Source organism: Dermacentor silvarum, chromosome 6, assembly GCF_013339745.2.
Source record: "Dermacentor silvarum isolate Dsil-2018 chromosome 6, BIME_Dsil_1.4, whole genome shotgun sequence".
NCBI lineage: Eukaryota > Metazoa > Arthropoda > Arachnida > Ixodida > Ixodidae > Dermacentor > Dermacentor silvarum.
Window position 1 is genome coordinate 100,229,476 of NC_051159.1, and position 71,300 is coordinate 100,300,775.

Here is a 71,300-nt window from a genome sequence, read left to right on the forward strand (position 1 = left end):
GGGTGTGCGGCTCTCATCCCGAGACGCTGCCACACGTCCTGTGTCACTGCATGACTCACAGTCAAGCATACACAAGCCGCCACAACCAGATCGTTAACCGAGTGAAAGCCGCAGCCTCCACCAGGTTCACTGTCACCCACGAGAACCGGCCAGTGGGCACGACTAACCTTCGTCCCGATCTTGTTCTTTGCAGAGGCGAGGAGGCGATCATCGTGGACGTGACCTGCCCCTTTGACAACCGGCCTGCAGCCCTGATCGAGGCCCGCCAGAAAAAGGAGGAAAAGTACAAGCCAGTCCGGGAGTACCTGCAGCGGAAGTACCAGAAGGTGTCCGTGGAGGCGATCGTCGTCGGAGCCCTCGGATCCTGGGATCCCCGGAACGACCGCGTCATGCGGCGCCTTTGCAGCAAGAAGTACCTGCGGCTGTTCAAGAAGTTGGCTGTCAGCGAGACCATCGCAGCATCCCGCAACGTCTACGCTGACCACATCGCCGCCAAGTGAATTAAAACCTCACTGGGTAGACACACACTAAACTAACACACACCTTCATGCCAGCTCGAAAACTTCCAACCAATATTTAACACACGCTAAACAAACACTCACCTCCATGCCTGCTCAAAAACAAACACCAAACTCAAGTGCCATTTTCGTGTCTTTTTTACAGCCCTTTTTTGGAAAAAATGTAACAAACATTTTTCTAAAAAAAAATACCTGTTCTTATCAGCTTAATATCTGGTATGGCCCTATGATGGGTCTTTGATATTAACTTTATTTTTGGAAAGCGGCGCCGTGTACGGGGCTTGCCCTCACGGCGCCACGGGTCGTTCCGGCGTTGCACTACAGCCGGGCACGGCCCACTGTCGAGAAAAAAAAATCAGAATTGTGTTCTGCGTATTGCAAGGGCGAGCGAGTAATTTTAACAGCTGTTCCAACAATCAAGTCACTGCAGTCGAACTTAATGTAACCGAAACAACGATCGAGACACCGCGACGTTGTGTGCCCATGTCGGGGGCCCCAAAGGAGCTGACTCGACGCATGGTTAGTGCCGGCGTGTAGTTGGTTTTCGCTTTCAAACGTAAACACAACAAGCTGTAGATGGTGTAATATAAACGTTAAGATGCGTGCACATTCATCGAACACACAGCAACTTCTTCGCTCGTTTATTTCGACCAATAATTCGTACTTTGTGTTTCTCGTGTCGCTATTCACCGGCTCCATGTTGGAGATCAGTCAAGAGGCGGTCAGGTCGACGAACGTCTGTGGCTATCGCTTCTCGGCCTTTTGGCTAAGATCAAATGTAGTACCTGTTCTTATCAGCTTAATATCTGGTATGGCCCTATGATGGGTCTTTGATATTAACTTTATTTTTGGAAAGCGGCGCCGTGTACGGGGCTTGCCCTCACGGCGCCACGGGTCGTTCCGGCGTTGCACTACAGCCGGGCACGGCCCACTGTCGAGAAAAAAAAATCAGAATTGTGTTCTGCGTATTGCAAGGGCGAGCGAGTAATTTTAACAGCTGTTCCAACAATCAAGTCACTGCAGTCGAACTTAATGTAACCGAAACAACGATCGAGACACCGCGACGTTGTGTGCCCATGTCGGGGGCCCCAAAGGAGCTGACTCGACGCATGGTTAGTGCCGGCGTGTAGTTGGTTTTCGCTTTCAAACGTAAACACAACAAGCTGTAGATGGTGTAATATAAACGTTAAGATGCGTGCACATTCATCGAACACACAGCAACTTCTTCGCTCGTTTATTTCGACCAATAATTCGTACTTTGTGTTTCTCGTGTCGCTATTCACCGGCTCCATGTTGGAGATCAGTCAAGAGGCGGTCAGGTCGACGAACGTCTGTGGCTATCGCTTCTCGGCCTTTTGGCTAAGATCACTGCCCCCGGGCCGAGAAGAGTTTTCCGACGAGTCATCTGCGTGTGCCTGGGGTCTCGCCCTCAAGACGAGGACCCCCAGGGGACCCTCAAGATCATCCCAGACCAGCTGTGCACACTCCTGGCGCCCTCTAGCTGAGCCTTGGGAACCATCGGATCTTGGACGACCGGCGACAGGCGGGTTATCTCGTTCCCCTTCCAAGCGCCCCGGTCAGCACCATCTGCCGGGCCCCAGAGCAACCAGTCAGTGAAGAGCGTCAGTGCCATTGGCCGAGCCTGGATGGGTCCAGCAAGCCGAGGCAGCTAGCAAGAACCACATCCAAGTAAGCACGAGATTATCAGTTTGACAAGATTAGAAGGCCGTGTGGTACGCCCACTCTGCTTTTCCTTTTCAAGAAAATGGCTTCACGCCAAGTTCCGCCCCCTCCCAAGGAACATTGTTTCTTGTTCACGGTACCAGATTCTACCACATCTGTGGATGAAATTATCGACAGCGTAGAAGAAGTTACAGGCGCCAATGGTGTACTGTTCTTGCAACATCTTGGAGGGTTCAAGTTCCTCGTGTGTGTCAAGACACCTGAACAGGCAACACAGCTACTCGTTCAGGGAAGCTTTAAGATAGCTGAAAACGTAATTCAAGTCGAAGCTGTTGGTACACCATGTGTCCCAGTCAACATTTTCCGACTACCTCCGTACATCTCGCATGAAACAGTCGCCGCAGCCCTACAACCTTTCGGTAAAGTCCGAGACATGTATTTCGCAACCATGCACTCAAGGCAAGAAGTTTTCAGCGGTACACGTGTAGCCAAGCTAGAGATGACCAAGCCGGCCCCGAATTTCCTCACAATTCAAGGCTACCGAGCCATGCTTGAATACAGAGGCATGCGCCGAGTGTGTGGCAAATGCAATGAAGAAGGGCACGTAGCCGCCAATTGCCCGACGCCTCACTGCGACCGCTGCAAAAGCTACGGCCACAACAGTGGGGAATGTAATGGCAAATGTCGCAAATGTGGCAGAGAACATTCGACTAAAGACTGTTTCCTACCTCGCTCCTACGCGGCTGCAACAAGACAAACCGACAAACCAAGCTCAGAACCCGTAGCCTCAACTTCACAAGCACCTTCCCCAGCTAGGACAATGACAGTCTTAACTAAGACTCCACCAACACGCAGTGCAAGCCTAAAAGCAACGCTTATAAGCGATATGAAAGCAATAGCAGCATCGTCAACCCAGACGAGCGCCAACGCAAGCCAAACCTCGGCCGAATCCGGACACGCAAGCACTGGAAGTTACAATGCTCTAAACGAAGAATCGGACAACAGTTTACAAACCTCATCGGACGAAACAAACAAGTATGCAGAATCACAAGGGAAAACTTCGAAAGAATCTGCAGGTGAAGAAACCCCCGACACAGGAAACGCCAACAGCCCACAAGAGGAAAAGCAAGACAAGACTGAAGGCAAAGAAAGCCAGAAATCTAGCACAATGCCTTCACCAACAAATCTTGACGAACGCCCACTGCGACCTATGCTGACCACCATGAATACATCATCTAAAGGCAACGCCAACCCAAAGGCCAACAAAGGAACTACCATTACAAGACCCCAAAAAACCAACGAGGGAGGCAAAACATCGAAGGCGCAACCCAACTCACATCAAAGCCGAAGATCAACAGGCTACCACTCAAGTGACAGTACCGACAAACTACAAGACCCCTGGCTTCCAGAAGCTGCAACTACACAGCTACCGGATCTTCGACGCGACCGATCAAGGTCACAACGGAGACCCAAACCCGAAACGACAAGCAGCGGAGGCGACACGAACAGCGGCAAAGCGTCACAGACCAAAAAAGCACGCGTCGACTCTCCGGCCAACTCGCAACACTCTTCAACTGAAGATGTAAGTGACAAAGATATGTTCTAATACTCTGTACTATAGCTTTCCCAACACCCAATATGTAGTGACTGTTGTACGCTACTTTCCTTTTTTTTTCTTCTCGATTGTAACATTGTTGCACATACAATATGATGCCCCCCCCCCCCCCCAAAAAAAAAAAAAAAAAAAAAAAATCGGCAGAGCAGTGCATCCACAATGAGCACCGAACAAACAGGCCTCTCTCCGAGACGCTCCTTCCCATCTTTTAACAATGACGTCCTTTTTACGTCATAAATTTGAAACGACCACGAAAGGGTGTGCCGTCAATCGAAACACCCTCTCCAGGTCAACCCCTCCGATAACTACCATCAGGAAAGAGAGCTTGCGCGCATGCACTGCTTGGCCGATTAACTTGCCCCCGCTCCTTATCGTTGCTTTCATATGTTATATGTCAAACGGCCCGAGTTGCACCCACACTTGCATCAGTGAACAACTATCCTTTTCTTGGGCGAGCCGGAATAGCCCCACTATGAAGTTAACCGTCGAGACGTCATTCGATAAACATTATACTAAGGTTCAAAGATGAAAGAAAGACTAAACCGCAAGCATCCCACAACTCTTCTTATCGCTTTGCCGCGCCGCAAAGAAACGACAAGTAACCATGCACAAAGAGCGTTCGTTAAGTAGAAGGCGACCCACGCTTTTATTCCACATCCTTTTTTCCTGCTTTGTTCTATCAATCATTTGCGTAAACATGCCCCAACTTAACGTAATGTCATTTAACGTCCGAGGTTTCAGAGACCCAGACAAACAACGCGAAATAATCCATCTAGCCAGACAAAAACACATCGACATTCTATGCATCCAGGAAACAAATTTCAGAACATCAAGAGATGTGTTAGAATTCCGGCACAGATTCGGCATGGATGCCTTCTTCTCCTTGACGGACGCTCATTGCCGCGGCACAGGAATAATTTTCATATCCAATAGATTTAGAGAAAGCGCGCACTTCACGAGCGACACGGAAGGGAGAGTCACAGCGGTAGACATTTTTGTCGACGGGAAAAGAACACGCATAATAAATGTATACGCACCGGTAACACGAAGCCTTACGAATAATTTCTTCAAAAATTTACAAACATATATGTTAGAGCCGAGGCAGTACATCATCCTAGGGGATTTCAATTGCGTATTGGATACAATGCGCGACATACGAGGCCCAGGACAGGGCGCGTCCAACTATCACGCAAAGGAACTAAGAAACTTACTCACACAAAACCAAATGTCAGACACATGGATCTTAAAACACGCGGATAGTTTCGAACCTACACGAACTTCCAGACATACAGCCAGCAGACTTGATAGGATTTACATAACGCAAGCCTTAATACAACAGCTAGAAAATTGTCAAGTGGTAACTCTATCACCAGAACTCTCCCACATCAGCGACCACAAACCCGTATCAGTCACAATCAAAGGCAATCCAGGCAGAGTAAGCAATGAAAACACATGGAAAATGAATGCCGCTCTCCTACACGATATTCAAAGCCAAGAAGAGATTAAAATAGAAATACAGCGCACTATACAAGCACATAACACACAACGCGATAAGACATGGGATGAACTGAAAGATGAATGGAGAGAAATTCTGAAATCCGCTGGGAGAAATAGATGCATGAGGATAACGAAAACACTTAATGAAATTCTGAGAAGAATTAGAATCATAGAGAGAGGAGGTGAACTAACGTTCACCACACAAGAGTACATTGACATGATGAAGACAAAATACGACGAAACCATACGAGAATCCTCCAAAGCAAGTCAAACTGCGGCTCAGCTTAAACTTTCCGAAGATGAGTGCACGGACGCATTATATGCTCACAACACTACATCAAGGGGGTCAAAACAAACCAGAATAGCGGAGATTAGAACAAGAGATGGAGAGATTACGTCAGACCCACAAAAAATCAAAGAAGCTATAGAAGAGCATTTTACAAGTATCTTTCACAGGGAAAACATTAATAAATCAGACAACTATAGAGAAATAACAAACACTTTTTGCAACGCACTAGATAAAAGCAACATAGAGAATGATGCCCTTTGTGCACCAGTCACAAAACAAGAACTGAAAACAATCATTAAATCAATGAAGCATACAACAGCACCGGGTCCCGATGGATTGATGACAGGGTTCTATCACACCTTCTTCGAAGAAATAGCAGATGAGTTGCTTGGAATGCTAAACAACTTCATCATAAACAAACAGAAACCAGAATCGTTTAACACAGGTCATGTTACACTCATACTGAAAGAAGGAGGGGATCCCACAGACGCCGGCGCATGGAGACCCATCACACTGTTAAATACAGATTATAAGATACTCACAACGCTACTTTCCAAACGACTCTCGAGCCTTCTCCCCAACTTAATATCCCCCTATCAAGCGTCCTCCGTACCTGGCAGGTCAATTTTTGCCACCTTGACATTAACAAGAGACGTGTTTACATACATGCAGCAAAAAGGAACTCAGGGCTTCTACATATCAATCGACCAATCCAAAGCCTTCGACAGAGTGGAACACGATTACCTGATCAATATTTTAGAAGCATTTGGACTGCCAAAAAATTTCGTAGACTATATAAAGTGCCTCTACACTGGCATACAGAGCAAAATATTAATAAACGGCGACATCACACCAGCCATCACGATAACTAGAGGAGTTAGACAAGGCTGTGCCCTATCAGCACCACTTTTTGTATTATCCCTCGATCCACTCTTAAGACAAGTAGCCGCATCCGAAAAAATCAGAGGCTTCCCGATGACAGGACAAGAGACTGTCAAAATTGCCGCCTACGCAGATGACATCGCCTTATTCGTTAGAGATGCCAGTAGTTTATGTACATTCCAACAGATTTTTCACCAATTCTCACAAATATCAGGTGCCAAACTAAACCCAAACAAAAGCAAAGCCTTAGTATTCGGATCCCCCACAGAAAAATTGCCCGAAAACATACAGCTACTAGACACAATAAAAGTACTAGGTATAACCTTCAACACCAACGGAGTATCAGCAAGGACCTGGACAGAAGCGATAAACAAATCCGAAAAAGTCCTTACAGAGGCAGCGAAATATAACCTCTCCCTTAAAGCACGAATAGAAATAATAAAAACCAAAGCTTGTGCATATGCATTTTATGCAGCAAAAATTTGCCTAATGCCACGACAAACAGCAGTCAAATTAACTAGCATGACTTCTAGCTTTTTATGGAACCAGAAGCCACCACCAATCCAGAAACACATCCTCCACTTACCAGAAGACAGAGGAGGACTAAGTTTACCCAACATACCTCTAATCGCACGGATAATAAGTACAAAGACAACACAGACACTGGCAGATAACACCACGTACCCCGGCAGAAGCTTAATGGCATATTGGTTAAGCACTTTAAAGAAAACCTTTATCACAGAAACACATGAAGGACCCACAGCCGAAATTCCACTCCCCTTTTACAGAGCAGTGACCGGAACCAAAAAGACGATATCTCAAGAAACACCGGCGCTAGATCTGAAGAAAACCTCTATTAAAACTTTCAGCGAAGAATTTGCCACACTGAACCTATCAAACGAAGAACTGGAAAAGTGCGAAAAAAGTAAATGGGCTTATTTAACCAAACTGAAAATGCCAGATGAAGTGAGAGAATTTGAATGGCGCAGACAATGGAAAGTTCTACCAACAAAAGAAAGACTGGCCGCCTGGGGAATTGTCCCAAATGAACGATGCATAAATTGTAACGAAACAGAAACAGTAGACCATGCCATCTTCAAATGTCACGCAGCACAAGCCACTTGGAAACTTGCAAAAAAGATCCTCCACATAGACACACCGAAACAATCAAGACCTGGAACACGAATACACGACCTACTACGAATAACCCTAATGATGTTTATATGGAATCGAAGAAACCTTGCCGAAGCAACACGAAGACCAAAGCGAGCCACATTTCCACCTATAAGAAAAACAAGACTTTTAGTGTACAAGTTTATGAACGCCCGAACACAACTGAACAAACAAGACAACTTTCTGAGAAAATGGCACACACGTTTTATCCAAGAAAGAAACGGTAAACTCGAGTTGAGTATTGCTCCCTTCTAAAAAAAAAAAAAAAAACTGTGAGACAACCCCCAATGTGAGCTCCCATAGTGAACAAAAATGTTTTACTACTGAACAACAACGTGTAAAAAAAAATTCTTTTGTTTGTATAATTTCTTGTGTCTTAGTGTACAAATTTTGTGTATACCGCACCGAGTTGTGCAAATGTTACCCATGTGAAATGTACTAATTGTTTTGGCGATAATAAACTTCCCCTTGTGTAGTACCTGTTCTTATCAGCTTAATATCTGGTATGGCCCTATGATGGGTCTTTGATATTAACTTTATTTTTGGAAAGCGGCGCCGTGTACGGGGCTTGCCCTCACGGCGCCACGGGTCGTTCCGGCGTTGCACTACAGCCGGGCACGGCCCACTGTCGAGAAAAAAAAATCAGAATTGTGTTCTGCGTATTGCAAGGGCGAGCGAGTAATTTTAACAGCTGTTCCAACAATCAAGTCACTGCAGTCGAACTTAATGTAACCGAAACAACGATCGAGACACCGCGACGTTGTGTGCCCATGTCGGGGGCCCCAAAGGAGCTGACTCGACGCATGGTTAGTGCCGGCGTGTAGTTGGTTTTCGCTTTCAAACGTAAACACAACAAGCTGTAGATGGTGTAATATAAACGTTAAGATGCGTGCACATTCATCGAACACACAGCAACTTCTTCGCTCGTTTATTTCGACCAATAATTCGTACTTTGTGTTTCTCGTGTCGCTATTCACCGGCTCCATGTTGGAGATCAGTCAAGAGGCGGTCAGGTCGACGAACGTCTGTGGCTATCGCTTCTCGGCCTTTTGGCTAAGATCACTGCCCCCGGGCCGAGAAGAGTTTTCCGACGAGTCATCTGCGTGTGCCTGGGGTCTCGCCCTCAAGACGAGGACCCCCAGGGGACCCTCAAGATCATCCCAGACCAGCTGTGCACACTCCTGGCGCCCTCTAGCTGAGCCTTGGGAACCATCGGATCTTGGACGACCGGCGACAGGCGGGTTATCTCGTTCCCCTTCCAAGCGCCCCGGTCAGCACCATCTGCCGGGCCCCAGAGCAACCAGTCAGTGAAGAGCGTCAGTGCCATTGGCCGAGCCTGGATGGGTCCAGCAAGCCGAGGCAGCTAGCAAGAACCACATCCAAGTAAGCACGAGATTATCAGTTTGACAAGATTAGAAGGCCGTGTGGTACGCCCACTCTGCTTTTCCTTTTCAAGAAAATGGCTTCACGCCAAGTTCCGCCCCCTCCCAAGGAACATTGTTTCTTGTTCACGGTACCAGATTCTACCACATCTGTGGATGAAATTATCGACAGCGTAGAAGAAGTTACAGGCGCCAATGGTGTACTGTTCTTGCAACATCTTGGAGGGTTCAAGTTCCTCGTGTGTGTCAAGACACCTGAACAGGCAACACAGCTACTCGTTCAGGGAAGCTTTAAGATAGCTGAAAACGTAATTCAAGTCGAAGCTGTTGGTACACCATGTGTCCCAGTCAACATTTTCCGACTACCTCCGTACATCTCGCATGAAACAGTCGCCGCAGCCCTACAACCTTTCGGTAAAGTCCGAGACATGTATTTCGCAACCATGCACTCAAGGCAAGAAGTTTTCAGCGGTACACGTGTAGCCAAGCTAGAGATGACCAAGCCGGCCCCGAATTTCCTCACAATTCAAGGCTACCGAGCCATGCTTGAATACAGAGGCATGCGCCGAGTGTGTGGCAAATGCAATGAAGAAGGGCACGTAGCCGCCAATTGCCCGACGCCTCACTGCGACCGCTGCAAAAGCTACGGCCACAACAGTGGGGAATGTAATGGCAAATGTCGCAAATGTGGCAGAGAACATTCGACTAAAGACTGTTTCCTACCTCGCTCCTACGCGGCTGCAACAAGACAAACCGACAAACCAAGCTCAGAACCCGTAGCCTCAACTTCACAAGCACCTTCCCCAGCTAGGACAATGACAGTCTTAACTAAGACTCCACCAACACGCAGTGCAAGCCTAAAAGCAACGCTTATAAGCGATATGAAAGCAATAGCAGCATCGTCAACCCAGACGAGCGCCAACGCAAGCCAAACCTCGGCCGAATCCGGACACGCAAGCACTGGAAGTTACAATGCTCTAAACGAAGAATCGGACAACAGTTTACAAACCTCATCGGACGAAACAAACAAGTATGCAGAATCACAAGGGAAAACTTCGAAAGAATCTGCAGGTGAAGAAACCCCCGACACAGGAAACGCCAACAGCCCACAAGAGGAAAAGCAAGACAAGACTGAAGGCAAAGAAAGCCAGAAATCTAGCACAATGCCTTCACCAACAAATCTTGACGAACGCCCACTGCGACCTATGCTGACCACCATGAATACATCATCTAAAGGCAACGCCAACCCAAAGGCCAACAAAGGAACTACCATTACAAGACCCCAAAAAACCAACGAGGGAGGCAAAACATCGAAGGCGCAACCCAACTCACATCAAAGCCGAAGATCAACAGGCTACCACTCAAGTGACAGTACCGACAAACTACAAGACCCCTGGCTTCCAGAAGCTGCAACTACACAGCTACCGGATCTTCGACGCGACCGATCAAGGTCACAACGGAGACCCAAACCCGAAACGACAAGCAGCGGAGGCGACACGAACAGCGGCAAAGCGTCACAGACCAAAAAAGCACGCGTCGACTCTCCGGCCAACTCGCAACACTCTTCAACTGAAGATGTAAGTGACAAAGATATGTTCTAATACTCTGTACTATAGCTTTCCCAACACCCAATATGTAGTGACTGTTGTACGCTACTTTCCTTTTTTTTTCTTCTCGATTGTAACATTGTTGCACGTACAATATGATGCCCCCCCCCCCCCCAAAAAAAAAAAAAAAAAAAAAAAAATCGGCAGAGCAGTGCATCCACAATGAGCACCGAACAAACAGGCCTCTCTCCGAGACGCTCCTTCCCATCTTTTAACAATGACGTCCTTTTTACGTCATAAATTTGAAACGACCACGAAAGGGTGTGCCGTCAATCGAAACACCCTCTCCAGGTCAACCCCTCCGATAACTACCATCAGGAAAGAGAGCTTGCGCGCATGCACTGCTTGGCCGATTAACTTGCCCCCGCTCCTTATCGTTGCTTTCATATGTTATATGTCAAACGGCCCGAGTTGCACCCACACTTGCATCAGTGAACAACTATCCTTTTCTTGGGCGAGCCGGAATAGCCCCACTATGAAGTTAACCGTCGAGACGTCATTCGATAAACATTATACTAAGGTTCAAAGATGAAAGAAAGACTAAACCGCAAGCATCCCACAACTCTTCTTATCGCTTTGCCGCGCCGCAAAGAAACGACAAGTAACCATGCACAAAGAGCGTTCGTTAAGTAGAAGGCGACCCACGCTTTTATTCCACATCCTTTTTTCCTGCTTTGTTCTATCAATCATTTGCGTAAACATGCCCCAACTTAACGTAATGTCATTTAACGTCCGAGGTTTCAGAGACCCAGACAAACAACGCGAAATAATCCATCTAGCCAGACAAAAACACATCGACATTCTATGCATCCAGGAAACAAATTTCAGAACATCAAGAGATGTGTTAGAATTCCGGCACAGATTCGGCATGGATGCCTTCTTCTCCTTGACGGACGCTCATTGCCGCGGCACAGGAATAATTTTCATATCCAATAGATTTAGAGAAAGCGCGCACTTCACGAGCGACACGGAAGGGAGAGTCACAGCGGTAGACATTTTTGTCGACGGGAAAAGAACACGCATAATAAATGTATACGCACCGGTAACACGAAGCCTTACGAATAATTTCTTCAAAAATTTACAAACATATATGTTAGAGCCGAGGCAGTACATCATCCTAGGGGATTTCAATTGCGTATTGGATACAATGCGCGACATACGAGGCCCAGGACAGGGCGCGTCCAACTATCACGCAAAGGAACTAAGAAACTTACTCACACAAAACCAAATGTCAGACACATGGATCTTAAAACACGCGGATAGTTTCGAACCTACACGAACTTCCAGACATACAGCCAGCAGACTTGATAGGATTTACATAACGCAAGCCTTAATACAACAGCTAGAAAATTGTCAAGTGGTAACTCTATCACCAGAACTCTCCCACATCAGCGACCACAAACCCGTATCAGTCACAATCAAAGGCAATCCAGGCAGAGTAAGCAATGAAAACACATGGAAAATGAATGCCGCTCTCCTACACGATATTCAAAGCCAAGAAGAGATTAAAATAGAAATACAGCGCACTATACAAGCACATAACACACAACGCGATAAGACATGGGATGAACTGAAAGATGAATGGAGAGAAATCCTGAAATCCGCTGGGAGAAATAGATGCATGAGGATAACGAAAACACTTAATGAAATTCTGAGAAGAATTAGAATCATAGAGAGAGGAGGTGAACTAACGTTCACCACACAAGAGTACATTGACATGATGAAGACAAAATACGACGAAACCATACGAGAATCCTCCAAAGCAAGTCAAACTGCGGCTCAGCTTAAACTTTCCGAAGATGAGTGCACGGACGCATTATATGCTCACAACACTACATCAAGGGGGTCAAAACAAACCAGAATAGCGGAGATTAGAACAAGAGATGGAGAGATTACGTCAGACCCACAAAAAATCAAAGAAGCTATAGAAGAGCATTTTACAAGTATCTTTCACAGGGAAAACATTAATAAATCAGACAACTATAGAGAAATAACAAACACTTTTTGCAACGCACTAGATAAAAGCAACATAGAGAATGATGCCCTTTGTGCACCAGTCACAAAACAAGAACTGAAAACAATCATTAAATCAATGAAGCATACAACAGCACCGGGTCCCGATGGATTGATGACAGGGTTCTATCACACCTTCTTCGAAGAAATAGCAGATGAGTTGCTTGGAATGCTAAACAACTTCATCATAAACAAACAGAAACCAGAATCGTTTAACACAGGTCATGTTACACTCATACTGAAAGAAGGAGGGGATCCCACAGACGCCGGCGCATGGAGACCCATCACACTGTTAAATACAGATTATAAGATACTCACAACGCTACTTTCCAAACGACTCTCGAGCCTTCTCCCCAACTTAATATCCCCCTATCAAGCGTCCTCCGTACCTGGCAGGTCAATTTTTGCCACCTTGACATTAACAAGAGACGTGTTTACATACATGCAGCAAAAAGGAACTCAGGGCTTCTACATATCAATCGACCAATCCAAAGCCTTCGACAGAGTGGAACACGATTACCTGATCAATATTTTAGAAGCATTTGGACTGCCAAAAAATTTCGTAGACTATATAAAGTGCCTCTACACTGGCATACAGAGCAAAATATTAATAAACGGCGACATCACACCAGCCATCACGATAACTAGAGGAGTTAGACAAGGCTGTGCCCTATCAGCACCACTTTTTGTATTATCCCTCGATCCACTCTTAAGACAAGTAGCCGCATCCGAAAAAATCAGAGGCTTCCCGATGACAGGACAAGAGACTGTCAAAATTGCCGCCTACGCAGATGACATCGCCTTATTCGTTAGAGATGCCAGTAGTTTATGTACATTCCAACAGATTTTTCACCAATTCTCACAAATATCAGGTGCCAAACTAAACCCAAACAAAAGCAAAGCCTTAGTATTCGGATCCCCCACAGAAAAATTGCCCGAAAACATACAGCTACTAGACACAATAAAAGTACTAGGTATAACCTTCAACACCAACGGAGTATCAGCAAGGACCTGGACAGAAGCGATAAACAAATCCGAAAAAGTCCTTACAGAGGCAGCGAAATATAACCTCTCCCTTAAAGCACGAATAGAAATAATAAAAACCAAAGCTTGTGCATATGCATTTTATGCAGCAAAAATTTGCCTAATGCCACGACAAACAGCAGTCAAATTAACTAGCATGACTTCTAGCTTTTTATGGAACCAGAAGCCACCACCAATCCAGAAACACATCCTCCACTTACCAGAAGACAGAGGAGGACTAAGTTTACCCAACATACCTCTAATCGCACGGATAATAAGTACAAAGACAACACAGACACTGGCAGATAACACCACGTACCCCGGCAGAAGCTTAATGGCATATTGGTTAAGCACTTTAAAGAAAACCTTTATCACAGAAACACATGAAGGACCCACAGCCGAAATTCCACTCCCCTTTTACAGAGCAGTGACCGGAACCAAAAAGACGATATCTCAAGAAACACCGGCGCTAGATCTGAAGAAAACCTCTATTAAAACTTTCAGCGAAGAATTTGCCACACTGAACCTATCAAACGAAGAACTGGAAAAGTGCGAAAAAAGTAAATGGGCTTATTTAACCAAACTGAAAATGCCAGATGAAGTGAGAGAATTTGAATGGCGCAGACAATGGAAAGTTCTACCAACAAAAGAAAGACTGGCCGCCTGGGGAATTGTCCCAAATGAACGATGCATAAATTGTAACGAAACAGAAACAGTAGACCATGCCATCTTCAAATGTCACGCAGCACAAGCCACTTGGAAACTTGCAAAAAAGATCCTCCACATAGACACACCGAAACAATCAAGACCTGGAACACGAATACACGACCTACTACGAATAACCCTAATGATGTTTATATGGAATCGAAGAAACCTTGCCGAAGCAACACGAAGACCAAAGCGAGCCACATTTCCACCTATAAGAAAAACAAGACTTTTAGTGTACAAGTTTATGAACGCCCGAACACAACTGAACAAACAAGACAACTTTCTGAGAAAATGGCACACACGTTTTATCCAAGAAAGAAACGGTAAACTCGAGTTGAGTATTGCTCCCTTCTAAAAAAAAAAAAAAAAATCCCCAATGTGAGCTCCCATAGTGAACAAAAATGTTTTACTACTGAACAACAACGTGTAAAAAAAATTCTTTTGTTTGTATAATTTCTTGTGTCTTAGTGTACAAATTTTGTGTATACCGCACCGAGTTGTGCAAATGTTACCCATGTGAAATGTACTAATTGTTTTGGCGATAATAAACTTCCCCTTGTGTAGTACCTGTTCTTATCAGCTTAATATCTGGTATGGCCCTATGATGGGTCTTTGATATTAACTTTATTTTTGGAAAGCGGCGCCGTGTACGGGGCTTGCCCTCACGGCGCCACGGGTCGTTCCGGCGTTGCACTACAGCCGGGCACGGCCCACTGTCGAGAAAAAAAAATCAGAATTGTGTTCTGCGTATTGCAAGGGCGAGCGAGTAATTTTAACAGCTGTTCCAACAATCAAGTCACTGCAGTCGAACTTAATGTAACCGAAACAACGATCGAGACACCGCGACGTTGTGTGCCCATGTCGGGGGCCCCAAAGGAGCTGACTCGACGCATGGTTAGTGCCGGCGTGTAGTTGGTTTTCGCTTTCAAACGTAAACACAACAAGCTGTAGATGGTGTAATATAAACGTTAAGATGCGTGCACATTCATCGAACACACAGCAACTTCTTCGCTCGTTTATTTCGACCAATAATTCGTACTTTGTGTTTCTCGTGTCGCTATTCACCGGCTCCATGTTGGAGATCAGTCAAGAGGCGGTCAGGTCGACGAACGTCTGTGGCTATCGCTTCTCGGCCTTTTGGCTAAGATCAAATGTAGTACCTGTTCTTATCAGCTTAATATCTGGTATGGCCCTATGATGGGTCTTTGATATTAACTTTATTTTTGGAAAGCGGCGCCGTGTACGGGGCTTGCCCTCACGGCGCCACGGGTCGTTCCGGCGTTGCACTACAGCCGGGCACGGCCCACTGTCGAGAAAAAAAAATCAGAATTGTGTTCTGCGTATTGCAAGGGCGAGCGAGTAATTTTAACAGCTGTTCCAACAATCAAGTCACTGCAGTCGAACTTAATGTAACCGAAACAACGATCGAGACACCGCGACGTTGTGTGCCCATGTCGGGGGCCCCAAAGGAGCTGACTCGACGCATGGTTAGTGCCGGCGTGTAGTTGGTTTTCGCTTTCAAACGTAAACACAACAAGCTGTAGATGGTGTAATATAAACGTTAAGATGCGTGCACATTCATCGAACACACAGCAACTTCTTCGCTCGTTTATTTCGACCAATAATTCGTACTTTGTGTTTCTCGTGTCGCTATTCACCGGCTCCATGTTGGAGATCAGTCAAGAGGCGGTCAGGTCGACGAACGTCTGTGGCTATCGCTTCTCGGCCTTTTGGCTAAGATCAAGTGTTAAACCGACGTTCAGCCGACAAGAACAACGCCCCGGCGCCGCGCGTTCCGTCGTGGTAGCCAGGGCTACATCTAGCCATCCAGCTCCTCCAGGATGGCGTTCCGAGAACCCCCGCCCAAGGCGCACTGCTTCACCTTCAACGCGCCAACGGGCAGCAGCGCCGATGAAATCATCGACGCCATCGAAGAAACCGTAGGGCCGGGAGGCCTTGAGACCCTCCAACACCAGGGAGGAGTAAAGTTCATCGCAGCTGTCGCGTCCGCAGCAGCCGCCGTAAAACTATCGTCCCGGGGCTCCTTCGTTCTGAACGGCGCCTCGGTCCCAGTCGCTCAAGTCGGACCACGAGTCCTCTACATTTCCGCCTTCCGAGTTCCCCCGTACGTGGGAGACGCCACACTCGCAGCCGCCCTGTCTACGTATGGAAAAGTTCTCGCAATACAAGAATCGCAGTTCAAAGGAAGACCGACAGTCGGTACCGGCGTAAGGGTCATTCGAATGGAAATGGCGAAGCCCGTACCAAACTTCCTGTCCGTTCAAGGCCACCGCATCATGTTTGACTACCGAGGAATTCGCAAGGTGTGCTCAAGGTGTGGAGCAGAGGGCCACCTTGGGAAGACATGTGAAACGCCACGTTGCGAACGCTGCGAAGTCTACGGTCACGAGACTGCCAAGTGCACGTCCCCGTGTCGCCGCTGTTCCGGGAACCACGTCACAGCGGATTGTTTCCTGCCCAGGTCCTACGCTGCTGCAGCCGCAAGCGCCAACATCCCCGCCAGTATCGAAGACAACGACGGCCAGCCAGATCAAGACGAAGTACAAACGCCGCTAGAAGGGCCACGCCACAGTGAACTCTCCGAAACCGCGTCTCGCTCTGAATCTTCAGACAGCTCGGAAGACGAAGATTTCCCACCGCTACCCTCTACTGAAAGGAGCACCACCGAAGTCAGCGCATCAGAGACAGACTCCAGCAAGACGACCTCTCCTTCGGAGCACGAAACAGACGCAGCAGATTCCGCAACGCGCGAAAGCGTTGCCGTCAACGAGCCCACCGACGAGCCGCGTCCTTCGGTTGACCGAAGACTCCACCCCCAGCCCGAACAGACGCCGTCACCTGGCACCGGACGTGAAACCGGACTCGCTCAAGCCAGGGGATACCAAGTGCCTCGAACAACGGACGCATCGTTGATGAACCCAGTAAGTCAAGTAACCGACCTGCTTCTTAAGACAGAAGCAATGGACACTGATAAACCAGATATAAAGCGAACACGCGAAGCAGAAACGGACTCGAGCGGTTCGCAGAAAAATGGTAGATCTAAGATTCCAAAAAAGCTGCGCGCATCGGGTTCCGCCGTGGGCGGAACCCTTTAACTAGGCCTGTAACATGGCGACGTTTTTCGCCTGCATCATGGCGGCGGTGCATTTCCTCTCTCTGAATGTTCAAGGGTTTCGGTCCGTCGACAAACAGAGAGAGGTGTTGCACTTCGCCCGAGCGCGGGGCGTCGACGTGCTTTTCTTGCAAGAATGTAATTTCCGGACACGCCTCGACGTGTCAAACTTTACTGCCCGGTTTTCTGTTGATGCTTTCTTTTCTCTAACAAATGCTGTTTCTTGTGGTGTAGGAGTGGTGTTCTTAAATCCCCATTTTAGAAAGGGAGCCCATTGCACGTACGGTATCGACGGTCGCACGTTAGCAGTTGACTTTTGGCTGTACACGAGACGCGTTAGAGCACTGGCGATATATGCACCCGCACGCCGATCCAATTCCTCAGAATTTTTCGATTCATTAGACACGTTCATGTTCGAGCCTTACCCGACGTTTATCGTCGGTGATTTCAATTGTTGCTTAAATGAGGACCGCGACACTCGCGGACCCGGGCGGTCCCGTCACTATCGCGGAACGCGTGCGTTGCGTCGGCTTGCTCAGCAATTTCGTCTTTCCGATGCGTGGGTGCAGTTGCATGACGACGTATTCGGGCCAACTTGGGAAAGAGGCAGGTCAGCAAGCAGGCTAGACAAATTCCTTTTTCCGCCTGAATTAAGCTGCTACCTAGACAATTGTGAAGTTTTAGCCTTTCCAGCGGGAACACCCCGCATCTCAGATCATTATCCATTGTCGGTACATCTGGATCTCGGTGAGACCATGCCGAAAAGTGATTTATGGCGACTAGACGCCAGCCTGCTCACAGATCCCGAGAGCATCGCATCGATAGGCGCTTCATTAGCAGACCTGGTCGAGCGTAGCGCAGAGCACCGCACTTGGGACGATTTCAAGACCGCGTGGCGTCCGATACTCACCCGAGCAGGACGTGACCGAAAAATTCGGATCACCCACGAACTAAATGAAATTCTTAGACGTATGCGAATTGTCCGCAATGCAGACAGCCTGACGTTTGCGATGCAAGACTACCTTGACTTGTTGAAGGCTAGGTACGAAACCTTGCTCCGTCAGTCGTCCAGAGCTGCCAGTATTGCTACCACCCAGGGTAAACCTTTATCGGATCCAGCCGTGCTCCGGTACATACGGGCAGGATCGGCGGAGGACAAAGGGCCTACTAGAATTCCATATGTCACGCTCCCAGATGGTGCTCTTAGCGACCGTTCGTCCGACATATGTACTGTCTTTACCAAGCACGTAGCCGAGGTGCTCACAGCCAAAGAAGGCAGCTGGGACAGGGATGATTACAGCGATAGACTTAGGGAATTCTGTCGCGACCTGCCCCAGGTATCAGAGGACATCTTACAGCGTTTATGCGAGCCAGCGACACCTGAAGAGCTACGTGCAGTGGTAAAAGATATGAATGCTTCTTCTGCGCCCGGTCCAGATGGCATTCCAATCCAGTTTTACGTGCGATTTTTCGACACCGTGAAAGAATCGCTTTTGTCAATGGTCAACACCTTCATAGTAGATGGCATTCGGCCCGACTCTTTCCGGGACAGCCAGATAGTCCTCCTGCCCAAGCCAGGCGGCCAGGCCTCAGACCCACGCTCATGGCGGCCGATTACGTTACTAAATGCAGATTACAAGATTGTCTCGTCAATGCTTGCGAAAAGAATGAGCAGCGTTCTTTCCGACATTATCAGCCAGACGCAGATGTGTAGCGTTCCAGGTCGATCAATCTTTTCGTCTTTAGCATTGACGAGGGACCTTTTTACGTTCGCTTCTAGGACACACATCCCAGGCTATTTTGTATCGCTTGACCAAGCGAAAGCTTTCGATCGCGTCGAATACCGATACTTGCTTGGTGTACTAGAAGCTTTCGGCTTTCCCGTCGAATTCGTAGATAAGATCAGCCTCCTGTATTCGGGTTTATCTGCGAAACTGCTCGTAAACGGCCGTCTAAGCAATGCTTTCCCCGTGACACGAGGCCTTAGGCAAGGGTGTTCAATGAGCCCTCACCTCTTTGTTCTTTGTCTCGATCCTTTGCTGCGCCGCATATCACTCTGTCCGTCCATACGCGGCTTTCCACTGCCAGGCCAAGGAGAAGTAAAGGTGTCCGCATATGCAGACGACGTGTCACTCTACTTGAGAAACGAAGAGAGCTACTACGCCTTCTTACGTTTATTCCAAGAATACGCTGAATTATCCGGAGCCCTTTTGAACAAAGACAAAAGCAAGGCGATGGCCTTCGGGAACTTTGCATCCGCCCTCGACGGAGAAGTCGAGTGGGTAGCTGGCGTCAAAGTCCTGGGAGTGGTGTTCCACACGTCCGGGGAAGTAGCGCAGGAGACGTGGACAGACCTGCGTAAGAAAGCAGAAGTGAAGGTGTCAGTGGCATCAAAGTTTTCGCTGACGTTAGCCGAGCGCAGCTACATAGTGAAATCTAGTGTTTGCGCGGCTTTTTACTACGTAGCACGCATAGCGCGTCCGCCACGCAGGGCATCGCAGAGGCTAGCCACACTCTGTGGTTCTTTCTTGTGGGACAACAAGACTGAACTAGTGGCACGTCAGCTCCTTCGGCTTCCAACGGAACTAGGAGGTTTAGTCTCCCTTGTATCAGAACAATGAGTTCTGTCCTCGCATTGCGAGGTTTCTACGACCTCGTAAACGACCCGGAATACCCAGGCAGGAAACTGGTTGAGTACTTTCTAGGTACCTCCAGAAAACTTTTCTTACCCGGAAAAAGGACAGGTCCTACGGCGGAACAGCCACCGCCATTCTATAAATATGTATGTAGTACCCTTCAGTCTCTTCGAACAGCCTTACCTGATGTCGACCTAGTTAGCACCCCGGCAACGGAGGTTTGCGAATGGTTAGCGGTTAAGCACTTGTCGCAGGAAGAACTGCAGAGGTGCAGGAGCGTCCGCTGGCGCAGCCTGACTTCGTCGGCCGTACCCGCCGAGGTTCGCGACTTCGGATGGAGACGAGGTTGGCGCGTCTTGCCAACGCGGAACCGCACGGCAGCGTGGGGAATAAGTCGCACTGACCGCTGCCCTCAGTGCAGACAAGAAGAAACGTTGCAGCATGCCTTATTCGAGTGTACAGTATCAAAAACATTTTGGTTCCTACTGTGGCGGATGTTCCATGTACGAATACAGGCAAGAAAGCAACCGCGAACACCATTCCATGTTGTTTTGTGGTGTATAGGAGCATTTGTTTTGTGGCGCCAACGAGGATCAGCGGCAATGCAGGGGCGGCCAAACAGAGCAATGTATCCGCTACTACGCCGTTTGCGTAAGCTCATGTACGAACAAGCGTGCGCAGACTGGATCACTCTGAACGAAGACCAGTTTCTGCGCAAATGGTCGACAAGATTCATAAAGTCCCGTAATGGGCACATCACAGCGCAGTTGTTACCATACTAGCCCATTAATGACTGGCAGGTCAGTACACCTGCCAGATTCATATGCCACCTTAGTGTGTTCTTTTATTTTCATAATGTGCCATTTTGATTGTATGTGCCAGTGCCGCTAGTGTTTGTTTTCCTGTACATGAATCCAAACTAGTGCACATGTATTTCATGAATGTCTGTTTGAAATAAACTTCTCTTTACCTGTTCTTATCAGCTTAATATCTGGTATGGCCCTATGATGGGTCTTTGATATTAACTTTATTTTTGGAAAGCGGCGCCGTGTACGGGGCTTGCCCTCACGGCGCCACGGGTCGTTCCGGCGTTGCACTACAGCCGGGCACGGCCCACTGTCGAGAAAAAAAAAATCAGAATTGTGTTCTGCGTATTGCAAGGGCGAGCGAGTAATTTTAACAGCTGTTCCAACAATCAAGTCACTGCAGTCGAACTTAATGTAACCGAAACAACGATCGAGACACCGCGACGTTGTGTGCCCATGTCGGGGGCCCCAAAGGAGCTGACTCGACGCATGGTTAGTGCCGGCGTGTAGTTGGTTTTCGCTTTCAAACGTAAACACAACAAGCTGTAGATGGTGTAATATAAACGTTAAGATGCGTGCACATTCATCGAACACACAGCAACTTCTTCGCTCGTTTATTTCGACCAATAATTCGTACTTTGTGTTTCTCGTGTCGCTATTCACCGGCTCCATGTTGGAGATCAGTCAAGAGGCGGTCAGGTCGACGAACGTCTGTGGCTATCGCTTCTCGGCCTTTTGGCTAAGATCAAGAGTAGCTCATCCAGCGTCAGCCTACATCTCGGCCACCGCTTGCTGGTGGCCGGGGACATCTCTACGCAGTGTCGGCGTGTTGTGGTTGGAAGACGTCGGCAAGATGAGCAGCCAACCGACCCAGAAGGCCTACGCCTTCGATGTCGTCGTCCCTGAGGGGGCAGGTCCCGAAGACGTCGTTGACGCGACGGCTTCAATAGTAACCTTGGAAGAGGTATACTGCGTCCAGCACTTTGGAGGGCGCAACTACCAAGTAACCGTAAAAAGCGAAGCCGCCATGGCTAAACTCGTCGACGCCGACAGCCTCGTCATCGGGGAGGAACGCGTCTCCATCGTACCCCTGAGCCCGCAGGTCACTCAGGTGACCGTCATGTTTCTCCCGTGCCGCGTATCCAGCGAGACCCTCGCTCAAGCGCTGGCCCCATACGGCAAGGTGATTAGCATCAGTCGAGGCCTGATGGGCACACGTCCCACCGTCACCACCGGAACGCGCTACGTGCGCATCGAAATGAAGCCTGGCTCTCCCGTGCCTAACTACCTCAGGGTGGCGGGCCACCGGGTGACCTGCGACTACAGGGGTATGCAGCGGGTCTGCCGGCGGTGTGGGTCATCGGGCCACTTCAGAATGCAGTGTACGGCTCCGTTCTGCACAAGGTGCGGCATCTACGGCCACGACGGTAAGGGCTGCGTTCTGCCGTGCCGCCGCTGTGGAGACCCGCATGCGACCGTGGCTTGCTCGCTGCGGCGTACCTACTCGGAGGCGGCGTCCAAGAACTTTCCACCGCTTCAGTCTAGTACGCATGACAGGCCTAGCATTTCGTCGGCCTCGTTAGCGTCCACTCAAGAAGATGCTGTACAAGTGCCAGCAGCGGAAACGCCGGCAACGTCTCCTGCGAGCCCGGATCCCGAGAACCACGAAAATGTACTGCTGGATGAAACGCCGCGTCCCGTGGACATACCTGCTGAACGCTGCGTCGCCCCCCCTGCGTCGCGAGAGCCCGCGGAACGCCACGTTTCAGAGGCTGAACCTTGCCTGTCCGTGGATTCGGACCCTCTCGTAATCGATGAGACGCCTTGCCATGAAGACGACGCGACGTCTCTGTGCAGTGAGCCTACCAGCTCGGCGTCGACAAGAATCGAGGAGGACATTACCCCCGGAAACTTCAGTGACAGCAGCCCGGACATTTTTGTGTCACCATCCCCCAACATTGCAGGTACGAAACGACAACATGGCTCTACCAGCGACTCCGACGTTGCCTCTCGTGACAGGAGCCCATTACGGGCTTCTACCCGCCACAGGAAGCCCCGCGCTTCCGGCGGGTCGCCTGTGCGGAAGAAGTGAGACTGTCTGCGCCGACTTCGGCGCAATTGAACCCGCCCCTGAACAGTTAAAGGTACCTTCTCGAAATTTTCATCATTATGGATCTTAACCTGCGGGTGATAACTTTTAATGTACATGGATTTCGTAGCGTCCAAAAGCAGGCAGAGGTGGTGGCCCTCGCCCGTTCGTCGGCCTGCGACCTCCTCTTCCTGCAAGAAACGAACTTCTTTAAATTAAGCGATGTCCTGAAGTTTAAACGCGCTTACAATATTGACTGCTTCTTTTCGTACGCCACCACGCGTTCGAGCGGTGTCGGAGTACTTGTGCTTAACCGTAATCTGTTGCGTGACCATCACGTATGTTTCGACGCACTCGGACGCGTGCTGGCGTTCGATTGTGTTTTTCAATCATTACACTTAAGATTTCTGTGCATTCATGGTCCGGCACAGTCTATAAAATCCAACAGTTTTTTCCAATCTCTAGATGTATATTTTCTTGATTCACCCCAGGTAATTCTTTTGGGCGATTTCAATTGTGTGCTCGATTCAGACGTAGATGTCCAGGGCCCTGGCAGGGGCAGGCCAAATGGCAACGCCAAAGAGTTAGGTCGCCTGGTGCAGCAGTTTGCGCTTTCTGACGCCTATGAACTGCTTCATGGAAACACGTATGCGTGGACATGGAGACGCGGGGCATCATCCAGTCGGTTAGACAGGGCCTATGTGCCACGATGTCTGTTAGGCTGTGTCCGTATCGCCGATGTCCGTTCGCTCCCACCATCACAAGTGTATGTTAGTGATCACCGCCCTTTTGAGTTGGCATTACGGCTACCCACAGGCATATCGTCATCTAGAGGTCCATGGCGTCTCGACTGCCGCGTCCTGCATGACGTTCAGTCTAAAAACGGATTGGTACGGGCTGTGAAGGCGTCGCTTGTAGGTGCCGAGCCGGATGACTGGGATGGACTTAAGGTGCAGTGGCGTCATCACTGTAGTGCGTCTGGGCGAGCGCGTCGGGCTCGCGTGTCCCAGGAAATGGCGGGGTTAGTGGCGAAGATGCGCATTGCCCAACGCAGTCCACACCCGACGGCCGTTATGTATGCTTGGGGGGAGGAACTCGTGGAACGCTATCAGCGTCTGGTGCGCGCTTCGTCGCTGTCGGCTGCCGCTTGGCGCTGCAGGCGTTCGCCGTGTGCGCACCCCGAGGTGCTTCGCTACGCAAGACGCGCAATAATCCGTCCAGCGGGATCACCGGCCTACTCCTTGGACTCTAACGCTTTGGCTGATGCTGGTTCTCGAAATTTTCACGACTTCGTTGAGCATTTCCGCGATATGGCTCAGTCCACGCTCACCAGAAACGCTGCCCAAATATCCGCGCATCCCCTACTGAACGCTTTGCCACGCGACTACCGCGAATCCTATGATACGCTCCTTACTCCCCCCTCCAGAGACGAGATAAAAGGAACGCTGGATCAAATGAAGCGTGGATCGGCCCCAGGCCCAGACGGTCTCCCAGTAGAGTTCTACTTGGAGTTTTGGGATACCATTGGACCCCTATTGACGAGAGTTCTAGGGCGATGCTTCGAAGAATGCACCTTGCCGCTTTCCTTCGGCGAGGGACGCATAACACTTCTGCCTAAGAATAGCCCCACGTCAACGAGCCCCGAAGACTGGCGACCCATAACATTGCTAAACGTTGATTATAAACTTTTAACTGGCATAATTGTACGTCGACTTAGCAAGCTACTTCCATCGCTTATTTCGTGGCACCAGGTGTGCTCCGTTCTGGGCCGAGAAATTCACAGTCACTCTTGTGTCACACGTGACATCATGCAATATACGATAAGTCGCCGCGCTCAAGGTCTGTTAGTGTCTATGGATCAAGAAAAAGCATTTGATTACTTAGAACATGAATATATATTTGGCATGCTAGATGCATACGGTTTCCCCCAAAACTTTGTTCAACTGATTAAAGCAATTTATGCCAATATAAAAAGCACTTTGCTACTAGATTCCAAGGAAAGCAAACCTTTCCGTGTAACACGAGGTGTCCGTCAAGGATTCCCACTTTCTCCAGTGTTGTTTATTCTATCTTTGGAACCATATTTAATAGCTATAGAGCGTCATCCACACATTAGGGGCCTGCCGCTTCCTGGTAACTCCTTTGTAAAAGTAACAGCGTATGCTGACGATATTACTTTGTTTGCCCATAATGAACAATCGGTTTTATATGCCCTCAATGTCTTCCAAGAATACGCTTCATTATCTGGTGCAAAACTTAATTATTCAAAAAGTAAATATTTCTTTATTGGAGCTCCAAGTGCACGACTTCACATCGCTTCACCACTTCAGTGGCATCCCGTAATTAAAATCTTGGGAATCTCCTATACATCAAGGGGCATTTGTGATGGCATGTGGACTCCTGTCGTGAACACATTCAAAAGCAATGTTGAGGCAGCCCGGGAATTTGATTTACCTCTACTTGAAAGGCGATATTTGATTCAGGCAGTCTTCTTAGGAAGCGTATGGTATATTTGTCATGTAGCTAAACCACCTCTCCGAGTCTTGAGGAGTTTGCAAAGCAGTGCCAACTCCTTTTTCTGGGCGGGTGGCACCGAACTATTGGCGCGACCGGCGTTGGGGCAGCCCCGCGAACGCGGTGGCTTCTCCTTCCCAAATGTTTCAGTAACAGCCTCGATAATTTTACTACGCACTATAATACGAAACTTAGCAAATGAGGACACTCCGGCACAAACTCTAGCCAAGTACTTCCTGGGCACGTCATTGCGAGCATTGCTTCCGACGAGCCCAGTAAATCGTGGACCTCAGTCGGCGGAAATGCCTAAAATATACAAGACAAGCGTAGCCTTCAGCAGACACCTGTCGGCTACGTGTCCGGGCGTCGACATTGCTTCCGACAAGGTTGTGGAAATAATGGGCGCTGTCCTGCTTCCATTGATACCCCCTGACCGACGTCCCGCAGCGCACAGACTCCAATGGAGGCGCACGGCCACGACCACGCTGCCTGGCCACCTTCGTGACTTTATTTGGAGACTGGGCTGGGGACTACTTCCAACTCGGGACAGGCTTGAGCGTTGGGGAGTGGTACGTGTCTCCACATGCCCCAACTGCACAGCGATGGAAACTAACAGACACGCAACCATCGAATGTGTCGTCGCACAAGTATTTTGGCGCGCCGTCCACGCAGGGTTCAGAGGCCAGGCCGTACGGGACTTTGTGGCAGCCGGAAGGTTTCCGCGCGGACGTTTCGCAGGCCTTCTGGTGGTAGCAGCCCTGTTCAGCCTATGGCGCAATCGATGCGAAGCAGTCGCGGGCAACTGTCGCCGCCGCGCAATATGGCCTATCATGGGCTGCCTGAGGCGGGAGATAATTAGCTTCCTCTCAGAGGAACTCTTTTTTCTGGGAGAGTGCGAGTTTCTCCGCCAATGGTCATGCCCATTTGTAACGGTTAAAAACGGGCGAATCCACTTAATCTTCCGCCCAGAGTGGCGATAAAAGCCACTTTCCAACAGTCCTTGCTTCCATTTGGAAATTTATACTCTAGGTATTAAAATGTTCTCGATAATCGCAAAAGCAAAGTGTTCATTTTATATTGTATAATTGTATTGTATTATTGTATAATTCTAATGTATTATTGTATCTTATATTATCTGTGTACATAGCTATAGAGTTTATACCTATGTGCAATCTGTGAGCACAGCGTTATAGTGTCTAGTTATGTATAATATGTGTACACAAGCTCGTACATATGACGACTTTAGTAAACCCATGTACATAGTGTAAATAAAATTTTTCTAAACAGTACCTGTTCTTATCAGCTTAATATCTGGTATGGCCCTATGATGGGTCTTTGATATTAACTTTATTTTTGGAAAGCGGCGCCGTGTACGGGGCTTGCCCTCACGGCGCCACGGGTCGTTCCGACGTTGTACTACAGCCGGCACGGCCCACTGTCGAGAAAAAAAAAAAAAAAAAAAACAGAATCCGCCTTTTGCATGTCCCGAGTACGCATGCGCTGTACCCTAGCGGCGAGTGCCGAAAACGTTTTGTACGGCGTCGTTGTTCGTGCAGCTGACGACGCACGCGTATGCAGCGTAGCCGTCGAGCACGCGAACTATTTATTGTCGGCGCTGTGCTGGTCGACGACGCGGTATCTGCGCCGTATTTCGGTAGAAACTTCAGCTGTTCACAGCGATGTTCGGTTAACGTCCGGTACATCACAATATTGCCGACACGACACCGATGTCGGTCAGAAGTCGACCTCACGCCGGCGCCAACGCTCGGCCGGCTGTAGTTGTGATACTGTACCAGTGGGACATCTATATTGTCGTACAAGTATATGACGAAGAAGGGACCGACGACGCGACCGACGACAGCGAGTGATCGTAGTGTGATAAGCTTTCGTGCCGACGACGCCGACAAAACCAGTGTGCTGATCGCCGTGCGAGCGGCCGCCGACTGACAACGTCGCACCGACAACGTGAATATCGCCGCAATGCGCTCGTGTATGTATTTATTGACGCTCAAATTAAGTCGGAACGTGCTTCCGACGCTGATATGCACGATTTCCAGCCCTTTACAGCCCTACACATCAAGTTTGAGGTGGTGTCGATCTCGTTCAGGCAGCTTCATTAGGCCTAACACAGCCTACGAGTTCGTCCGCTACTGGCGGACCTGAAATATAGGATAAGCAAGTACGGCGAAGGAAACTGCTTATGTAGTTCGGTACTGACCTTACCGACTTGAAGTGAACCACTCTTAGCATAGTACGATGCGCACACAGAGAGTGGGAAGCGGCGACACGGCGCAGTGCTAATACCGCGGTACAGGCACCGTTCTTGAACGAAGGCTGTCGGTCGCAGTCGCCGGCGCTTCCATGAAAGGAGTTAAACTACGGAGAGTGTATTTTTATGCTGCCAGATTTAGTAGTTACCGAAAATACAGTTTGCCTCTTATGCTAAACAGGCAACAAGTGATGGCCCTTTCGATACTGCACCGTAAGCAACAACACCGCTCGTTGCCACGCGAGTACGGCGGGCATCGGCATTTTCGCGTGCCAGTGCGGCTATAGGTGGTCGTTGTCGCCATTTTCGATGTGCCCGGGACGTTCATGCCTTCTCGTCTCCATGTGATCACTTCTGATAAGTGCATGATAAGTGTTCATATATGCTTCGAACATTTCCTCATTATTTCGTGTGAGCGGTGCACGGTTTCTACTGTACTTGAAGCGAACAGCGAGCGGTGGCCGTACGCGTGCCGATGTAAACAAATACGCCGTTCTTGCGTTGCATAAATACTCTGGGCGCAGTGTCGCCCCTTCAAAGAGCTTTTGCCACTGTGGTCAAGACTCAGCTATAAAAGCACTTTTTATCAACCTATTAGCGTATGTTCAGTGCAGGTCTAACAGTGGCAAATGCGTGAACTCGGCTGCTATATACGATACGGCTAACCTCCGCTGAGCGGAATCGACTTCAGCTTAAACTTGACGTGGGCGGCTGGCTAGTGCTCACATTCGTACATTTCAACTTCCGAAGCAGGTGTGGACTCATATTCGGCACGAATAAATATGAATAATAGGAATACAAGCGTAGGCGCTGTGTCAATCGCGTTATGGTGCGATATATTCGTTCAGAGGCACATCGCACGGTGACTGGTTTTGTCGGCCTAGCCGCACGAAATCCCGTCATCATATTTCGACGACTTGCGGTTGTAAGTCACACCAGAGTCATTGCCGACTTAGACATCCTGTCCAACAAGTGGCCACTCACACAAAACGAAAATTACAACGACTGACAAATGCACAAACCCATTTCAGCTCGCTTCTTGCCGCGTGCCACTGCGTCCCGCGGGGCCCCGACGCCGTACATATAGACGTCAGACTCTGGAGTTTTGCAAGACGCGTAGCGCCACCTGTCGGTGCGAAGAGGTAATAATTGAGTAGTGCAAAGTCGGACTCCCTTGCTAAGTTGCCTAAGCAGCTAGCGAGTGCGAAACAACGATTTAACTTAATTTTTGTTCATATTGCGAATGTTTTGCGCATTTAACAGCCAGAATGAGAGCTATGAATTTCTCCGCTAGTCGGACGTGCCGCCGAACTGCCGTAATGTTCTTGTTGGCTCACTCCTTCTATGGCGATGGCGAGCACGACGGCAACCGCGACAGCTCCGCGCGCTACGAAGAAACGCCGCAATCGACGTTACTGTTGCGTTGTAAATTGCCATGAACGTGAAGGACTGAATAACAACGTTCAGTTTTACCGATTTCCATCGCGGTCGTATGAAGGAGAAAGGAGAGAGCGCTAGATACGGGCCGTTCGCGTGTTGGGTAAGCGAATTACTCGCATTCTCCACAACACAGCCGCTCACATGAGAAAGTGTGATAATGTTGTTCTGCTGTAATTGTGTTGCGTAGCCCTCACGGGGGACTATGGAAACCAAGCGAAAACTGAGGAATCTGCAGCCGCCTCTTCGTTGGCAACAGAATAAACAAAGTTGTGAACCATCCTGCGTATGTGCCATCGATGTTTCTACCTGTTTACACACGTCCGCCTCCACTTTACTCAGCAAGTGTAACGGAGAGATTTGGCAGGTCAGTTAACCAAACATTTTGGTTCCTTTATGAATTCAAAATCATGTTGTAGGGAATTGTGGTATCGCGAGCTTATTTCTAGTTTCGGCTTTTTCGATACAACGAGCACGTTTCGCAATGCACTGAGCCCTCTTGACAGCGTTTTTCTTTTTTTTTTGTAATCTGAGCAATAAAGTTGCTGCGGGAGCACTGGATGAGTAATTGCGAAGTAACGCACGTGTTTAGAAAAAAAAATGTCGCGTTTCTTTACATTAATTTGTGCGCGTGTGTTGTTTTAAGCGTCTGCTGGTTTGTTTTGCCTTCGGTTGTATCCCGCGAAAGCGGACACGCACGTATCTCCATTTGCAGTAAATACAAACGGAAGACAACCGTGAAGAAAACATTCGAAGATGCGCGATAACACGCTCGAACGCCCAGGAAGCGAGAGCTGAAGCGAGAACGCAACTGAAAAGGCGAAGGTCGCCAGGGCCGTCCGCCCCTGATAAAGCGAGCTTTGTACCACTGACCGTAAGCTACATAGTTACCTGACTTAATCATATATGTACTTCATCGCTTTGACATTATGTACGTACCCAAATTTAACACATTTAGGCGCTAGAGAACGGACGTCGGAGTGCTTGCCTCGAACTCGACGTTGTACGATGCTCGCTGTACTTGCGAGTTGCAGCGCGCCGAAATAACACCTGAAACTTCTTTTACATTGTACACGTACTTCGCTCTGCTCCCTTTCCGAAGCGTGGATGGGCGGAAGAAGCTTTCCAGGTCCTTGATTTTTAGGAAACCGTGCCTTTACAAAACCGAAAGACGGGGCTCTATTGTGGCCTATGCAGCTTCGCTTGCGGACCGCTCTCTTTGCACTACTCAGTTTGCGCCAAGGCTGCGATGGGGGCGCTGGTGGCGGGTTTTTCCGCAGCGCCGCCTGGGCAGAGTCTGACGTCTATTGTTTCTCGCGGAGCCCGCTAAGGTGGCGCCACAGCGCAATGCAAAAGGCGGATTGTGTTCTGCGTATTGCAAGGGCGAGCGGGTAATTTTAACAGCTGTTCCATCAATCAAGTCACTGCAGTCGAACCTAATGTAACCGAAACAACCATCGAGACACCGCGACGTTGTGTGCCCATGTCGGGGGCGCCAAAGGAGCTGACTCGACGCATGTTTAGTGCCGCGTTGTAGTTGGTTTTCGCTTTCAAACGTAAACACAACAAGCTCTAGATGGTGTAATATAAACGTTAAGATGCGTGCACATTCATCGAACACACAGCAACTTCTTTGCTCGTTTATTTCGACCAATTATTCGTACTTTGTGTTTCTCGTGTCGCTATTCACCGGCTCCATGTTGGAGATCAGTCAAGAGGTGGTCAGGTCGACGAACGTCTGTGGCTATCGCTTCTCGGCCTTTTGGGCTAAGATCAAAGCGCCCCCGGGCCGAGGAGAAGTCTATCAGAGACCTTGACATCCCTGGGGTCACGTCATCACGACGCCGACCTCCAGGGAGATCGCCTTAGCGAGCCTGCTGCATTGGACCCGCCAACCTGCTGACAACCCGAGCGCCATCCAGCGAACGGCAGAGCAACCCGGCGGGCACCCTTCCGCGCCTGCAGAGCAGCCCATGATCACGGGAGCCTCCTGGATCTCCAGCGCCCCCTGTCGAGCTGCCAGCTGACCAAGGAACCACAGCGAAGCCAGCGCCATCTGCTGAGCCTTCCTGCCACTAGAGTACAGCGGCGCCCAGCGCCAGCTGTATACAACTAGTCCTAACAGTCCACCACGTGTCCCGGAGGCAACGCTACCAGGAGCAACGCCCCCCACACCATGGATTCCAGCTGTGAGACCCCGTTGAGGGAAAATTGCTTTATGTTCAATGCGCCAGACGGCGATATTTCAGTTGATGATTTAATTGATGCCATTGAACTTACTGCCGGCGACGACAGTGTACTGGCACTCCAGCACATGGGCGGCGCGAAATTCCTAGTGTGCACGAGAACTGCGGCACAAGCCACTAAATTAATGGTCGCTGAAGGATTTCGCGTCAACCATGTGCGAGTGCCAGTGGAGGCCGTAGGCCCACCAGTAACTTTTGTGAACGTGTACCGCTTACCTGTCTATGTATTCAATGAAGTTGTAGCAGCGGCTTTGCAACCTTATGGAAATGTCAAAAGTGTAGCGTACACGAAAGTGCTAAACAGACAAAACAAGCTTAATGGTGTCCGAGTCGTACGAGTTGAAATGTGTAGGCCGGTACCCAATTTCATGACAATGCAAGGGCACCGAGTCATGTGCGAATACCGCGGAATGAGAAGGGTATGCGCAAGATGTGGTGACGGCAACCACATGGCTACCGCGTGCACGTCGCCGTATTGCAAACGATGCGGTGTCTTCGGACACGAAGCCGAAAGTTGCGACGAGGAATGCAGAAAGTGTGGAGGCCGTCACGCTACAAAAACATGCTTCCGTGGAAAGGCATATGCGAAATCAAATGCAGGAACGGTGTGGCAACACACGCCCCCCGAACAAGCTCCGGCCAGAAGCGCCCGAACTGATGCAGAATTCCCGCCACTTGAAACGAATGCAGCCTCAGGCATGCAAGTGCTTAAGCCACGAGGTCCCAATCTGCCACGGAAAAAGACAAGCTATTGGGACGGAGAGAGTGCTGGAGACAGCACACAAAGTATGGACAGCAAGCCAAATGAAACTGAAGAAACTTCTACAAATGAAACACCGGCCACGCCCATATCAGATAGCGAAGGAGGCCCAACAGAATCACCTCCAACAACCGACATGACGTCGCACCAAACGACAGATGAAAAGAACAGTCCAAATAACAATAACGCGGAAAAAGTTGATGCGAATCGAGAGGCATCCCAAGGCATGCCCCAAAGTGCAGACCAAGTACAAGGTAAAGATACCGAGACAAGACACCAAGGAACATACAACGAAGATTCACCAATAATCAGTTGTGGGCGTTACGTCATCCCGGAACAGGAAGGGAATAAAAGCACGCTCCCTCCGAAAGAGATAAAACACACAAGCGACCAGACGAAAGTAAAGCAAGATAAGGCAGCCAACATAGGCGCAAGCTCAACAGAAAACCAAAAAGAAAAAATCAGACTCCGATCACGCTCAAGGATAAGAGGGGAAAGCAAGAATGGAAACACACATAGACAAGAGAGCAACCAAGAAACCCTAACCACGCAAAGACGCCCAAAATCAGAGACAACGGGCAGTGATAGCGAAACTAGAAAAAGAGCAAAAAACAAAAAAGCACGTAAACACTATCCGACACGTGACAAAGCAGCGTCATCGGCGAGTGAAGATGACATGGACGTAACAACGCAAGAAGAAAAGAGCAGGGAAAACCTTCTGCTCTAAGCCAACACCCAACGACACCACCAGAAACAGCAAGCATGAGCTGTAGATAAGATTGGAAACACGTATGTCGTCACAAGAGAGTACATTAGAAACGCACGCTTAAAAAAAAAGAAAAAAGAGGCTAAAGAGATAAAAGAGGGTCTGCGCCACGAACTAAGATATATAAATTTATGAGCGTTTGTGTATCTCAATGATGCGGTGTAAGGCTGTGCATAGCAATAAGACCAAAAAAAATTGCATCTATCATGTTTTCGGAAGAAAGAAACAATTTGAATCCAAATGCACAATGAGGCACAAGACCTCACCTCTCCCTAACCATCTGGACATAATTATTGGTATGCACAGTCGAGAACTTTGCCCAAAGCAAACAAGCGTTTTCAGTATATAAGAAGGTTGCAAAACCCAAGTGCTTTCTATTGATCGAAAGTCAAACATCCGTATAGCCCTCGACACGTCTACACGATGTGAACATTGAACTTAAGTGCCACGTGGCACTCTACACACCACAATACAACATGACATAACACACAAACAACACACATAGTAATAACCACGCTTAAGCATGCGTCGGTCCAAGGAATTCTCCCCCCCCCCCCCTTTTTTTTTTTTTTTTTACACTAGCTCCCAACCCCTGCACGGCATTCGACAATGGGAAAGTTACAATTAATGTCTTTTAATGTAAGAGGCTTTAGAAACTTAGAAAAACAAAAAGAAATAATCCTACTTGCCAAAAACAATAACGTAGACATACTGTGCTTACAAGAAACCAACTTTCGAACAACCCGAGACGGGTTGTTCTTAATTAAGTTCATAGAAGTTCGTAGAAGTTCTTTTAAGTTCATAGAACTTAAAAACAAATTTTAATTCGACGCCTTTTTCTCCTTGACAGACGCACGCTCTTGTGGCACCGGTATAATATTCATATCCAACAAATACAGACAAAGCGCACACTGTACATATGACACAGAAGGGAGGTGATTGCAATGGATATATTTGTAGATGGAAAAAGAGTACGAATCATTAATGTATATGCACCAGCCACAAGAAATCAAACAAATACATTCTTCAAACAATTAAAGAACTACATGTTAGAGCCTCGCGAATATATAATTCTAGGAGACTTCAACTGTGTCCTCGACTCAAACCGAGACATAAGAGGACCGGGACAAGGAGGATCCACGTACAACTCCAAAGAACTTAAAAAGTTATTATTACAGAATAAAATGTCTGATGCGTGGATAGTTAAACACGGAAACAATTATGAGCCGACAAGAATTTCACGAATAACCACAAGCACAATCGATAGAATTTACACATCCCCTAAAATAACACAAAACCTAGAAGACTGTAGAGTACAAGGACTGCCACAAGAACTAGCAGACAGAAGTGATCATAGACCAATTATTGTAACAATAACAGGGGAACCAGGTAGATTAAACAACCCAAATACCTGGAGAATGAACGCTACATTATTACAAGACATAGAAAGTATAGAAGAAATAAAGCAAGCACTACAACACTCAGTAATGGACACAATACAACACAAAAAGAAAGAATGGGATGAGCTTAAAATAGAATGGAGAGAAATACTAGAAACAGCCGGGAAAAATAGATGTAAGAGAATAACTAACAAACTAACAAAAATCTCCAGAAGGATAAAAATAATTAAAAATGGTGGGGAACTAACTTTCACCACACAAGAGTACTTAGAATGCATGAGAATGAAATACGACGAAACTCTAAGAGAAGCTGCCCAAGCATCTAAAAAAGCGACGCAACAAAAACTATCAGAAGACGAACTTCCAGATTTAACGTATGTACAAAACAATGACATGAGAAGCACCAAAGACAATAGAATAGAGAAAATGCAAACCATAGAAGGAACTATAACGACAGATCACCAAAGAATCGAGGAAACACTAGTCCATCACTTCACACAACTTTTCCAAACCGAGAAATCAAGGGAAATAACAGAACTGAAAAACATGATAAACTCCTTCTGTTACAACTGCCCCCAAATAGATACAGACAGTGACTCCTTATGCGCACCTGTAACAATGAGAGAACTAGAAAATACACTCAAAATAATGAAGCAAACCACAGCACCAGGACCAGACGGTATTATAACGGGTTTTTATAAAACATTCCTCAAAGAAATTGGCGACACATTATTGGAAATGATTAACAACTTTATTATCAACAAGCACAAACCAGCTTCCTTCAACATCGGACATGTTACATTAATATTAAAAGAAGGGGGTGACCCCACAGAAACAGGCTCATGGAGACCAATTACACTACTCAACACCGACTACAAAATAGTAACAACACTCTTGTCCAAACGGCTAACAAAACTTCTTCCATACATAATAACACCTTATCATGCTTCATCAGTACCAGGAAGGTCCATCTTTGCAACACTTACACTAATTAGAGACAGTTTTGCTTACATGCAACACAAACAATTAAATGGATATTTTATAACAGTAGACCAGTCCAAAGCATTCGACAGAGTCGAACACGACTACCTAATTACACTACTTGAAACCTATGGATTCCCCCCAGACTTCATTCAGTGCATAAAACGTTTATACACAGACATACAAAGCAAAATACTAATTAATGGGAAATTAACCACAGCAATAAATGTAACAAGAGGCGTAAGACAAGGGTGCGCATTGTCAGCACCACTGTTCATTCTAACCTTAGACCCGCTCCTCAGGCAGGTTGCCGCAAATAAAAAATCAGAGGATTTCCTATGACTGGACAAGAATGTGTCAAAATAGCAGCTTACGCTGATGATATCTCCCTGTTCGTGAGAGACTGTAGTAGCTTTTGTGTCTTTCAACAAGTCTTTCACGAATACGGAGGTGTTTCAGGTGCACAATTAAATAATAAGAAAACCAACGCCCTCACATTCGGATACCCAACAGAAGCACTACCTCCAGACATTCAGATATTAGACGCGGTCAAAGTACTAGGTATCACTTTTGAAAACAAAGGTATATCCAATAGAACATGGACCGAAGCCTGCACAAAGGCAGAAAAAGCGTGCCAAGAAGCAAATAATTATGGCCTATCAATGAAAGGGAAAATAGAAACAATAAAAACTAAAGCATGTGACTACGCGTTTTACGCAGCAAGAATAGCAACAATGCCTACACAAACAGCAAACAGAATAACAAAAGCAATCACGGCATATCTGTGGAACAATAAACCACCAACCGTAAGGAAAAATCTGCTCTACTTAGCAGACAACAGAGGAGGCCTTAGCCTCCCAAATGTAAAAAAAATAGCACACATCCTAAGCACAAAAACAGTCCAAGTACTAACAGATAACACAAAATACATAGGCAGACCTCTTTTAATATACTGGTTAAGCACACTAAGAAAGACGTTTATTACAGAACCATACATAGGACCAGTCGCAGAAAAACCACTTCCGTTCTATAAGAATGCAGTTGAAACAAGAGAGAACTAAACACCAAAACCCCGCAATTACGACTTAGTAAAACACCACCAATCCAGTTCAGCGAAGAACTAGCATACATCGCACTGACAAAGGAAGAACAACAACAAGCTACTACAGAAAAGTGGTCACACCTAAAAAGAATAAAAATGCCAAGTGAAGCTAAAGAGTTCGAATGGAAACGACAATGGGGTGTACTTCCCACACGCCAAAGGCTGGCAGCCTGGGGCATCGTCCCGAATGAGAAATGTCCCAACTGCCAGGAAATAGAAACCATTAACCATGCACTTTTTGATTGTAACGCCGCCAAGGCAACATGGCAATTAGCAAATAAAATGGTACATACCGGAAAAACCCCAAAACCGACACAAACACGAACTCACAGTCTATTACACATATTAATAATGATGTGTATATGGAAAAGAAGGTGTTTAGCCGAGGCGTCCGGGAAGCCAGTAAGAGCCACTTACCCTACAATAAGGAAAGCCAGGCTGATAGCCTGGAAGTTCGTAAATGAACAATATAAGAAGAACAAAGAAATGAGGTACCTGCAAAGGTGGCATACACGCTTCCTAATAGAAAAAGACAGCGAAATACAAATGAAGATCACCCAGTTTTAACATAATCTATAATGCCCCCCACACTAATTACAATGACAACAATGTAAACAGTAAACACATTATTAAATAACTTATTATTACGAGAAAGTGTTATTTATATACTTAAGTATGGAGACATGTATTGACAAATTTGTGTGTTCTTGATAATATATGCAATGTATGTAATATATATGTTCATGAATATAAGTGTACAGTATTGTATATAAATGAGAATATGTAATTAAAAATGTGTTTACTTTCCAAAGATATATGTACACTAAGAAATGTGTAAGTATGTACTGTGTAAATGAATTGCCCTTTTGTAATATGTAATGTAACATATGTAATATATGTGTGCATGAACATAAGTGTATAGAATTGTATACGAATTATATTTTATACTTAAGAATGTGTTTACGTTCCGCGGATATATGTACACTAAGTAACGTGTAACGAGGTACTGTGTAAATAAATTCCCTTTGTGTAGTTCTGCAGCTGGCTTGCCCGGCCTTAACCACCTTTATCTTCTGAAGAAGCAACCCGTCTCAGCCGGGTTACAGCTGCTGCCTTCACTCTTTGTGCATTCTCTCTGCACGCTTCTCCCTGCCCGGACCCCTGCCCTCGAGATCTGACGCCTGCTGCCTGGATTCCTGCTGCCTGCTGAGTTTGTAAGAGTCAACGTTGCCTTTTTTATTGCTTGCTTTACTTAATGTAGTACTCTTTTTTTATTATTATTACTTTTTAACTTGTAAGTGTAACTAGTAGTTCGTTCGTCGCCGTTTTCTGGAAGTTTTTTTTGCATGCCGTAAGTCCTAGTGCTTTCCTTTTTTTTTCTCTCTCTTTTCGGCTCGCTTGCACGCCTTTTTCTGTGTCTTTTTTTTTTCTTTTTTGCTCCGCGGCCTTAGCGCCGCGGAGTGTTCACTCTTCTTGCGTACTTGTTCTCGTGCCCGCGCTCTCGCACGCGCTAAACCAGCCGTATCGCTGTGAACTGCGATGAGTTAAACGCTCGCTCGTGGTTCGCGATCGGACTTGTTTATCTATACTCCTTTCCTGTGTCACTCTTTGCTGATTTTTGTGCACGTGGTAAACTTGACGGTTCACAGTAGACTTCGGTGAGATACTCGCATATAGCGAACACGCTTGTCTATCCCTTATTTCTTTTTACTACCTTTTTTATCTTTTCTTTATCGCACGCTCTTGCATGCGCTAAGTTTTCCAGCTCGTTGTGAACTACGGTAACATACACGCTTATCTATAGCACACGAGCGCACTTGTTTATCTACTCTTTTTTTTGTGCCTGCTTTTTTTTTTCTTTTTTTCCCCGCTGCGCACTTAGGCCAACGCAAACGAGATGGATCCACCGTCCTGCTCTCCGGACGTTCCACCGCCACCCAGCCGGATCCCCGTTCGCTCCCCGCCCGCAAGCCCACCACAACGAGACCTCGCCCACGCACAGCCTGGATCGCAGCCGATGCACCACGAGACGGAATTAATAGTATTTTTTCCTCTCCCCAGCACCTTCAAATGCACTGAAAAAGGATGCTCAACGAGCTACTCACCGGCAGTCTGGACATCGCGACGGCAGTCTCTTTAGCGACACCTCGAGCAACAGCACGGCTGCAGGATCGTAAGTACAACACATTTCTGCACTCTTTGTAGGACAATCCTAGGATACCGGCCGACATCTCACGGATGCCTCACTAAAGGCCAGCACGAATTCAGCACGCCGACCCAGAACCAGCACAAGTGCACTGAATGCCCGTATTCTTTTCCTTCCAGAAAGGGACTCGTCAATCACCTGAAGGCACACAGGAGACGAGCGGCCGCTCAGCAAGCATCGTCCGCTAATCAACCGGCTTCGCCAACGACTAGCGACGACACTAACGTCGATTCTCCCATTTCAGTCACGAACACGACACCGGCCCCCTCGAATGAGCCCACGCCGGCCTCAACGCCTGGCACTCCGAGACGCGGCAGCCCTAACGTTGACTCTCCCATTTCAGTCACGACCACGACACCGGCACCCTCGAAGGAGCCCACGCCGGCCTCAACGCCTGGCACTCCGAGATGCGGCAGCCCTCCGAGTATGACTTCAACACCGAACTTGACAGAAGCAGCGTCTCCGTCTCTTTCAGAAGGCGCCGACTCTAACGCACAGCTTCTCCCCTCTCCCCCTTTGCAGCAGGCGTGCGCGAATGATAAGTGGTTCTTGAGGGAAAGGGAAAGGTTGGCGCTATCTTCTGCAGCCCTTGAGAGAGCACGGCTCAGCGCCAACGGGGAGGGGTAAGAGGGAGCGAAAGAAGGGATAGAGTGGAGTCGCCATGGCTGGGCGAAGCAAAACCGGCAGGCATAGGCGGCACGTATCAGGCCGAGATGGAAGGCCTTGGTGTGCTGCAGAGTCTGCAGGGGTGTTGTGCCAGGCCGGTCAGGCCCGGGGTGGGGTGGGAGGCCGTGAGGCCTTCCCGCTTGTAGAAATGTCCTTAGAGGCGTGCGGAGAGCCCTGACGAGTCAAGGAACTCCACGACGCCTCGAAGTGCAGAAAGGTGGTGTCGGCCGGGGAAGAGGAGATCTTCCTCCTTGCCAGAGGGGACGCCCAGGCGGCGGAACTCCTGCAGGAGTGGGCCCCGCTGCTGGAGGTACGCCGCGCAGGCCAGCAGGAGATGTTCGATCGTCTCCGGCTCCGCGCAGGAGCTGCAGGCCGGGGACGTCGCTCGTCCCAGTCGGTAGCTGCGTGCTGCCGTCCAGCTGCAGCCGATGCGGAGCCGGAGAAGGAGCGAGGTCTCCCTGCGAGCCAGGCCTCGCTGGGGGAGTGGTCGTGGGGGGCATCCCAGTGCCACCCGTTTGTCTGGGTGGTGGGTCGCCAGGTGTCGCCGCAGCCTCAGTCCTGTGAAGTCGCCCTCCGTCACGGCCCGACTGAGGGGCACAGTGGTGTGGTGGGCGTCCTTCGCCAGGGTGTCGGCTGCCTCGTTGCCCGGGATCCCTACGTGGGCGGGGATCCAGTGCAGGGACACCGGGTGGCCTGCGTCCTGCAGCGCTGTCAGCCGGGTAGACAGCAGTGCGACTCCAAGGCTGGCGCTTTCTGGCCTCTGCAGGCCGAGGAGGGCTGCCTTGGAGTCGCAGAGGATGGCCGCTGGTACCCCAGGAAGCTCCTCGGAGAGTAGGTCGACGGCCAGGTGGAGGCCTGCCACCTCCGCTGCAGTCGAGCTGGCGTGTCTGGGCAGTCGACACTGCCTGCTCTTCTGCAGGGCTGGTGCCGTGCAGGCCGCCGTGGCAGAGCCGGTGTCCGGTACCACCGAACCGTCGACGTACACCAGGAGGTGGTCTCCGAGGGTCTCGTCCAGGAGGCAGGCGGCCGTCTGCTGCAGGGCGCAAGCGGGCGAGCGCCTCTTCGAAATCCCGGGCAGCTCCGTGGCGATGGGGACAGGAGGCCTCTGCGGTGGGGGCAGCTGTACCGCATTCGGCGGTGGGTTGCCAACCACCTCCTCGTAGAGGCGGCACAGCTGACCCATCCTTGAGGAAGGCCGGGACTGGAGGCGACGCAGCAGGCCTCTGCCATCAGGAGCATGGTGGAGGCGGTCGACGTGCCTCAGCCCCTGCTGCAGGAAGAGGAGCGACAGACAACGACATCTCGGCGAGCAGCACAACCTCCTCTCCCGAAGCGCCGATGTCGCCTGCAGTCGCCGAGCACAGCGACGCGGTCTCCGAAGCTGACCTCGTTTCTCTCGCAGGCACGATAACAGACGACGGTGTGCTAACCAAGCACGCCAAGCAACCGCCTCTCGGACTCCGGGTGGCTGCAGTTCACGGAAATCCTGGAAGACGCCATACAGGTAGTGTACGAGGCGGTAAAGCTCCCAGCAGCTTCCGCTAACGGGAAACCGCACCGTCCCCTGAATCCTGAGAATGCTCAGCAGATTCAGAGACTGTACCGACGGAACCGTCGACGTGCAGTGAGGCTGATCGTGGAGGGCGAGACACGTTTGTGCCCGATCCCCCTTGACGAACTAGATGAGCACTTCAGTGAGACTTGGGGGCCACGCGAAGCCGACACTACGCTCCTTCTGAGCAAGGTGAAGCGGAGCGACATAGCCGAAGTCAGCCTCGCGCGATTCACGGATGGTGAGGTAGTTTCTCGCCTCCGCAAGTGTGAGAACACTGCCCCCGGAAGTGACCGCCTCACCTACCAACATTGGCGCTCAACTGATCCAGATGCCGTCTTTCTCACTGCAGTGTTCAACGTCTGCCTGCGGTACCGGAGGACGCCTGCTGCCTGGAAGGAGTCGCGGACCGTGCTGATCTACAAGAAGGGGGACCCCAGGGACGCCGCAAGCTGGCGGCCCATTGCCCTTGGGAGCACGATATCAAAACTGTACGCGGGGTGCTTGGCATCTCGTTTGCAGGAGTGGATCGTCTCTCAAGAAGTGCTCTCCCGTTGCCAAAAGGGGTTCCTGCCGTGCGATGGTGTGTACGAACACAACTTCGTACTGCAGGAGTGCCTGCACGCGGCAAGGGTCGGCGGTGGGCAGTTGTGTGCGGAGTTCCTGGATTTCGCCAACGCGTTTGGCTCGGTCCCCCACAACGCCCTCATCGACGCCCTGCACGGAGCGGGCGCGGGAGCTGACTTCTGTTCTATTGTTGCCGATCTTTACAGGGACAACAAGACCAGCATCATCGCGGAGGCAGGGAGCACGTCACCGATCGAGATCTCCGCCGGCATACGACAGGGTTGCCCACTGAGCGGCCTCCTGTTCAACCTGGTGCTCGACCCAGTCGTGCGTGCGCTACAGGGAGGCGACAAGCAACACAACGTGCTCGCTTACGCCGATGATCTGACGCCGCTGGCTGACGACCCAGTTTCGCTGCAGGGCCGCATTAACGTAGCGGCAACCCTCTCGAGCCGGCTCGGGCTGCGTCTCAACCCCGCGAAGTGCAAGTCACTGCACCTCTCCGGGAAGACACCCGTGGGGACAAGACCTACGACCTTCACGGTCTATGGCACCCCAATATCCTCGATCGGTGACTTCGAGGCGCACGCCTTCCTCGGACGGCCAGTGGGATTCTCGGTGCTACCGGACCGGGCGACCGTGGACGAGGCCATCAGCGTGGGTCGCCGCCTGCTCACCTCGATGCTCGCCCCATGGCAGAGATTGGACGCCGTTAAAACTTTCGTATTTCCGGCGCTCAACTTTTCCATGAGGTGTGGCTCCCTTGGTAAAGCAGAGTGGTCTCGCCTGGACACAACACTTCGCCCGCTGATCAAAAAGACGCTCTACCTGCCCGCGAACGCTACCAACGACTACCTTTACGGTAGCTCCGCGGCTGGCGCGATCGGCATCCCGGTAGCAGCGGAAATCAGCGACGTCTGCAGAATTGATAATGCTTTCAAATTGCTTTCTTCTGCAGACAAGGAAGTCCGGGACCTGGCGTTGCGGGCGCTCACGGACGTGACCAGCAAGCGACTGCGGCGGCCTGCAGATCCCTGGGACGTGGCGGCCTACCTGAGCGGCGAGACGGAGGGAGAGTTCCGGGCCACGGCAACACAACTCCAGTCCGTGTGGACGGAGGCCCGCAAGGCTTCTCGGCGACTCGGTGTTGCCTGGGAGCTGGAAGAAGGCCCGCGTATCTCGAGGGGTGACGTGACAGTTGGTCCGAGGAAGCGCACCAAGGTGGTGAGGACACTCCGGATGGCACTGACGCACGCACGAATTCACGATCTCCACCAAAAACCCAACCAGGGGAAAGTGATGGAGTGCATCGCCGCTGACCGGAGCAGTTCCCACTTTGTGCGTACCGGCCAATTCACAAGGTTTACCGACTGGCGTTTCGTTCACCGGGCTCGACTTAACGTCGTTCCCCTGAACACAGCGAGGCCATGGGCAACGGACGTGGACCAACGGTGTAGGGTGTGCGGCTCTCATCCCGAGACGCTGCCACACGTCCTGTGTAACTGCATGACTCACAGTCAAGCATACACCAGCCGCCACAACCAGATCGTTAACCGAGTGAAAGCCGCAGCCTCCACCAGGTTCACTGTCACCCACGAGAACCGGCCAGTGGGCACGACTAACCTCCGTCCCGATCTTGTTCTTTGCAGAGGCGAGGAGGCGATCATCGTGGACGTGACCTGCCCCTTTGACAACCGGCCTGCAGCCCTGATCGAGGCCCGCCAGAAAAAGGAGGAAAAGTACAAGCCAGTCCGGGAGTACCTGCAGCGGAAGTACCAGAAGGTGTCCGTGGAGGCGATCGTCGTCGGAGCCCTCGTATCCTGGGATCCCCGGAACGACCGCGTCATGCGGTGCCTTTGCAGCAAGAAGTACCTGCGGCTGTTCAAGAAGTTGGCTGTCAGAGAGACCATCGCAGCATCCCGCAACGTCTACGCTGACCACATCGCCGCCAAGTGAGTTAAAACCTCACTGGGTAGACACACACTAAACTAACACACACCTCCATGCCAGCTCGAAACCTTACCACAAATATTTAACACACGTTAAACAAACATTCACCTCCATGCCTGCTCAAAAACAAACACCAAACTCGAGTGCCATTTTTGTGTCTTTTTTAACAGCCCTTTTTTGGAAAAAATGTAACAAACATTTTTCTAAAAAAAAAACTGTTCTTATCAGCTTAATATCTGGTATGACCCTATGATGGGTCTATGATATTAACTTTATTTTTGGAAAGCGGCGCCGTGTACGGGGCTTGCCCTCACGGCACCACGGGTCGTTCCGGCGTTGCACTACAGCCGGGCACGGCCCACTGTCGAGAAAAAAAAAAACAGAATTGTGTTCTGCGTATTGCAAGGGCGAGCGGGTAATTTTAACAGCTGTTCCAACAATCAAGTCACTGCAGTCGAACTTAATGTAACCGAAACAACGATCGAGACACCGCGACGTTGTGTGCCCATGTCGGGGGCCCCAAAGGAGCTGACTCGACGCATGGTTAGTGCCGGCGTGTAGTTGGTTTTCGCTTTCAAACGTAAACACAACAAGCTCTAGATGGTGTAATATAAACGTTAAGATGCGTGCACATTCATCGAACACACAGCAACTTCTTCGCTCGTTTATTTCGACCAATAATTCGTACTTTGTGTTTCTCGTGTCGCTATTCACCGGCTCCATGTTGGAGATCAGTCAAGAGGCGGTCAGGTCGACGAACGTCTGTGGCTATCGCTTCTCGGCCTTTTGGCTAAGATCAAATGTAGTACCTGTTCTTATCAGCTTAATATCTGGTATGGCCCTATGATGGGTCTTTGATATTAACTTTATTTTTGGAAAGCGGCGCCGTGTACGGGGCTTGCCCTCACGGCGCCACGGGTCGTTCCGGCGTTGCACTACAGCCGGGCACGGCCCACTGTCGAGAAAAAAAAATCAGAATTGTGTTCTGCGTATTGCAAGGGCGAGCGGGTAATTTTAACAGCTGTTCCAACAATCAAGTCACTGCAGTCGAACTTAATGTAACCGAAACAACGATCGAGACACCGCGACGTTGTGTGCCCATGTCGGGGGCCCCAAAGGAGCTGACTCGACGCATGGTTAGTGCCGGCGTGTAGTTGGTTTTCGCTTTCAAACGTAAACACAACAAGCTCTAGATGGTGTAATATAAACGTTAAGATGCGTGCACATTCATCGAACACACAGCAACTTCTTCGCTCGTTTATTTCGACCAATAATTCGTACTTTGTGTTTCTCGTGTCGCTATTCACCGGCTCCATGTTGGAGATCAGTCAAGAGGCGGTCAGGTCGACGAACGTCTGTGGCTATCGCTTCTCGGCCTTTTGGCTAAGATCAAATGTAGTACCTGTTCTTATCAGCTTAATATCTGGTATGGCCCTATGATGGGTCTTTGATATTAACTTTATTTTTGGAAAGCGGCGCCGTGTACGGGGCTTGCCCTCACGGCGCCACGGGTCGTTCCGGCGTTGCACTACAGCCGGGCACGGCCCACTGTCGAGAAAAAAAAAATCAGAATTGTGTTCTGCGTATTGCAAGGGCGAGCGGGTAATTTTAACAGCTGTTCCAACAATCAAGTCACTGCAGTCGAACTTAATGTAACCGAAACAACGATCGAGACACCGCGACGTTGTGTGCCCATGTCGGGGGCCCCAAAGGAGCTGACTCGACGCATGGTTAGTGCCGGCGTGTAGTTGGTTTTCGCTTTCAAACGTAAACACAACAAGCTCTAGATGGTGTAATATAAACGTTAAGATGCGTGCACATTCATCGAACACACAGCAACTTCTTCGCTCGTTTATTTCGACCAATAATTCGTACTTTGTGTTTCTCGTGTCGCTATTCACCGGCTCCATGTTGGAGATCAGTCAAGAGGCGGTCAGGTCGACGAACGTCTGTGGCTATCGCTTCTCGGCCTTTTGGCTAAGATCAAATGTAGTACCTGTTCTTATCAGCTTAATATCTGGTATGGCCCTATGATGGGTCTTTGATATTAACTTTATTTTTGGAAAGCGGCGCCGTGTACGGGGCTTGCCCTCACGGCGCCACGGGTCGTTCCGGCGTTGCACTACAGCCGGGCACGGCCCACTGTCGAGAAAAAAAAATCAGAATTGTGTTCTGCGTATTGCAAGGGCGAGCGAGTAATTTAAACAGCTGTTCCAACAATCAAGTCAATGCAGTCGAACTTAATGTAACAGAAACAACGATCGAGACGCCGCGACGTTGTTTGCCCATATCGGGGGCGCCAAAGGAGCTGACTCGACGCATGTTTAGTGCCGGCGTGTAGTTGGTTTTCGCTTTCAAACGTAAACACAACAAGCTGTAGATGGTATAATATAAACGTTATGATGCTTGCACATTCATCGAGCACACAGCAACTTCTTCGCTCGTTTATTTCGACCAATAATTCGTACTTTGTGTTTCTCGTGTCGCTATTCACCGGCTCCATGTTGGAGATCAGTCAAGAGGCGGTCAGGTCGATGAACGTCTGTGGCTGTCGCTTCTCGCCCTTTTGGCTAAGATCACTGCCCCCGGGCCGAGAAGAGTTTTCCGACGAGTCATCTGCGTGTGCCCGGGGTCTCGCCCTCAAGACGAGGACCCCCAGGGGACCCTCAAGATCATCCCAGACCAGCTGTGCACACTCCTGGCGCCCCCTAGCTGAGCCTTGGGAACCATCGGATCTTAGACGACCGGCGACAAGCGGGTTATCTCATTCCCCTTCCAAGCGCCCCGGTCAGCACCATCTGCCGGGCCCCAGAGCAACCAGTCAGTGAAGAGCGTCAGCGCCATTGGCCGAGCCTGGATGGGTCCAGCAGGCCGAGGCAGCTAGCAAGAACCACATCCAAGTAAGCACGAGATTATCAGTTTGACAAGATTAGAAGGCCGTGTGGTACACCCACTCTCCTTTTCTTTTCCCAAGAAAATGGCTTCACGCCAAGTTCCGCCCCCTCCCAAGGAACATTGTTTCTTGTTCACGGTACCAGATTCTACCACATCTGTGGATGAAATTATTGACAGCATAGAAGAAGTTACAGGCGCCAATAGCGTACTGTTCTTGCAACATCTTGGAGGGTTCAAGTTCCTCGTGTGTGTCAAGACACCTGAACAGGCAACACAGCTACTCGTTCAGGGAAGCTTTAAGATAGCTGAAAACGTAATTCAAGTCGAAGCTGTTGGAACACCATGTGTCCCAGTCAACATTTTCCGACTACTTCCGTGCATCTCGCATGAAACAGTCGCCGCAGCCCTACAACCTTTCGGTAAAGTCCGAGACATATATTTCGCAACCATGCACTCAATCAAGGCTGTTTCCTACCTCACTCCTACGCGGCTGCAACAAGACAAACCGACAAACCAAGCTCAGAACCTGTAGCCTCAACTTCACAAGCACCTTCCCCAGCTAGGACAATGACAGTCTTAACTAAGACTCCACCAACACGCAGTGCAAGCCTAAAAGCAACGCTTATAAGCGATATGAAAGCAACAGCAGCATCGACAACCCAGACCAGCGCCAACGCAAGCCAAACCTCGGCCCAGTCCGGACACGCAAGCACTGGATGTTACAATGCTCTAAACGAAGAATAGGACAACAGTTTACAAACCTCATCGGACGAAACGAACAAGTATGCAGAATCACAAGGGAAAACTCCGAAAGAATCTGCAGCTGAAGAAACCCCCGGCACAGGAAACGCCAACAGCCCACAAGAGGAAAAGCAAGACAAAAGTGAAGGCAAAGAATGCCAGAAACCTAGCACAATGCCTTCACAAACAAATCTTGACGAACGCCCACTGCGACCTATGCTGACCACCATGAATACACCATCCAAAGGCAACGCCAACCCAAAGGCCAACAAAGGAACTACCATTACAAGGCCCCCTTAAAACCAACGAGGGAGGCAAAACATCGAAGACGCAACCCAACTCGCATCAAAGCCGAAGATCAACAGGCTACCACTCAAGTGACAGTAGCGACAAACCACAAGACCCCTGGCTTCCAGAAACTGCAACTACACAGCTACCGGATCTTCGACGCGACCGATCAAGGTCACAACGGAGACCCAAACCCGAAACGACAAGCAGCGGAGGCGACACGAACAGCGGCAAAGCGTCGCAGACCAAAAAAGCATGCGTGGACTCCCCGGCCAACTCGCAACACTCTTCAACTGAAGATGTAAGTGACAAAGATATGTTCTAATACTCTGTATTATAGCTTCCCCAACACCCAATATGTAGTGACTGTTGTACGCTACTTTCCTATTTTTCTCCTTCGATTGTAACATTGTTGCACACTACAATATGATGCCCCCCCCCCCCCCAAAAAAAAAAAAAAAAAAAAATCGGCAGAGCAGTGCATCCACAACGAGCAGCGAACAAACAGGCCCCTCTCCGAGACGCTCCTTCCCATCTTTTAACAATGACGCCCTTTTTTGTCATAAATTTGAAACGACCACGAAAGGGTGTGCCGTCACTCGAAACATCCTCTCCAGGTCAACCTTTCCGATAACTACCATCAGGAAAGAGAGCTTGCGCGCATGCACTGCTTGGCCGATTAACTTGCCCCCGCCCCTTATCTTTGCTTTCATATGTTATATGTCAAACGGCCCGAGTTGCACCCACACTTGCATCAGTGAACAATCATCCTTTTCTTGGGCGAGCCGGAATAGCCCCACTATGAAGTTAACCGTCGAGATGCCATTCGATAAACACTACACAAAGGTTCAAAGATGAACGAAAAACTAAACCGCAAGCATCCCACAACTCTTCTTATCGATTTGCCGCGCCGCAGAGAAACGACAAGTAACCATGCACAAAGAGCGTTCGTTAAGTACAAGGCGACCTACGCTTTTATTCCACATCCTTTTTTCCTGCTTTGTCCTATCAATCCTTTGCGTAAGCATGCCCCAACTTAACGTAATGTCATTCAAGGTTCGAGGTTTCAGAGACCCAGACAAACAACGTGAAATAATCCATCTAGCCAGACAAAAACACATCGACATTCTATGCATCCAGGAAACAAATTTCAGAACATCAAGAGATGTGTTAGAATTCCGGCACAGATTCGGCATGGATGCCTTCTTCTCCTTGACGGACGCTCATTGCTGCGGCACAGGAATAATTTTCATATCTAATAGATTTAGATAAAGCGCGCACTTTACAAGCGACACAGAAGGGAGAGTAATAGCGGTAGACATTTTTGTCGACGGGAAAAGGACACGCATAATAAATGTATACGCACCGGTAACACGAAGCCTTACGAATAATTTCTTCAAAAATTTACGAACATACATGTTAGAGCCGAGGCAGTACATCATCCTAGGGGATTTCAATTGTGTATTGGATACAATGCGCGACATACGAGGCCCAGGACAGGGCGCGTCTAACTACCACGCAAAGGAACTAAGAAACTTACTCACACAAAACCAAATGTCAGACACATGGATCTTAAAACACGCGGATAGTTTCGAACCGACACGAACTTCCAGACATACAGCCAGCAGACTTGATAGGATTTACATAACGCAAGCCTTAATACAACAGCTAGAAAATTGTCAAGTGGTAACTCTATCACCAGAACTCTCCCACATCAGCGACCACAAACCCGTATCAGTCACAATCAAAGGCAATTCAGGCAGAGTCAGCAATGAAAACACGTGGAAAATGAACGCCGCTCTCGTCATGATATTCAAAGCCAAGAAGAGATTAAAACAGAAATACAACGCACTATACAAGCACATAACACACAACTCGATAAGACATGGGATGAACTGAAAGAAGAATGGAGAGAAATCTTCAAAACCGTTGGGCGAAATAGATGCATGAGGATAACGAAAACACTTAATGAAATTCTGAGAAGAATTAGAATCATAGAGAGAGGAGGTGAACTAACGTTCACCACACAAGAGTACATTGACATGATGAAGACAAAATATGACGAAACCATACGAGAATCCTCCAAAGCAAGTCAAACTGCAGCTCAGCTTAAACTTTCCGAAGATGAGTGTACGGACGCATTATATGCTCACAACACTACATCAAGGGAGTCAAAACAAACCAGAATAACGGAGATCAGAACAAGAGATGGAGAGATTACGTCAGACCCACAAAAAATCAAAGAAGCTATAGAAGAACATTTTACAAGTATCTTTCATAGAGAACACATTAATAAATCAGACAACTATAGAGAAATAACAAACACTTTTTGCAACACACTAGATAAACGCAACATAGAAAACGATGCCCTTTGTGCACCAGTCACAAAACAAGAACTAAAAACAATCATTAAATCAATGAAGCATACAACGGCACCGGGTCCCGATGGATTAATGACAGGGTTCTATCAGACCTTCTTCGAGGAAATAGCAGATGAGTTGCTTGGAATGCTAAACAACTTCATCATAAACAAACAGAAACCAGAATCTTTTAACACAGGTCATGTTACACTTTTACTGAACGAAGGAGGGGATCCCACAGACGCCGGCGCATGGAGACCCATCACACTGTTAAATACAGATTATAAGATACTCACAACGCTACTTTCCAAACGACTCACGAGCCTTCTCCCCAACCTAATATCCCCCTATCAAGCGTCCTCCGTACCTGGCAGGTCAATTTTTGCCACCTTGACATTAACAAGAGACGTGTTTAAATACATGCAGCAGAAAGGAGCCCAGGGCTTCTACATAACAATCGACCAATCCAAAGCCTTCGACAGAGTGGAACACGATTACCTGATCAATATTTTAGAAGCGTATGGACTGCCAAAAAATTTTATAGACTATATAAAGAGCCTCTACACTGGCATACAGAGCAAAATATTAATAAACGGTGACATCACACCAGCCATCACGATAACTAGACGAGTTAGACAAGGCTGTGCCCTATCAGCACCACTTTTTGTATTATCCCTCGATCCACTCTTAAGACAAGTAGCCGCATCCGAAAAAATCAGAGGATTCCCGATGACAGGACAAGAGACTGTCAAAATTGCCGCCTACGCAGATGACATCGCTTTATTCGTTAGAGATACCAGCAGTTTCTGTACATTTGAACAGATTTTTCACAAATTCTCACAAATATCAGGTGCCAAACTAAACCCAAACAAAAGCAAAGCCTTAGTATTCGGATCCCCCACAGAAAAATTGCCCGAAAACATACAGCTACTAGACACAATAAAAGTACTAGGTATAACCTTCAACACCAACGGATTATCAGCAAGAACCTGGACAGAAGCGATAAAAAAATCTGAAAAAGTCCTTACAGAGGCAGCCAAATATAACCTCTCCCTTAAAGCACGAATAGAAATAATAAAAACGAAAGCTTGTGCCTATGCATTTTATGCAGCAAAAATTTGCCTAATGCCAAGACAAACAGCAGTTAAATTAACTAGCATGACTTCTAGCTTTTTATGGAACCAGAAGCCACCACCAATCCAGAAGCACATCCTCCACTTACCAGAAGACAGAGGAGGACTAAGTTTACCTAACATACCTCTAATCGCACGGATAATAAGTACAAAGACAATACAGACACTGGCAGATAACTCCACGTACCTCGGCAGAAACTTAATGGCATATTGGTTAAGCACTTTAAAGAAAACCTTTATCACAGAAACACATAATGGACCCACAGCCGAAATTCAACTCCCCTTTTACAGAGCAGTGACCGGAACCAAAAAGACGATATCTCAAGAAACACCGGCGCTAGATCCGAAGAAAACCTCTATAAAAACTTTTAGCGAAGAATTTGCCACACTGAACCTATCAAACCAAGAAATGAAAAGGTCCGAAAAAAGTAAATGGGCTTATTTATCCAGACTGAGAAGGCCAGATGAAGTGAGAGAATTTGAATGGCGCAGACAATGGAAAGTCCTGCCAACAAAAGAAAGACTGGCCGCCTGGGGAATTGTCCCAAATGAACGATGCATAAATTGTAACGGAACAGAAACAGTAGACCACGCCATCTTCAAATGTCCCGCAGCCAAGTCCTGCAAGTCCACTTGGAAACTTGCAAAAAAGATGTTACACATAGACACACCGAAAAAATCAAGACCTGGAACACGAATACACGACCTACTAAGAAAAACCCTAATGATGTTTATATGGAACCGAAGAAACCTCGCCGAAAACACGAAGACCAAAGCGAGCAACATTTCCACCTATAAGAAAAACAAGACTTCTAGTGTACAAGTTTATGAACACCCGAACACAACCGAACAAACAAGACAACTTTCTGAGAAAATGGCACACATGTTTTATCACCGAAAGAAACGGTAAACTCGAGCTGAGTATTACTCCCTTCTAAAAAAAAAAAAAAAAAAACTGTGAAACAACCCCCAATGTGGGCTACACAAGTGAACAAAATGTTGTACTACTGAACAACAACGTGTAAAAAAAATTATTTTGTTTGTATAATTTCTTGTGTCTTAGTGTTCAAATTTTGTGTATACCGCACCGAGTTGTGCAAATGTTACCCATGTGAAATGTACTAATTGTTTTGGCGATAATAAACTTCCCCTTGTGTAGTACCTGTTCTTATGAGCTTAATATCTGGTATGGCCCTATGATGGGTCTTTGATATTAACTTTATTTTTGGAAAGCGGCGCCGTGTACGGGGCTTGCCCTCACGGCACCACGGGTCGTTCCGGCGTTGCACTACAGCCGGGCACGGCCCACTGTCGAGAAAAAAAAAACAGAATTGTGTTCTGCGTATTGCAAGGGCGAGCGGGTAATTCTAACAGCTGTTCCAACAATCAAGTCACTGCAGTCGAACTTAATGTAACCGAAACAACGATCGAGACACCGCGACGTTGTGTGCCCATGTCGGGGGCGCCAAAGGAGCTGACTCGACGCATGGTTAGTGCCGGCGTGTAGTTGGTTTTCGCTTTCAAACGTAAACACAACAAGCTGTAGATGGTGTAATATAAACGTTAAGATGCGTGCACATTCATCGAACACACAGCAACTTCTTCGCTCGTTTATTTCGACCAATAATTCGTACTTTGTGTTTCTCGTGTCGCTATTCACCGGCTCCATGTGGGAGATCAGTCAAGAGGAGGTCAGGTCGATGAACGTGTGTGGCTATCGCTTCTCGGCCTTTTGGCTAAGATCAAGTGTTAAACCGACGTTCAGCCGACGAGAACAACGCCCCGGCGCCGCGCGTTCCGTCGTCGTAGCCAGGGCTACATCTAGCCATCCAGCTCCTCCAGGATGGCGTTCCGAGAACCCACCGCCCAAGGCGCACTGCTTCACCTTCAACGCGCCAACGGGCAGCAGCGCCGATGAAATCATCGACGCCATCGAAGAAACCGTAGGGCCGGGAGGCCTTGAGACCCTCCAACACCAGGGAGGAGTAAAGTTCATCGCAGCTGTCGCGTCCGCAGCAGCCGCCGTAAAACTATCGTCCCGGGGCTCCTTCGTTCTGAACGGCACCTGGGTCCCAGTCGCTCAAGTCGGACCACGAGTCCTCTACATTTCCGCCTTCCGAGTTCCCCCATACGTGGGAGACGCCACACTCGCAGCCGCCCTGTCTACGTATGGAAAAGTTCTCGCAATTCAAGAATCGCAGTTCAAAGGAAGACCGACAGTCGGTACCGGCGTAAGGGTCATTCGAATGGAAATGGCGAAGCCGGGCCAAACTTCCTGTCCGTTCAAGGCCACTGCATCATGTTTGACTACCGAGGAATTCGCAAGGTGTGCTCAAGGTGTGGAGCAGAGGGCCACCTTGGGAAGACATGTGAAACGCCACGTTGCGAACGCTGCGAAGTCTACGGTCACGAGACTGCCAAGTGCACGTCCCCGTGCCGCCGCTGTTCCGGGAACCACGTCACAGCGGATTGTTTCCTGCCCAGGTCCTACGCTGCTGCAGCCGCAAGCGCCAACATCCCCGCCAGTATCGAAGACAGCGACGGCCAGCGAGATCAAGACGAAGTACAAACGCCGCTAGAAGGGCCACGCCACAGTGAACTCTCCGAAACCGCGTCTCGCTCTGAATCTTCAGACAGTTCGGAAAACGAAGATTTCCCACCGCTACCCTCTACTGAAAGGAGCACCACCGAAGTCAGCGCATCAGAGACAGACTCCAGCAAGACGACCTCTCCTTCGCAGCACGAAACAGATGCAGCAGATTCCGCAACGCGTGAAAGCGTTGCCGTCAACGAGCCCACCGACAAGCCGCGTCCTTCGGTTTACCGAAGACTCCACCCCCAGCCCGAACAGATGCCGTCACCTGGCATCGGACGTGAAACCGGACTCGCTCAAGCCAGGGGATACCAAGTGCCTCGAACAACGGACGCGTCGTTGATGAACGCAGTAAGTCAAGTAACCGACCTGCTTCTTAAGGCAGAAGCAATGGACACTGATAAACCAGATATAAAGCGAACACGCGAAGCAGAAACGGACTCGAGCGGTTCGCAGAAAAATGGTAGATCTAAGATTCCAAAAAAGCTGCGCGCATCGGGTTCCGCCGTGGGCGGAACCCTTTAACTAGGCCTGTAACATGGCGACGTTTTTCGCCTGCATCATGGCGGCGGTGCATTTCGTCTCTCTGATCGAATGTTCAAGGGTTTCGGTCCGTCGACAAACAGAGAGAGGTGTTGCACTTCGCCCGAGCGCGGGGCGTCGACGTGCTTTTCTTGCAAGAATGTAATTTCCGGACACGCCTCGACGTGTCAAACTTTACTGCCCGGTTTTCTGTTGATGCTTTCTTTTCTCTAACAAATGCTGTTTCTTGTGGTGTAGGAGTGGTGTTCTTAAATCCCCATTTTAGAAAGGGAGCCCATTGCACGTACGGTATCGACGGTCGCACGTTAGCAGTTGACTTTTGGCTGTACACGAGACGCGTTAGAGCACTGGCGATATATGCACCCGCACGCCGATCCAATTCCTCAGAATTTTTCGATTCATTAGACACGTTCATGTTCGAGCCTTACCCGACGTTTATCGTCGGTGATTTCAATTGTTGCTTAAATGATGACCGCGACACTCGCGGACCCTGGCGTTCCCTTCACTATCGCGGAACGCGTGCGTTGCCTCGGCTTGCTCAGCAATTTCGTCTTTCCGATGCGTGGGTGCAGTTGCATGACGACATATTCGGGCCAACTTGGGAAAGAGGCAGGTCAGCAAGCAGACTAGACAAATTCCCTTTTCCGCCTGAATTAAGCTGCTACCTAGAAAATTGTGAAGTTTTAGCCTTTCCAGCGGGAACACCCCGCATCTCAGATCATTATCCATTGTCGGTACGTCTCGATCTTGGTGAGACCATGCCGAAAAGTGATTTATGGCGACTAGACGCCAGCCTACTCACAGATCCCGAAAGCATCGCATCGATAGGCGCTTCATTAGCAGACCTGGTCGAGCGTAGCGCAGAGCACCGCACTTGGGACGATTTCAATACCGCGTGGCGTCCGATACTCACCCGAGCAGGGCGTGACCGAAAAATGCGGATCACCCACGAACTAAATGAAATTCTTAGACGTATGCGAATTGTCCGCAATGCAGACAGCCTCACGTTTGCGATGCAAGACTACCTTGACTTGTTGAAGGCTAGGTACGAAACCTTGCTCCGTCAGTCGTCCAGAGCTGCCAGTATTGCTACCACCCAGGGTAAACCTTTATCGGATCCAGCCGTGCTCCGGTACATACGGGCAGGATCGGCGGAGGACAAAGGGCCTACTAGAATTCCATATGTCACGCTCCCAGATGGTGCTCTTAGCGACCGTTCGTCCGACATAAGTCCTGTCTTTACCAAGCACGTAGCCGAGGTGCTCACAGCCAAAGAAGGCAGCTGGGACAGGGATGATTACCGCGATAGACTTAGGGAATTTTGTCGCGACCTGCCCCAGGTATCAGAGGACATCTTACAGCGTTTATGCGAGCCAGCGACACCTGAAGAGCTACGTGCAGTGGTAAAAGATATGAATGCTTCTTCTGCGCCCGGTCCAGATGGCATTCTGTCATGATATGGACGGAAGCGCGCGAAAAACAAAAAGACATTGCCGTGTTCGCCGTGCGGGGGCGATGACGAAGGGGTGTGATCGCGTGGCGCGTGGCGCGTGGTGCGTGCGAGTGTTCGGAGCTGCTCGGCGTTGAAGGCCAGCCGGTTCTCGCTGGACGCCCGGTCCAGAGAACCCAGATCGCCCACTACGCCGTCCTTGGACGCAAAGGACCTGCGTTCCTGCTGGGCAACCGGTCCAGGGAGCCAGGCGAACGAGGTAACTCGTTCTCGGATGCCGGTGACCTGCGTTCCTGCTGGGCAACCGGTCCTGGGAGCCAGGTGAGCGGGGCAACCGCGGTCCAGAGAGCCAGGCGAGCGGGGCAACCGTTCGAGAGAGCCAGGCGAGCGGGGCAACCGGTCCAGGGAGCCTGAAGGGCCTGTGTTCCTGCTGAACAACCGGTCCAGGGAGCCAGGCGAGGTGGTCACTTTCCCGGGCCACTGCCACGACCAGCCTGCTGCCGGAGGCGAGAGCAGTAGCGAGAGCTGTTGCACGGCTACCACGGCTGTGTCTGCTGCCGTCGCTGCTGCAGCTGCAGATCCCATGATACCGTGGGTAGGCCCATGGTGACGTCGTCCAGCCGTCAGCCGACCCTTCGGGACCGACATCGGCCTCTACGCGTCAACGGACTTCACGCAGAGGGAACGCACGGCGAGAGACATTATATTATATGACAGGACACTCTATAGTAGCAGCTTCGGGACTGCATGCGTTAGCATAACGTAACTACATGTCCATAGTGAAGTCTGTACGTTTTGTGCTGTTAATATATATTCTGTGTTTGTGTGCACTCGAGTGGTCGATTGCGTTCCTTGGTGAGTGGTCCTGGGCCCAAACCTCATTATAGTCTCATCACCAATCTAACATCATCACTACACCATCGTTTTCATCACAATCTGGCGAGCTTGCCAGGATACCGCTCGTAAAATCATCGAAGGAAATTATCCTCCCTCGAGTGCACGCTCACAGAAACGAAACGATGGATACAGAAAGATTAGCCACTATTGGATCACAGCTAGGACTGTCCGGTGTGGAATTGCGTACGTGGATTGAGAATGAACAGGCAAAACAAAGAGCGGAACGAGCTGCGGAGAGAGAAGCAAGTAAGGAAGCCGACGAAAGAACTCGACAAATTCTTGAGCTCAAATTGAAGCTCCAAGAAGGAGCGCAGAGTGAATCCGCACGAATCAACACTGATTCGATGTCTCTTCCGAGTGCCGCCTCTTCAGTTCTCAACCCGCAAAAGTTGCTTCCGTTGTTCGATGAGCGACGCGATGATTTGCATGCGTACTTGCAAAGGTTCGAGCGCGTGGCAACAGGACAGGATTGGCCACAAGAGAAGTGGGCATTAGCGGTGAGCATGTGTTTGAGTGGTGAAGCACTCACAGTAATTGGCCGAATGACTGCCGCTGATTCATTAGACTATGAGAAAGTAAAGAAAGCTTTGCTGCAGAGGTTTCGATTCACTGCACAAGGTTATCAGGAGAAATTTCGCAAGGCAAGGGCAGAGGATGGAGAAACCGGGAGACAGTTAGCTGCTAGGCTTTCAGGGTACTTCGACCACTGGATTGACATGGCTAACGTATCCAGAACGTTCGAAAGCCTTCGAGATCACATGGTCGCCGAACAGTTTATCCGGTGTTGCCATCCAAAGCTTACTATATTCCTGAAAGAACGAGAATGCAAGTCACTCCAAGAGCTAGCTGATGCGGCTGATCGGTTCATTGAAGCTCAGCACCTATCGAATCTCGGGAAGGTTCCGGAGGACGCAATAGACGTCAATAGGAATCCCACTAACGCTCCAAGAAAACCACCACCAAGGTGTATGCTTTGTAAGCGCCTGGGGCATCAAGCTCATGAATGTCGCAACCAAGCTAAAGAAGTGACAAAGTGCAAGTTCTGTGGGAAGGTTGGTCACAAGAGCGACGACTGCTGGAGCATGAAGAGGCATAAGGAGAAAAGTTCAGCTTGCGTGGTCAACGAGAACCGCGATGATTTTTCTTTGTGTCACCCAACTGGAAAACACAAGAAAGGGAAAAATAGTGACACTTTTGACAAAAAACCGGACCAAAGAAAACCCAGTTTTCTAGTGGAAGGAATGCCAGTAGTTGAAGGGCAAGTTCTCGGTCGAACGATTAGGGTTCTTCGTGATACGGGCAGCAATACTGCAATTATCCGAAGAGACTTAGTTCCTGATCAGAGTTTGACTGGAAAGAGTAGCAGAGTCCTGCTTATTGATGGCTCTGTAATTGATGTGCCAGAGGCCAGACTCCACGTAAATACACCCTACTTTACTGGAGAAATCACAGCCTTATGTATGAATAAGCCGCTTTATGATCTTGTGCTCGGAAACCTACCCGGCGTCAGAGGGCCTCACGAGCCAGATATTAACTGGAAGCACGCTTCAGTCGACCAAAGAGACACTGCGTCGCTAAACACCAGTGTGCAAGTGATACCTGTGGAGCACCCTCACTATGTTTCCGCCATGGTGAAGCCACAAGAGAATAAGACGACTCCATTGTGCGCACCAAAGATAAAGTGGTGTGACGTTACCAAAGACCAATTTGCAGAGGAACAGCAGAAAGACAAAACGTTGAAATATCTGTTTGCTAAAGTCGACAGAAAGTGCAAGTCACCAAAAGGCCACTGCTACTCGTTCCTTGAAAAAGGTGGGCTTCTCTACCGACAGTACTGTCTTGCTACCGGCAGGACATTTAACCAGCTTGTCGTGCCGAAGATGTTTAGAAGACCTATACTTGAAGTCGCACACGAAGGTCTTATGGCCGGACATCAAGGCATTCGGCGCACGACTGATCGAGTCTTGGCGGATTTTTACTGGCCGGATCTGCATGGCGACGTGAAACATTTCGTCAAGTCCTGCGATAAGTGCCAGCGAACAACACCAAAAGGCAAAATAGGTGTTGCGCCTCTGGGCAACATGCCTATAATACGTACACCTTTTGAGCGCGTTGCGGTCGATTTAATCGGTCCTTTCTCACCGAAATCGGACCATGGCAACCGCTATATTCTGACCCTCATAGATTTTGCCACCCGATATGCGGATGCCATTGCTCTTCCTGCAATTGATGCTGTGCATGTGGCAGAGGGAATGATTGAGATCTTCTCTCGCATTGGTCTACCCAAAGAGATCGTAAGCGACCAAGGAACAAGTTTCACATCGGAACTCATGGAAGAGGTGGGCCGTCTACTTGCCATCAGGTTTCTACGAACAACTCCCTATCATGCCATGGCGAATGGGCTCGTGGAAAAGTTTAACGGGACCCTGAAGACCATGCTGAAGAGGATGTGCCAGGACAAACCTCGATCCTGGGACAGGTACCTTGCTCCACTGCTTTTCGCCTACAGAGAAGTGCCGCAAGCAAGCCTGGGCTTCTCGCCTTTTGAGTTGATTTATGGTCGACACGTACGAGGACCACTGACGGTGCTCAAGGAGCTGTGGACCAATGAGGATATCGACGAAGAAACTCGTACAACCTATACCTATCTCGTCGATCTTCGAAATCGCCTTGAGGAGACATGCAAACTCGCCCATGATGAGTTGGAGAAGGCACGCGCAAAGCAAAAAACCTACTTTGACCGGAAGAGTAGTCCTCGCAAGTTAAACGTTGGCGATAAAGTACTTATTCTACTGCCGACTGATTCCAACAAACTCCTAATGCAGTGGAAAGGTCCATTTGAAGTCGCTGAACGGAAGAATGAGGTCGACTACGTTTTGAACATAAGTGGAAAAAGAAAAATATTCCACATCAATATGCTCAAGAAATATGAGGAACGCGAACCTTTACAAGTGCAGCAGGTCTCTGCCATAACAGAGATCACCAAGCCTTTGACAGACCTCACACGGAAAGGACCAAACAACAGTCTCGCGTGGGGACCGGCTCAACAGCAAGCGTTCAGCATTTTCAAGAATAAGCTCGGCAATGCTCCCATTCTACAAGCACTCAACATGACAAAGAGTAGGATAACATCGGAGCGGATTACCTGAGCCGTTTCTAAATCGCTAAACCATAGAGTTAAAATGTTTAACCTTTGGAGTGCTGAAGGACAAGAAGACAATTACCAACTTTACTTTTAAAGCAACAGTTGTATATGTAGTGGACTCGTTGTAAAAGTGTACCTCCGCGCAACACGTTGGCCTTTGTTTTCCGCCTCCTTCCCCATTAGAAAAGTTGTAAACAACTTTCTTAAAACCGGGGGTTGTCATGATATGGACGGAAGCGCGCGAAAAACAAAAAGACATTGCCGTGTTCGCCGTGCGGGGGCGATGACGAAGGGGTGTGATCGCGTGGCGCGTGGCGCGTGGTGCGTGCGAGTGTTCGGAGCTGCTCGGCGTTGAAGGCCAGCCGGTTCTCGCTGGACGCCCGGTCCAGAGAACCCAGATCGCCCACTACGCCGTCCTTGGACGCAAAGGACCTGCGTTCCTGCTGGGCAACCGGTCCAGGAGCCAGGCGAACGAGGTAACTCGTTCTCGGATGCCGGTGACCTGCGTTCCTGCTGGGCAACCGGTCCTGGGAGCCAGGTGAGCGGGGCAACCGCGGTCCAGAGAGCCAGGCGAGCGGGGCAACCGTTCGAGAGAGCCAGGCGAGCGGGGCAACCGGTCCAGGGAGCCTGAAGGGCCTGTGTTCCTGCTGAACAACCGGTCCAGGGAGCCAGGCGAGGTGGTCACTTTCCCGGGCCACTGCCACGACCAGCCTGCTGCCGGAGGCGAGAGCAGTAGCGAGAGCTGTTGCACGGCTACCACGGCTGTGTCTGCTGCCGTCGCTGCTGCAGCTGCAGATCCCATGATACCGTGGGTAGGCCCATGGTGACGTCGTCCAGCCGTCAGCCGACCCTTCGGGACCGACATCGGCCTCTACGCGTCAACGGACTTCACGCAGAGGGAACGCACGGCGAGAGACATTATATTATATGACAGGACACTCTATAGTAGCAGCTTCGGGACTGCATGCGTTAGCATAACGTAACTACATGTCCATAGTGAAGTCTGTACGTTTTGTGCTGTTAATATATATTCTGTGTTTGTGTGCACTCGAGTGGTCGATTGCGTTCCTTGGTGAGTGGTCCTGGGCCCAAACCTCATTATAGTCTCATCACCAATCTAACATCATCACTACACCATCGTTTTCATCACACATTCCAATCCAGTTTTACGTGCGATTTTTCGACGCCGTGAAAGAATCGCTTTTGTCAATGGTCAACACCTTCATAGTAGATGGCATTCGGCCCGACTCTTTCCGGGACAGCCGGATTGTCCTCCTACCCAAGCCAGGCGGCCAGGCCTCAGACCCACGCTCATGGCGGCCGATTACGTTACTAAATGCAGATTACAAGATTGTCTCGTCAATGCTAGCGAAAAGAATAAGCGGCGTTCTTTCCGACATTATCAGCCAGACGCAGATGTGTAACGTTCCAGGTCTATCAATCTTTTCGTCTTTAGCATTGACGAGGGATCTTTTTACGTTCGCTTCTAGGACACATATCCCAGGCTATTTTGTATCATTAGACCAAGCGAAAGCTTTCGATCGCGTCGAGTACCGATACATGCTTGGGGTACTGGAAGCTTTCGGCTTTCCCGTCGAATTCATAGACAAGATCCGCCTCCTGTATTCAGGTTTAACTGCGAAACTGCTCGTAAACGGCCATCTAAGCGATTCCTTCCCCGTGACTCGAGGCCTTAGGCAAGGTTGTTCAATAAGCCCTCACCTGTTTGTTCTTTGCCTCGATCCTTTGTTGCGTCGTATATCACTCTGTCCGTCGATACGCGGCTTTCCATTGCCAGGCCAAGGAGACATAAAGGTGTCCGCATATGCAGACGACGTGTCCCTCTACTTGAGAAGCAAAGAGAGCTACTACGGGCCTTCTTACGTTTATTCAAAGAATACGCTGAATTATCCGGAGCCCTTTTGAACAAAAATAAAAGCAAGGCGATGGCCTTCGGAAACTTTGCACCCGCCCTCGACGGAGAAGTCGAGTGGGTAGCTGCACTCAAAGTACTGGGAGTGGTGTTTCTCACGTCCGGGGAAGTAGCGCAGGAGACGTGGACAGACCTGCGTAAGAAAGCAGAAAAGAAGGTGTCAGTTGCATCAAAGTTATCGTTGACGTTAGCCGAGCGCAGCTACATAGTGAAATCCAGTGTTTGCGCGGCTTTTTACTACGTAGCACGCATAGCGCGTCCGCCACGCAGGGCTTCACAGAGGCTAGCCACAATCTGCGGTTCTTTCTTGTGGGACAACAAGACTGAACTAGTGGCACGTCCGCTCCTTCGGCTTCCAACAGAACTAGGAGGTTTCAGTCTCCCTTGTATCAGAACAATGAGTTCTGTCCTCGCATTGCGAGGTTTCTACAACCTCGTGAATGACCCGGAATACCCAGTGTTGCGAATGGGGATTTCCGTGTGTCCATCAAAGGGTTCCATGTATGGTGCCGTGCCAGGTGCCAAGAGGAGGAGTTATCCAGGGAGATTAGAAAACTGTTTTATATACACTGTACATGGTATTTTACAAGAAGGGCTCCAGAATATTGGAGCCGTCTACGTGCTAACATCTTTGCATGTGGTAGCGTTTACATCTCCGAGCGTTCTCCATGGTCGAGCGTGCTCTACATCGTCAAGCGTGCTCTACATGGTCAAGCCTCTAGCCTCCTCACAACACTCAAGTCCCCTGTTTTATCCCTTTCGTTTCCCTCTTTCACTCGACGAGGGAACACACTGTAGTTCTTTTAGCCAATCAGCATCTTGGATCAGGTGGCCATATCCCGCACGTGATGTGTCGTCGTTTCCCGCCGGGCTCCGCCTCCAATCTTGTTAGGTCGCCCCCGAACACAGGCAGCGGTTGACACCTTGGGAACCGAACGTTGATGTCGTTCCCCCGGGATTGCCAGACGCGGGCCCCTTTCAAGATTCGCCTCTCCATAGTGGTCAGTTCGCGGAACCAGGTAGGGCGGTGGCTGTCTCGAAAGGCAGCAGTCGGCGTAGCGTCGTCGTGGTTCGGGCGGCGCTGGTAATTCACGGGACCGCACCAAGGGGCGACGCTGCCGTTTAGCCACGCATGAGGTAGCCCGGAGACCAACTGCTAATCCCTCAGTCCCAGGTGACAATTCTCGGCCGCGAGAAAGGGCGCCAGGTTGGCGCGTCTGAGTCGGCGCCGGCCTCCTTTGTCCCGAGGGACCGCCAGACACAACACCAGGCAGAAAACTGGTTGATTACTTTCTAGGCACCTCCAGAAAGCTTTTCTTACCCGGAAAAAGGACAGGTCCTACGGTGGAACAGCCACCGCCATTCTATAAATATGTATGTAGTACCCTTCAGTCTCTTCGAACAGCCTTGCCTGATGTCGAGCTAGTTAGCACCCCGGCAACGGAGGTCTGCGAATGGTTAGCGGTTAAGAACTTGTCGCAGGAAGAACTGCAGAGGTGCAGGAGCGTCCGCTGGCGCAGCCTGACTTCGTCGGCCGTACCCGTCGAGGTTCGCGACTTCGGATGGAGACGAGGTTGGCGCGTCTTGCCAACGCGGAACCGCACGGCAGCGTGGGGAATAAGTCGCACTGACCGCTGCCCTCAGTGCAGACAAGAAGAAACGTTGCAGCATGCCTTATTCGAGTGTACAGTATCAAAAACATTTTGGTTCCTACTGTGGCGGATGTTCCGTGTACGAATACAGGCAAGAAAACAACCGCGAACACCATTCCATGTTGTTTTGTGGTGTATAGGAGCATTTGTTTTGTGGAGCCAACGAGGATCAGCGGCAATGCAGGGGCAACCAAAAAGAGCAATGTATCCGCTACTACGCCGTTTGCGTAAGCTCATGTACGAACAAGCGTGCGCAGACTGGATCATTCTGAACGAAGACCAGTTTCTCCGTAAATGGTCCACAATATTCATAAAGCCCTGTAATGGGCGCATCACTGCACAGTTGTTACCGTACTAGCCCATTAATGTCTGGCAGGCCAGTGCACCTGCCAGATCCATATGCCAACTTAGTGTGTTCTTTTTATTTTCATAATGTGCCATTTTGATTGTATGTGCCAGTGCCGCTAGTGTTTGTTTTCCTGTACATGAATCCAAGTGCACATGTATTTCATGAATGTCTGTTTGAAATAAACTTCTCTTTATCTGTTCTTATCAGCTTAATATCTGGTATGGCCCTATGATGGGTCTATGATATTAACTTTATTTTTGGAAAGCGGCGCCGTGTACGGGGCTTGCCCTCACGGCGCCACGGGTCGTTCCGGCGTTGCACTACAGTCGGGCACGGCCCACTGTCGAGAAAAAAAAAAAAAAAACAGAATTGTGTTCTGCGTATCGCAAGGGCGAGCGGGTAATTTAAACAGCTGTTCCAACAATCAAGTCACTGCAGTCGAACTTAATGTAACAGAAACAACGATCGAGACACCGCACGCGACGTTGTGTGCCCATGTCGAGGGCGCCAAAGGAGCTGACTCGACGCATGTTTAGTGCCGGCGTGTACGGTAGTTGGTATTCGCTTTCAAACGTAAACACAACAAGCTGTAGATGGTTTTAATATAAACGTTATGATGCGTGCACATTCATCGAACACACACCAACTTCTTCGCTCCTTTATTTCGACCAATAATTCGTACTTTGTGTTTCTCGTGTCGCTATTCACCGGCTCCATGTTGGAGATCAGTCAAGAGGCGGTCAGGTCGACGAACGTCTGTGGCTATCGCTTCTCGGCCTTTTGGCTAAGATCACTGCCCCCGGGCCGAGAAAAGTTTTCCGACGAGTCATCTGCGTGTGCCTGGGGTCTCGCCCTCAAGACGAGGACCCCCAGGGGACCCTCAAGATCATCCCAGACCAGCTGTGCACACTCCTGGCGCCCCTAGCTGAGCCTTGGGAACCATCGGATCTTGGACGACCGGCGACCAAGCCGGTTATCTCGTTCCCCTTCCAAGCGCCCCGGTCAGCACCATCTGCCGGGCCCCAGAGCAACCAGTCTGTGAAGAGCGTCAGCGCCATTGGCCGAGCCTGGATGGGTCCAGCAGGCCGAGGCAGCTAGCAAGAACCACATCCAAGTAAGCACGACATTATCAGTTTGACAAGATTAGAAGGCCGTGTGGTACGCCCCCTCTGCTTTTCTTTTCCCAAGAATATGGCTTCACGCCGGGTTCCGCCCCCTCCGAAGGAACATTGTTTCTTGTTCACGGTACCAGATTCTACCACATCCGTGGATGAAATTATCGACAGCATAGAAGTTACAGGCGCCAATGGCGTACTGTTCTTGCAACATCTTGGAGGGTTCAAGTTCCTCGTGTGTGTCAAGACACCTGAACAGGCAACACAGCTACTCGTTCAGGGAAGCTTCAAGATAGCTGAAAACGAAATTCAAGTCGAAGCTGTTGGAACACCATGTGTCCTAGTCAACATTTTACGACTACCTCCGTACATCTCGCATGAAACAGTCGCCGCAGCCCTACAACCCTTCGGTAAAGTCCGCGACATATATTTCGCAACCATGCACTCAAGGCAAGAAATTTTCAGCGGTACACGTGTAGCCAAGCTAGTGATGACCAAGCCGGCCCCGAATTTCCTCACAATTCAAGGCTACCTAGCCATGTTCGAATACAGAGGCATGCGCCGAGTGTGTGGCAAATGCAACGAAGAAGGGCATGTAGCCTCCAATTGCCCAACGCCTCACTGCGACCGCTGCAAAAGCTATGGCCACAACAGTGGGGAATGTAACGGCAAATGTCGCAAATGCGGCAGAGAACATGCGACCAAAGACTGTTTCCTACCTCGATCCTACGCGGCTGCAACAAGACAAACCGACAAACCAAGCTCAGAACCCGTAGCCTCAACTTCACAAGCACCTTCCCCAGCTAGGACAATGACAGTCTTAACTAAGACAATGCCACCACGCAGTGCAAGCCTAAAAGCAACGCTCATAAGCGACATCAAAGCAATAGCAGCATCGACAACCCAGACCAGTGCCAACGCAAGCCAAACCTCAGCCGAGTCCGGACACACAAGCAATGGAAGTTCCAATGCTCTAAACGAAGAATCCGACAACAGTTTACAAACCTCATCGGACGAAACAAACAAGTACGCGGAATCACAAGGGAAAACACCGAAAGAATCTGCAGGTCAAGAAGCCCCCGGCACAGGAAACGCCAACAGCCCACAAGAGGAAAAGCAAGACAAGACTGAACGCAAAGAAAGCCAGAAATGTAGCACAATGCCCTCACCATCAAATCTTCACGAACGCCCACTGCGACCTATGCTGACCACCATGAATCCATCATCCAAAGGCAACGCCAACCCAAAGGCCAATAAAGGAACTACCATTACAAGACCCCATAAAACCAATGAGGAAGGCAAAACAACGAAGGCGCAACCCAACTCACATCAAAGCCGAAGATCAACAGGCTACCACACAAGTGACAGTACCGAAAAACTACAAGACCCATGGCTTCCAGAAGCTGAAACTACACAGCTACCGGATCTTCGACGCGAGCGATCAAGGTCACAACGATGACCCAAACCCGAAACGACAAGCAGCGGAGGCGACACGAACAGCGGCAAAGCGTCGCAGACCAAAAAAGCACGCGTCGACTCCCCGGCCAACTCGCAACACTCTTCAACTGAAGATGTAAGTGACAAAGATATGTTCTAATACTCTGTATTATAGCTTCCCCAACACCCAACATGTAGTAACTGTTGTACGCTACTTTCCCTATTTTTCTCCTTGATTGTAACATTGTTGCACACACAATATGATGCCACCCCCCCCCCCCCCCCCCCCCAAAAAAAAAAAGAAAAAAAAATCGGCAGAGCAGTGCATCCACAACAAGCAGCAAACAAACAGGCCCCTCTCCGAGACGCTCCTTCCCATCTTTTAACAATTAGGTCCTTTTTACGTCATAAATTTGAAACGACCACGAAAGGGTGTGCCGTCAATCGAAACACCCTCTCCAGGTCAACCCCTCCGATAACTACCATCAGGAAAGAGAGCTTGCGCGCATGCACTGCTTGGCCGATTAACTTGCCCTCGCTCCTTATCTTTGCTTCCATATGTTATATGTCAAACAACCCGAGTTGTACCCACACTTGCATCAGTAAACAGTCATCCTTTTCTTGGGCGAGCCGGAATAGCTCCACTATGAAGTTAACCGTCGAGATATCATTCGATAAACACCACACAAAAGTGCAAAGATGAAAGAAAAACTAAACCGCAAGCATTCCACAACTCTTCTTATCGCTTTGCCGCGCCGCAGAGAAACGACAAGTAACCATGCACAAAGAGCGTTCGTTAAGTAGAAGGCGACCTACGCTTTTATTCCACATCCTTTTTTCCTGCTTTGTCCTATCAATCCTTTGCGTAAGCATGCCCCAACTTAACGTAATGTCATTTAACGTTCGAGGTTTCAGAGACCCAGACAAACAACGTGAAATAATCCATCTAGCCAGACAAAAACACATCGACATTCTATGCATCCAGGAAACAAATTTCAGAACATCAAGAGATGTGTTAGAATTCCGGCACAGATTCGGCATGGATGCCTTCTTCTCCTTGACGGACGCTCATTGCCGCGGCACAGGAATAATTTTCATATCCAATAGATTTAGAGAAAGCGCGCACTTCACGAGCGACACGGAAGGGAGAGTAATAGCGGTAGGCATTTTTGTCGACGGCAAAAGAACACGCATAATAAATGTATACGCACCGGTAACACGAAGCCTTACGAATAATTTCTTCAAAAATTTACAAACATACATGTTAGAGCCGAGGCAGTACATAATCCTAGGGGATTTCAATTGTGTATTGGACACAATGCGCGACATACGAGGCCCAGGACAGGGCGCGTCCAATTACCACGCAAAGGAACTAAGAAACTTACTCACACAAAACCAAATGTCAGACACTTGGATCTTAAAACACGCGGATAGTTTCGAACCTACACGAACTTCCAGATATACAGCCAGCAGACTTGATAGGATTTGCATAACGCAAGCCTTAATACAACAGCTAGAAAATTGTCAAGTGGTAACTCTATCACCAGAACTCTCCCACATCAGCGACCACAAACCCGTGTCAGTCACAATCAAAGGCAATTCAGGTAGAGCAAGCAATGAAAACACATGGAGAATGAATGCCGCTCTCTTACACGATATTCAAAGCCAAGAAGAGATTAAAACAGAAATACAACGCACTATACAAGCACATAACACACAACTCGATAAGACATGGGATGAACTGAAAGAAGAATGGAGAGAAATCTTCAAAACCGTTGGGCGAAATAGATGCATGAGGATAACAAAAACACTTAATGAAATTCTGAGAAGAATCAGAATCATAGAGAGAGGAGGTGAACTAACGTTCACCACACAAGAGTGCATTGACATGATGAAGACAAAATATGACGAAACCATACGAGAATCCTCCAAAGCAAGTCAAGCGGCAGCTCAGCTTAAACTTTCCGAAGATGAGTGTACGGACGCATTATATGCTCACAACACTACATCAAGGGAGTCAAAACAAACCAGAATAAGGAAGAGCAGATCAAGAAATGGAGAGATTACGTCAGACCCACAAAAAATCAAAGAAGCTATAGAAGAACATTTTACAAGTATCTTTCATAGAGAAAACATTAATAAATCAGACAACTATAGAGAAATAACAAACACTTTTTGCAACACACTAGATAAACGCAACATAGAGAACGATGCCCTTTGTGCACCAGTCACAAAACAAGAATTAAAAACAATCATTAAATCAATGAAGCATACAACAGCACCGGGTCCTGATGGATTGATAACAGGGTTCTATCACACCTTCTTCGAGGAAATAGCAGATGACTTGCTTGGCATGCTAAACAACTTCATCATAAACAAACAGAAACCAGAATCTTTTAACACAGGTCATGTTACACTTATACTGAAAGAAGGAGGGGATCCCACAGACGCCGGCGCATGGAGACCCATCACACTGTTCAATACAGATTATAAGATACTCACAACGCTACTTTCCAAACGACTCACGAGCCTTCTCCCCAACCTAATATCCCCCTATCAAGCGTCCTCCGTACCTGGCAGATCAATTTTTGCCACCTTGACATTAACAAGAGACGTGTTTACATACATGCAGCAAAAAGGAACTCAAGGCTTCTACATAACAATCGACCAATCCAAAGCCTTCGACAGAGTGGAACACGATTACCTGATCAATATTTTAGAAGCGTATGGACTGCCAAAAAAATTCGTAGACTATATAAAGAGCCTCTACACTGGCATACAAAGCAAAATATTAATAAACGGTGACATCACCCCAGCCATCACGATAACTAGAGGAGTTAGACAAGGCTGTGCCCTATCAGCACCACTTTTTGTATTATCCCTCGATCCACTCTTAAGACAAGTAGCCGCATCCGAAAAAAATCAGAGGCTTCCCGATGACGGGACAAGAGACTGTCAAAATTGCCGCCTACGCAGATGACATCGCTTTATTTGTTAGAGATACCAGCAGTTTCTGTACATTTGAACAGATTTTTCACAAATTCTCACAAATATCAGGTGCCAAACTAAACCCAAACAAAAGCAAAGCCTTAGTATTCGAATTCCCCCCAGAAAAATCGCCCGAAAACATACAGCTACTAGACACAATAAAAGTACTAGGTATAACCTTCAACACCAACGGAGTATCAGCAAGAACCTGGACAGAAGCGATAAACAAATCTGATAAAGTCCTTACAGAGGCAGCCAAATATAACCTCTCCCTTAAAGCACGAATAGAAATAATAAAAACGAAAGCTTGTGCCTATGCATTTTATGCAGCAAAAATTTGCCTAATGCCAAGACAAACAGCAGTTAAATTAACTAGCATGACTTCTAGCTTTTTATGGAACCAGAAGCCACCACCAATCCAGACACACATCCTCCACTTACCAGAAGACAGAGGAGGACTAAGTTTACCTAACATACCTCTAATCGCACGCATAATAAGCACAAAGACAATACAGACACTAGCAAATAACACCACGTACCCCGGCAGAAACTTAATGGTATATTGGTTAAGCACGTTAAAGAAAACTTTTATCACAGAAACACATAACGGACCCACAGCCGAAATTCCACTCCCCTTTTACAGAGCAGTGACCAGAACCAAAAAGACGATATCTCAAGAAACACCGACGCTAGATCTGAAGAAAACCTCTATAAAAACTTTCAGCGAAGAATTTGCCACACTGAACCTATCAAACGAAGAAATGAAAAGGTCCGAAAAAAGTAAATGGGCTTATTTAACCAGACTGAGAATGCCAGATGAAGTGAGAGAATTTGAATGGCGCAGACAATGGAAAGTCCTGCCAACAAAAGAAAGACTGGCCGCCTGGGGAATGTTCAACCCATCCCAAATGAACGATGCATCAATTGTAACGAAACAGAAACAGTAGACCACGCCATCTTCAAATGTCCCGCAGCCCAAGCCACTTAGAAACTTGCAAAAAAGATGTTACACATAGACACACCGAAAAAATCAAGACCTGGAACACGAATACACAACCTACTTAGAATAACCCTAATGATGTTTATATGGAACCGAAGAAACCTCGCCGAAGCAACACGAAGACCAAAGCGAGCCACATTTCCACCTATAAGAAAAACAAGACTTCTAGTGTACAAGTTTATGAACACCCGAACACAACTGAACAAACAAGACAACTTTCTGAGAAAATGGCACACACGTTTTATCACCGAAAGAAACGGTAAACTCGAGCTGACTATTACTCCCTTCTAAAAAAAAACTGTGAAACAACCCCCATTGTGAGCTCCACTAGTGAACAAAATGTTTGAATACTGATCAACAACGTGTAAAAAAAAGTTCTTTTGTTTGTATAATTTCTTGTGTCTTAGTGTACAAATTTTGTGTATACCGCACCGAGTTGTGCAAATGTTACCCATGTGAAATGTACTAATTGTTTTGGCGATAATAAACTTCCCCTTGTGTAGTACCTGTTCTTATCAGCTTAATATCTGGTATGGCCCTATGATGGGTCTATGATATTAACTTTATTTTTGCAAAGCGGCGCCGTGTACGGGCCTTGCCCTCACGGCGCCACGGGTCGTTCCCGCGTTGCACTACAGGCGGGCACGGCCCACTGTCGAGAAAAAAAAAACAGAATTGTGTTCTGCGTATTGCAAGGGCGAGCAGGTAATTTTAACAGCTGTTCCAACAATCAAGTCACTGCAGTCGAACTTAATCTAACCGAAACAACGATCGAGACACCGCGACGTTGTGTGCCCATGTCCGGGGCGCCAAAGGAGCTGACTCGACGCATGGTTAGTGCCGGCGTGTAGTTGGTTTTCGCTTTCAAACATAAACACAACAAGCTGTAGATGGTGTAATATAAACGTTAAGATGCGTGCACATTCATCGAACACACAGCAACTTCTTCGCTCGTTTATTTGGACCAATAATTCGTACTTTGTGTTTCTCGTGTCGCTATTCACCGGCTCCATGTTGGAGATCAGTCAAGAGGCGGTCAGGTCGACGAACGTCTGTGGCTATCGCTTCTCGGCCTTTTGGCTAAGATCAGATATTTGGCTTATCAGCTTAATATCTGGTATGGCCCTATGATGGGTCTATGATATTAACTTTATTTTTGGAAAGCGGCGCCGTGTACGGGGCTTGCCCTCACGGCGCCACGGGTCGTTCCGGCGTTGCACTACAGCCGGGCACGGAGCACTGTTGTGAAATGTAAAATCAGAATAGGTGACCCGTAAAACGAGCAATCGCAGGGAATTGTGGGGCGCACCG

At 48.9% G+C, this 71,300-nt stretch overlaps 1 protein-coding gene, 12 non-coding genes and 3 pseudogenes across 13 annotated transcripts; all 16 read left to right on the forward strand.

Annotated features, from left to right (window-relative positions):
* Positions 1-661: 661 nt before the first annotated feature.
* Positions 662-862, forward strand: LOC119457158 (U2 spliceosomal RNA; annotated as a pseudogene).
* A 402-nt stretch (positions 863-1,264) lies between these two features.
* On the forward strand, positions 1,265-1,455 carry LOC119457183 (U2 spliceosomal RNA). Its single transcript, XR_005193183.1, has one exon. It is a non-coding gene; the product is annotated as a U2 spliceosomal RNA (small nuclear RNA).
* A 6,643-nt stretch (positions 1,456-8,098) lies between these two features.
* On the forward strand, positions 8,099-8,288 carry LOC119457155 (U2 spliceosomal RNA). Its single transcript, XR_005193171.1, has one exon. It is a non-coding gene; the product is annotated as a U2 spliceosomal RNA (small nuclear RNA).
* Positions 8,289-14,919: 6,631 nt separating this feature from the next.
* Positions 14,920-15,109, forward strand: LOC119457156 (U2 spliceosomal RNA). Its single transcript, XR_005193172.1, has one exon. It is a non-coding gene; the product is annotated as a U2 spliceosomal RNA (small nuclear RNA).
* Positions 15,110-15,511: 402 nt separating this feature from the next.
* On the forward strand, positions 15,512-15,702 carry LOC119457195 (U2 spliceosomal RNA). Its single transcript, XR_005193188.1, has one exon. It is a non-coding gene; the product is annotated as a U2 spliceosomal RNA (small nuclear RNA).
* Positions 15,703-21,100: 5,398 nt separating this feature from the next.
* LOC119457164 (U2 spliceosomal RNA) lies at positions 21,101-21,281 on the forward strand (annotated as a pseudogene).
* Positions 21,282-23,712: 2,431 nt separating this feature from the next.
* On the forward strand, positions 23,713-46,186 carry LOC125946327 (uncharacterized). Its single transcript, XM_049669081.1, has 5 exons — positions 23,713-23,739; positions 26,016-26,137; positions 39,079-39,193; positions 40,876-43,472; positions 46,069-46,186. Exons 1-5 carry the CDS (start codon positions 23,713-23,715, stop codon positions 46,184-46,186), a joined length of 2,979 nt encoding a protein of 992 aa, XP_049525038.1.
* On the forward strand, positions 26,828-27,009 carry LOC119457171 (U2 spliceosomal RNA). The gene has a single exon (XR_005193179.1). It is a non-coding gene; the product is annotated as a U2 spliceosomal RNA (small nuclear RNA).
* Positions 43,639-43,837, forward strand: LOC119457162 (U2 spliceosomal RNA). Its single transcript, XR_005193176.1, has one exon. It is a non-coding gene; the product is annotated as a U2 spliceosomal RNA (small nuclear RNA).
* Positions 44,241-44,431, forward strand: LOC119457124 (U2 spliceosomal RNA). Its single transcript, XR_005193154.1, has one exon. It is a non-coding gene; the product is annotated as a U2 spliceosomal RNA (small nuclear RNA).
* On the forward strand, positions 44,834-45,024 carry LOC119457135 (U2 spliceosomal RNA). Its single transcript, XR_005193161.1, has one exon. It is a non-coding gene; the product is annotated as a U2 spliceosomal RNA (small nuclear RNA).
* Positions 45,428-45,618, forward strand: LOC119457147 (U2 spliceosomal RNA). The gene has a single exon (XR_005193164.1). It is a non-coding gene; the product is annotated as a U2 spliceosomal RNA (small nuclear RNA).
* Positions 46,187-52,011: 5,825 nt separating the features above from the next.
* Positions 52,012-52,201, forward strand: LOC119457161 (U2 spliceosomal RNA). Its single transcript, XR_005193175.1, has one exon. It is a non-coding gene; the product is annotated as a U2 spliceosomal RNA (small nuclear RNA).
* An 11,413-nt stretch (positions 52,202-63,614) lies between these two features.
* LOC119457163 (U2 spliceosomal RNA) lies at positions 63,615-63,795 on the forward strand (annotated as a pseudogene).
* A 6,662-nt stretch (positions 63,796-70,457) lies between these two features.
* LOC119457168 (U2 spliceosomal RNA) lies at positions 70,458-70,647 on the forward strand. The gene has a single exon (XR_005193178.1). It is a non-coding gene; the product is annotated as a U2 spliceosomal RNA (small nuclear RNA).
* Positions 70,648-71,049: 402 nt separating this feature from the next.
* LOC119457154 (U2 spliceosomal RNA) lies at positions 71,050-71,234 on the forward strand. The gene has a single exon (XR_005193170.1). It is a non-coding gene; the product is annotated as a U2 spliceosomal RNA (small nuclear RNA).
* The last annotated feature ends 66 nt before the right edge of the window (positions 71,235-71,300 follow it).

Bases quoted from the DNA above. Each gene is read 5' to 3' on its own strand.
- LOC125946327 (XM_049669081.1), top strand. From the start codon at position 23,713: ATGGAGACGCGGGGCATCATCCAGTCG. The intron at 26,138-39,078 runs GTACGTGTCTCC...CTCCCATTTCAG, and splicing joins GGCTTGAGCGTTGGGGAGTG to TCACGACCACGACACCGGCA. The intron at 39,194-40,875 runs GTCTCCGTCTCT...GGGTGGCTGCAG, and splicing joins CCGAACTTGACAGAAGCAGC to TTCACGGAAATCCTGGAAGA.